The sequence below is a fragment of the Mauremys mutica genome, unplaced genomic scaffold (genome assembly GCF_020497125.1).
Source record: "Mauremys mutica isolate MM-2020 ecotype Southern unplaced genomic scaffold, ASM2049712v1 000247F_np12_subseq_31950:375604_obj, whole genome shotgun sequence".
Lineage (NCBI taxonomy): Eukaryota > Metazoa > Chordata > Testudines > Geoemydidae > Mauremys > Mauremys mutica.
The window spans coordinates 243,584-314,687 of NW_025422890.1; the positions used below are offsets into that span (position 1 = coordinate 243,584).

Here is a 71,104-nt window from a genome sequence, read left to right on the forward strand (position 1 = left end):
CCCCCCATTCCCTGCAACAGCCCTCAAACCCATCCCCCAGAGCCCCATCAGAGCCGCGTCGTGCCCTGCCACAGCGCTCAAACCCATCCCCCACTGTCCCCAATTCCCTGCCACAGCGGTGAAACCCATCCCCCTCAGCCCCCCATTTCCTGCCACAGCGCTCAAACCCATCCCCCACAGCCCCCCATTCTCTGCCAGAGCTCTCAAACCCATTCCTAATGGGCCCCCATTCCCTGCCACAGCACTCAAACCCGACCCCCACAGACCACCATTCCCTACCACAGAGCTCAAAGCCATCCACCAGAGCCCCATCACAGCCGCCTCGTTCCCTACCACAACGCTCAAGCCCATCCCCCACAGCCCCCCATTCCCTGCCACAGCACTCAAACCCATCCCACACAGCCCCCCATTCCCTGCCACAGCGCTCAAATCCATCCCCCACAACCCCATCACAGCCGCCGAGATCTATGCCGCAGCGCAGAAACCCATCCCCCACAGCCCCCCTGTCATGAATAGTTAGTAAAGGGTTAAAACATAGTACCTGGTAGGCACCTGACCTGAGGACCAATCAGGGAAGAGAATTTGAAACTCCTAGGAGGGAACTTTTTCCCTCTGTTTCTGTGTGTGTTGTTCTTAGCCGTTTGGAGTTACAAGAGTCCAGATGCTTTAATCAAGTCTTCTACCAGTTTCCACCTTTCTGAACTAATTTCTTCTAGTCAAGATAGTGAGTATTAGAAAGGTACTTTGTGTCCTCATCTAAAAATCCTATGTTTGCAATTCTGTGTGTTTGTTATTGATTATTCTTAACTCTGTCTGTATTGTTTGCACTGAGAAGGAGAGAGGATTCTCTCCAGAACTTAGCAAGGTTATACCCTATGAGTGTCCAGCTTGGGCTCATAGAGATTCTGTATTTTTCTTGTTTTTCTTTTAATAAATTCTTTCTATAAAGATTTGATTAAATCCCTCTACTGTGGGTACAGGGGGTGGGGCTAAGAAACTCTCTCTCGGTGGTGAGAGGGCTTATCTCCGGGCAGAGAAGGGAGGGGGAAGAAGGGGAGGCTTCTCCCTCTGAGTTGAGCTGTGTTGTCCCCAGGGAACCTCTTTGGAAAGAGGAAGGCAGGGGGAATACAGGGGTGTCTCGGCCCACGTAATCGACCGAGTGGTGGCAGCCAGAAAGGGGACCTACCCTAGGATTTTAGGGTGGAGGGATACATGCGGGTCCCCACATGGCTGCTGGGAATGGGGGGTTCTTAGAGGGGTCACATGACACACCTTGCTTCCAGTCATGTGGCTGCCTTGACCACGAAGTAATATCCCCATGGGGCGGGACTTCCGGTGACAGGTGGGAGGGACTAAGGGGTCATGGGGCGGGGTTAGGGTTTGATTAATGGTGGGGCCTTTCTACTGCTGCTGGGTGTCCATGTCCATGCAGAACCAGAGCCAGTGTCCATGTCCAGGCCAAAGGTCGAAGCCATGTAGTTGAAATCGGAGGGGCTGGGGAAGATCAGGAGGAGGAGGAGGCAATGCTGTGCAGCGGGTGGGTGGAGGGCCTGGAGCGAGGCTAGAGAAAGGCAAGGAGAATACTGACCCGGGTTCATAGCCCAAATCCGGAGCCAAGAAGGGTCATTCCAAAGTCATAGCCAGAGACCGGAGTCAAGAGTCCAGCCAGAGTCAACAGCGAAGAAACCGGAGGGAAGGGGAGGGAGGGCAGGGCAGGGCAGGGCAGGGTGGTGCATGCGGGCGGGAATGAGGATGACTTACTGGAGCCCTGGAGACCCCTCATCAGGGGACTCCCTTCCTAGCAATAACAGAAGGACAGTGGGATGACAAAGATGTCTCTGAGCCTGGGGACCAAGCCAAGGGGAGCTCCCATCCAGGCTCTGTGCCAGGACCCCTCCCTGTTAATTTCACACTCACAGACCCCCTGGCCGGAGGGGAGAATAAAGGGCAGAAGCGAAGGTGCCCCTGGGGGAAAGGCTCTAGGCCGGGACCCAGTCCACTTCCCAGATCTACACCCAGGATTGTGTGGCCAGGGCCACAGCCCTTCCTCTGCATCTCAGTTCCCACCTGCCAGACTCCTCCCCTGTCCCAGGGTGTTCGGGGGAGTTTCATTCCTGGCTGGGAAGGGTTCAGATACCAGGTGGGTGGATTGGGCCCCAGGTGGGGGATGGTTAGACATTCGCTGCGTCAGAGGTGACAGGGGCCATGGGAAGGTCTGAGTAGTGACGACGGGGGAGGGGCCCCATGTCAGGCCACCCCTCCCAGACTGCAATGGCTATTGAGCATAACCCCTGGCTCTGCGGATGCTCTCACTTCTGGGCCAGCCCCACAGCCTGATTCTGCCGAACCAGTATCTGGCCTGGCCCCAGCTCCAGGGGTCGGGGTGGGGCAGGGTGTTCAGAGCGAGGTGCTCGGCCTTGGTTTCTCTCAGTGATGTGGGGGGCTCTATGGCCGCTCCCCCCAGCCCTTCCCCCCAGGCACAGTGAGACAGAGCAGTACCTGCGGCAGGGGGTGGGAGCTGGTCATGCGAAGAGGGGGGGTCCTCAAGGCTGCCCCACGGAGCACAGCCCCTGCAGTGCGTTGGGCACCTGGCCCAAGACTCTGATGTTAAATAGTTGTACCATGATGTTGGCTGTAATGTCCCCCTGTTGCAAGGGAACAAGGATCAATCAGAGACTCGGACACCAACGAGAGCAAAGGGTTTTAACGGCACCGGGAGCCAGCAAAATTTCCTCCCCACCCGTCCCCACGTCTGAGGGACGGATTCCCCCACCCAGCCCCCGAGACGAAATCTTCTCTCTTCTCTAGTGACTTCCATCCCCTCTCCCACCATTGTGGAATGAACTCCTGCCCCCACGCCTCTCAGTTCCCCCCCTGAGAGCTGTTCTACCTCCCAACCCAGCGGGAATCCAGCTCCGCTCCCCAGAGTCCCCTCAGCCACCCTCGCCCCCTCCAGCTGAGGGGCTGGGAGGCTTTGGGCAGTAGTGCCGTGGGGTGAGAGGAAGTGGACACCTTTCCCCAAGGGATCCCCCATCCTTAACAGGATGCCATGGACAGTAGCTCTGGTGAATGGGGCATTTAAGCAGCCTCTGCTGACTAACTTCTCCAGTTCTCCCAGAGCAGGTGGGGACTGGGATAACATGGTACCAGAGCTCTAGGAACCGGCCTGAGACCCGGAGAGGTAGGGAAGGCTCACAGAGGTGGCTAGGGGAGTTGGCAGCCCCTAGCATGAGCAATGGCGGTGTGTCGTGTTGATGTGACGCCTGTTAGGAAACAGCCGTGCTGGAGAGCTGGGTCTGCCCTGCTTTGAGCTGCTCAGGGGACAAGCTGGCACCGAACAATGGCAGCTGCCTGGGGTCACCCTCTCCTTGCTCCCTGGTCATTGCATGGGGATGGGATGGGGGTGATTTTCAATGGCCTGGAGGTGAAAGCCCCTGGGGTTCCCACCCCAGTTGTCCCCTCTTTGGTTACCTCGTCCTCTAGCAGCTGGCCGGCTTCCCCCAGGATGGAATAGGTCAGCACTAGGCCAGCCTGGCTGATGCGGAGTAGGGGGTCGTGGATGGCCAGCAGCCCCGCCTGGAGGAAAGATCTTTTCTGCTCCTCCGTGAAGAGCTCGCCAAAGACCTAAAACCAAAAGAACCAGAGCCCTTACAATGGCCCAGAACCAGCCTCCAAATCCCTCGAGTGTCTCACAAGGTGGAGAAGAATCCTGGGGCAGCCAACCTTTGGGGTCCCATGGACCAGGAACCCCCTTCAGTAGGAGGCTGCAGGCACTGAGGCCTCAAAAAGCTCTTTCTGGAGCAGGATGAGATGCTGGGAATGTGTCTGCGCGCTCTGGAACCCAGCTCACACAGACAACGCAGGACCCCTACTGCTCCCAGCAGCGATAGCTCCTGCAGCGATAGCTCCTGCAGCTCACCCACTAGAGGTTCGGGGTCTTTTAGATCTGGTTCATTCCCACACCTCACCCCACGGACAGTCCCAGGAGCCTCACATACTCTGCTGGAAATAAGGAGCAGGCTCTTGCCCTGTGTCCATGAAACACTTGCTGCAGCGGGAGACAACTCCACATCTGAGCTGCTGCAATGCACCTTACCTCTCCCATCCTGGCCAGGTTTCTATACCCCAGGCGCTCGGGGTCCTGGAGACCGTCCCGGCACCACAGGTCTGGTGCCTCTCTGGTGTTGAGCCCTGGGGGAGAAAGACACACCCATTGGGGAGGTTTGGCCTTCCACTTTCAGTGCCTGTTTCCTTCTGGGTGCACACTGGCCAGGCTCCTTGTGGCATCCACGGCCCAATGGAATCGCAGGGTCCATGGCAGGCGGGTTAGTACCAGAAGGGGGATTTGTTTCAGCCATCACAGTAATCATGTGACCCTTATGGCCATTGTGCTCTGGGAGTGGGTGCCTGTTAATGGTGGCGTCTAATACCGAGAACCGCCCCCACACCCACTGAAGTCAGGCCCAGCTGGTGACATCCTACAAGCTTTGTGTCCTTTCCCTGTGGTTCTTGCTTCAGTTCCTGCCCTCATGATGGGCTCCACATGCCTCAATAGTTCCGTTCCTGTCCCCTCACGAGCTGGCTGCCCCATCAGGGCTGATTTCCCTGGACTGGGGGACAGAGCTGGGCTCTGAGATAAAGTAGCCAAATTCTCTGGCACTTTCACATTCACCTCCCTAATTCAGAGGTGGGGTGGGTATCAAGGGCGGGGGCTTCTTGCTGTAGTGTCCCATTGCCCAGCTGAGGGAGTCTCAAAGGAGGGGCCTTGTTTCTATTGGGGTTCCTCTGCCCCGCTACAGTGGGTCTAAGCAGAGAGGTCTTAGTTCTATAGGTGTCCCAATGGCCAGCTGGAGCTAGTCTCCAAGGGGCTCGTTTCCATGGGATCACATTGCCCAGCTGGGTTTCTTACCCCTCTTCTGCAGGAAGAGCCTGTGCAGCCCATATAGCCCGCCCCTGGCTTGCCGGCTGATGTTATTGGCTGGGTGAGATACATAGAGACCCAGCTGCAGCACAAAGTCGCCTGCCTTGGGGAAGTCGGAGGAGCTCTGGTGGCAGGAAGAGGAGAGGGGAATCCATCAACATTCTCCCTTCAGCTCTCCAGCTCCCCTGGGCCAGAGCTCTGCTCCCATCCCTCTGTAGGAGGCGCTGGGGCAGAGGAACAAGGGAGCTTGGAGCAAAGGGACCAGGTCAAGGGCCCTCGCTGAGCACTCGCTGCCTCGCTGTGATGGGGCTGTGGGGGATGGGTTTGAGCTCTGTGACAGGGATGAGGCGCTGTGACGGGGCTGTGGGGGATGGGTTTGCGCGCTGTGGCAGGGAACGAGGTGGCTGTGATGGGGCTGTGGGGATGGGTTTGAGTGCTGTGGCAGAGAATGGGGGCTGTGGGAGATGGGTTTGAGCCCTGTTGTACTGAATGGGGCGGCTGTGATGGGGCTGTGGGGGTGGGTGTGAGGGCTCTGAAAAGGAATGGGGGGCTGTGGGGGATGGGTTTGTGTGTGTGGTGTGGCAGGAGGTGGCTGTGATGGGGGATGGGGGATGGGTTTGAACAGTGTGGCGGGGAATGGGGGGCTGTGATGGGGTTCTGGGGGTCGGGTTTGATGGCTGTGGTAGGGAATGGGGGGCTGTGGGGGATGGGTTTGAGCTCAGTGGCAGGGAATGGGAGGCTGTGGGGAATGGGTTTCAGCATCGTGGCAGGGAATGGGGGTCTGTGATGGGGATGTGTGGGATGGGTTTGAGCGGTCCGGAACGGAATGCGATGCTGTGGGGGATGGGTTTGAGCACTGTGGATAGGAATGGGGGGTTGTGAGGGATGGGTTTGAGGGCTGTGGCAGGAAATGGGGTGTTGTGGTGTCGGGTTTGAGCGCTCTAGCAGGGAACGGGGTCCTGTGGGGGATGGCTTTGAGCAGCCTTTTCCAATCAGCTATTCTTCCACCCTGAGCACAGAGTCTCAGCCCCATGGAGAGGGGAAGAGGCTCGTTTGTAGAGCACGTACGCCTGCCCGCTGACCCTCCCCTGCCTCCTTTTCCCGCAGCACATCCATTTGAGGGTCCTCTCCAAAAAGACCCAGGAGAGAGCCAGGGCCATACAGAGCAGTGCTGCCCTGCTCGAATTCGCCACTTGACGTAAGTGACCTTTGACCTCAGCATCCTGCAGAGTCAGGGCTTGAGTCAAGTTTCTCATCCCTTGGCTTATTGGTCCCTCTGAGTCTGTAAGGGACTGCGTTCCATAGGCCACTGGCTGGCAGATTTGTGCCTGGCCTCGGGGCCCTTGTTATTCTGGAGCAGCTAGGCAGCGAGTGCTCAGCGAGGGCCCTTGACCTGGTCCCTTTGCTCCAAGCTCCCTTGTTCCTCTGCCCCAGCGCCTCCTACAGAGGGATGGGAGCAGAGCTCTGGCCCAGGGGAGCTGGAGAGCTGAAGGGAGAATGTTGATGGATTCCCCTCTCCTCTTCCTGCCACCAGAGCTCCTCCGACTTCCCCAAGGCAGGCGACTTTGTGCTGCAGCTGGGTCTCTATGTATCTCACCCAGCCAATAACATCAGCCGGCAAGCCAGGGGCGGGCTATATGGGCTGCACAGGCTCTTCCTGCAGAAGAGGGGTAAGAAACCCAGCTGGGCAATGTGATCCCATGGAAACGAGCCCCTTGGAGACTAGCTCCAGCTGGCCATTGGGACACCTATAGAACTAAGACCTCTCTGCTTAGACCCACTGTAGCGGGGCAGAGGAACCCCAATAGAAACAAGGCCCCTCCTTTGAGACTCCCTCAGCTGGGCAATGGGACACTACAGCAAGAAGCCCCCGCCCTTGATACCCACCCCACCTCTGAATTAGGGAGGTGAATGTGAAAGTGCCAGAGAATTTGGCTACTTTATCTCAGAGCCCAGCTCTGTCCCCCAGTCCAGGGAAATCAGCCCTGATGGGGCAGCCAGCTCATGAGGGGACAGGAACGGAACTATTGAGGCATGTGGAGCCCATCATGAGGGCAGGAACTGAAGCAAGAACCACAGGGAAAGGACACAAAGCTTGTAGGATGTCACCAGCTGGGCCTGACTTCAGTGGGTGTGGGGGCGGTTCTCGGTATTAGACGCCACCATTAACAGGCACCCACTCCCAGAGCACAATGGCCATAAGGGTCACATGATTACTGTGATGGCTGAAACAAATCCCCCTTCTGGTACTAACCCGCCTGCCATGGACCCTGCGATTCCATTGGGCCGTGGATGCCACAAGGAGCCTGGCCAGTGTGCACCCAGAAGGAAACAGGCACTGAAAGTGGAAGGCCAAACCTCCCCAATGGGTGTGTCTTTCTCCCCCAGGGCTCAACACCAGAGAGGCACCAGACCTGTGGTGCCGGGACGGTCTCCAGGACCCCGAGCGCCTGGGGTATAGAAACCTGGCCAGGATGGGAGAGGTAAGGTGCATTGCAGCAGCTCAGATGTGGAGTTGTCTCCCGCTGCAGCAAGTGTTTCATGGACACAGGGCAAGAGCCTGCTCCTTATTTCCAGCAGAGTATGTGAGGCTCCTGGGACTGTCCGTGGGGTGAGGTGTGGGAATGAACCAGATCTAAAAGACCCCGAACCTCTAGTGGGTGAGCTGCAGGAGCTATCGCTGCAGGAGCTATCGCTGCTGGGAGCAGTAGGGGTCCTGCGTTGTCTGTGTGAGCTGGGTTCCAGAGCGCGCAGACACATTCCCAGCATCTCATCCTGCTCCAGAAAGAGCTTTTTGAGGCCTCAGTGCCTGCAGCCTCCTACTGAAGGGGGTTCCTGGTCCATGGGACCCCAAAGGTTGGCTGCCCCAGGATTCTTCTCCACCTTGTGAGACACTCGAGGGATTTGGAGGCTGGTTCTGGGCCATTGTAAGGGCTCTGGTTCTTTTGGTTTTAGGTCTTTGGCGAGCTCTTCACGGAGGAGCAGAAAAGATCTTTCCTCCAGGCGGGGCTGCTGGCCATCCACGACCCCCTACTCCGCATCAGCCAGGCTGGCCTAGTGCTGACCTATTCCATCCTGGGGGAAGCCGGCCAGCTGCTAGAGGACGAGGTAACCAAAGAGGGGACAACTGGGGTGGGAACCCCAGGGGCTTTCACCTCCAGGCCATTGAAAATCACCCCCATCCCATCCCCATGCAATGACCAGGGAGCAAGGAGAGGGTGACCCCAGGCAGCTGCCATTGTTCGGTGCCAGCTTGTCCCCTGAGCAGCTCAAAGCAGGGCAGACCCAGCTCTCCAGCACGGCTGTTTCCTAACAGGCGTCACATCAAACACGACACACCGCCATTGCTCATGCTAGGGGCTGCCAACTCCCCTAGCCACCTCTGTGAGCCTTCCCTACCTCTCCGGGTCTCAGGCCGGTTCCTAGAGCTCTGGTACCATGTTATCCCAGTCCCCACCTGCTCTGGGAGAACTGGAGAAGTTAGTCAGCAGAGGCTGCTTAAATGCCCCATTCACCAGAGCTACTGTCCATGGCATCCTGTTAAGGATGGGGGATCCCTTGGGGAAAGGTGTCCACTTCCTCTCACCCCACGGCACTACTGCCCAAAGCCTCCCAGCCCCTCAGCTGGAGGGGGCGAGGGTGGCTGAGGGGACTCTGGGGAGCGGAGCTGGATTCCCGCTGGGTTGGGAGGTAGAACAGCTCTCAGGGGGGGAACTGAGAGGCGTGGGGGCAGGAGTTCATTCCACAATGGTGGGAGAGGGGATGGAAGTCACTAGAGAAGAGAGAAGATTTCGTCTCGGGGGCTGGGTGGGGGAATCCGTCCCTCAGACGTGGGGACGGGTGGGGAGGAAATTTTGCTGGCTCCCGGTGCCGTTAAAACCCTTTGCTCTCGTGGGTGTCCGAGTCTCTGATTGATCCTTGTTCCCTTGCAACAGGGGGACATTACAGCCAACATCATGGTACAACTATTTAACATCAGAGTCTTGGGCCAGGTGCCCAACGCACTGCAGGGGCTGTGCTCCGTGGGGCAGCCTTGAGGACCCCCCCTCTTCGCATGACCAGCTCCCACCCCCTGCCGCAGGTACTGCTCTGTCTCACTGTGCCTGGGGGGAAGGGCTGGGGGGAGCGGCCATAGAGCCCCCCACATCACTGAGAGAAACCAAGGCCGAGCACCTCGCTCTGAACACCCTGCCCCACCCCGACCCCTGGAGCTGGGGCCAGGCCAGATACTGGTTCGGCAGAATCAGGCTGTGGGGCTGGCCCAGAAGTGAGAGCATCCGCAGAGCCAGGGGTTATGCTCAATAGCCATTGCAGTCTGGGAGGGGTGGCCTGACATGGGGCCCCTCCCCCGTCGTCACTACTCAGACCTTCCCATGGCCCCTGTCACCTCTGACGCAGCGAATGTCTAACCATCCCCCACCTGGGGCCCAATCCACCCACCTGGTATCTGAACCCTTCCCAGCCAGGAATGAAACTCCCCCCGAACACCCTGGGACAGGGGAGGAGTCTGGCAGGTGGGAACTGAGATGCAGAGGAAGGGCTGTGGCCCTGGCCACACAATCCTGGGTGTAGATCTGGGAAGTGGACTGGGTCCCGGCCTAGAGCCTTTCCCCCAGGGGCACCTTCGCTTCTGCCCTTTATTCTCCCCTCCGGCCAGGGGGTCTGTGAGTGTGAAATTAACAGGGAGGGGTCCTGGCACAGAGCCTGGATGGGAGCTCCCCTTGGCTTGGTCCCCAGGCTCAGAGACATCTTTGTCATCCCACTGTCCTTCTGTTATTGCTAGGAAGGGAGTCCCCTGATGAGGGGTCTCCAGGGCTCCAGTAAGTCATCCTCATTCCCGCCCGCATGCACCACCCTGCCCTGCCCTGCCCTGCCCTCCCTCCCCTTCCCTCCGGTTTCTTCGCTGTTGACTCTGGCTGGACTCTTGACTCCGGTCTCTGGCTATGACTTTGGAATGACCCTTCTTGGCTCCGGATTTGGGCTATGAACCCCGGCTCAGTATTCTCCTTGCCTTTCTCTAGCCTCGCTCCAGGCCCTCCACCCACCCGCTGCACAGCATTGCCTCCTCCTCCTCCTGATCTTCCCCAGCCCCTCCGATTTCAACTACATGGCTTCGACCTTTGGCCTGGACATGGACACTGGCTCTGGTTCTGCATGGACATGGACACCCAGCAGCAGTAGAAAGGCCCCACCATTAATCAAACCCTAACCCCGCCCCATGACCCCTTAGTCCCTCCCACCTGTCACCGGAAGTCCCGCCCCATGGGGATATTACTTCGTGGTCAAGGCAGCCACATGACTGGAAGCAAGGTGTGTCATGTGACCCCTCTAAGAACCCCCCATTCCCAGCAGCCATGTGGGGACCCGCATGTATCCCTCCACCCTAAAATCCTAGGGTAGGTCCCCTTTCTGGCTGCCACCACTCGGTCGATTACGTGGGCCGAGACACCCCTGTATTCCCCCTGCCTTCCTCTTTCCAAAGAGGTTCCCTGGGGACAACACAGCTCAACTCAGAGGGAGAAGCCTCCCCTTCTTCCCCCTCCCTTCTCTGCCCGGAGATAAGCCCTCTCACCACCGAGAGAGAGTTTCTTAGCCCCACCCCCTGTACCCACAGTAGAGGGATTTAATCAAATCTTTATAGAAAGAATTTATTAAAAGAAAAACAAGAAAAATACAGAATCTCTATGAGCCCAAGCTGGACACTCATAGGGTATAACCTTGCTAAGTTCTGGAGAGAATCCTCTCTCCTTCTCAGTGCAAACAATACAGACAGAGTTAAGAATAATCAATAACAAACACACAGAATTGCAAACATAGGATTTTTAGATGAGGACACAAAGTACCTTTCTAATACTCACTATCTTGACTAGAAGAAATTAGTTCAGAAAGGTGGAAACTGGTAGAAGACTTGATTAAAGCATCTGGACTCTTGTAACTCCAAACGGCTAAGAACAACACACACAGAAACAGAGGGAAAAAGTTCCCTCCTAGGAGTTTCAAATTCTCTTCCCTGATTGGTCCTCAGGTCAGGTGCCTACCAGGTACTATGTTTTAACCCTTTACTAACTATTCATGACAGGGGGGCTGTGGGGGATGGGTTTCTGCGCTGCGGCATAGATCTCGGCGGCTGTGATGGGGTTGTGGGGGATGGATTTGAGCGCTGTGGCAGGGAATGGGGGGCTGTGTGGGATGGGTTTGAGTGCTGTGGCAGGGAATGGGGGGCTGTGGGGGATGGGCTTGAGCGTTGTGGTAGGGAACGAGGCGGCTGTGATGGGGCTCTGGTGGATGGCTTTGAGCTCTGTGGTAGGGAATGGTGGTCTGTGGGGGTCGGGTTTGAGTGCTGTGGCAGGGAATGGGGGCCCATTAGGAATGGGTTTGAGAGCTCTGGCAGAGAATGGGGGGCTGTGGGGGATGGGTTTGAGCGCTGTGGCAGGAAATGGGGGGCTGAGGGGGATGGGTTTCACCGCTGTGGCAGGGAATTGGGGACAGTGGGGGATGGGTTTGAGCGCTGTGGCAGGGCACGACGCGGCTCTGATGGGGCTCTGGGGGATGGGTTTGAGGGCTGTTGCAGGGAATGGGGGGCTGTGGGGATGGGTTTGAGGGCTGTTGCAAGGAATGGGGTCCTGTGGGGGATGGGTTTGAGCGCGGTGGCAGGGAGTGGGGGGCTGTGGGGCTGGGTTTGAGTGCTGGAGCAGGGAATGGGGGTCTCTGGGGGATGGGTTTGAGAGCTCTGGCAGGGAATGGGGGGCTGTGGGGGATGGGTTTGAGGGCTATAGCAGGGAAAGAGGCGGCTATGATGGGGTTGTGGGGTTCGGGATTGAGGGCTGAGGAAGGGAATGGGGGGCAGTGGGGGATGGGTTTGAGCGCTGTGATACGGAACGAGGTGGCTGTGATGGGGCTGTGGGGGATGGGTTTGGGAAAAGTGGCAGGGAATGGGGGGCTGTGCGGGATGGGTTTGAGGGATGTGGAAGGCAATGGGGGGCGGTGGGGGATGGGTTTGAGCGCTGTGGCAGGGAACGAGGCGCCTGTGATGGGGCTGTGGTGGATGGGTTTGAACGGTGTGGCAGGGTATGGGGGGATGGGTTTGATCGGTGTGGCAGGGAATCGGGGGCTGTGGGGGATGGGTTCCAGCGCTGTGGAAGGGAATGGGGGGATGTGGGGGATGGGTTTGAGCGGTGTGGAAAGGAACGTGCGGCTGTGATGTAGCTGTGGGGGATGGGTTTGAGCGCTTTGGCAGAGAATGGGGGATGTGGGGGATGGGTTTGAGCGCTTTGGCAGGCAATGGGGGGCTGTAGGGGATGGGTTTGAGTGTTGTGTCAGGGAACAAGGTGGCTGTGATGGGGCTGTGTGGGATGGGTTTCAGCACTCTGGCAGGGAATGGGGGGCTGTGGGGGATGGGTTTGAGCACTGTGGCAGGGAACGAGGCGGCTGTGAAGGGGCTGAGGGGGATGGGTTTCAGGTCTGTGGCAGGGAATGGGGGGCTGTGGGGGATGGGTTTGAGTGTTGTGTCAGGGAACAAGGTGGCTGTGATGGGGCTGTGGGGATCGGGTTAGAGCGCTGTGGCAGGGACTGGGGGGCTGTGGGGGATGGGTTTGAGCGCTGTGGCAGGGAACGAGGCGGCTGTGATGGGGCTGTGGCGGATGGGTTTGATCGGTGTGGCAGGTTATGGGGGGCTGTGGAAGATGGGTTTGATCGGTGTGGCAGGGAATCGGGGGCTGTGGGGGATGGGTTCCAGCGGTGTGGAAGGGAATCGGGGGCTGTGGGGGATGGGTTTGAGCACTGCGGCAGGGAATGGGGGGCTGTGGGGGATGGGTTTGAGCGCTTTGGCAGGCAATGGGGGGTTGTAGGGGATGGGTTTGAGTGTTGTGGCAGGGAACAAGGTGGCTGTGATGGGGCTGTGGGGATCGGGTTAGAGCGCTGTGGCAGGGTATGGGGGGCTGTGGGGATCGGGTTTGATCGGTGTGGCAGGGACTGGGGGGCTGTGGGGGTTGGGTTTGAACGCTGTAGCAGGGAATGAGGTGGCTGTGTGGGATGGGTTTCAGCGCTGTGGCAGAGAATGGGGGCCTGTGGGGAATGGGTTTCTGCGCTGCGGCATAGATCTCGGCGGCTGTGATGGGGTTGTGGGGGATGGGTTTGAGGGCTGTGGCAGGTAATGGGGGCCTGTGGGGGATGGGTTTGAGGGGTGTGGCAGGGAATGGGGGGCTGTGGGGGATGGGTTTGAGAGCTGTGCGAGGGAATGGGGGGCTGTGGGGGTGGGTTTGAGCGCTGTGCCAGGGAATGGGGGGCTGGCGGGGATGGGTCTCAGCGCTGTGGCAGGGAGTGGGCGGAGTTGGGGGATGTGTTTGAGCGCTGTGGCAGGGAATGGGAGGCTGTGGGGGATGGGTTTGAGGTCTGTGGCAGGGAATGGGGGGCTGGCGGGGATGGGTTTCAGGGCTGTGGGAGGGAATGGGGGGCTGTGGGGGATCGGGTTTGAGGGCTGTGGAGGGGTTGAGGGCTGTGGTGGAGCACACTGGGTCAGCGCATTCAGCTGTTAACCGAAAGGATGGTGATTTGAGCCCACCCAGGGACGGTACTGACCCTATACTACCTCCTTGGACCCTCAAAGGAACCCTTTTGCCGCTTCAGAGCTGTCCCTGCTGGCCTCAGCGTGTTCAGCTGGTGGCCCGAAGAGAGCGCTGGCTGCGACACAAAAATCCATCTCCCAGCAGCCATGCCGGGGGCTCGGGCTTAATCCTCAAGGCCGAGCGCAAAACCCTTCAGCCGGGCATCTTTTGCTCCCTTTCCGCTTCTGCCCAAGCAGCAAGGGAGAAACAGAGGGGACATGCCGGCTCTAAGGGTATGTCTACGGGTAGCGATCGGTTTATCAGGGATCGATAGATCGCTTCTCATCTAGACGCGATATATCGATCCCCGAACGCACTCCCATCAACCCCAGAACTCCACCAGGGCGAGCGGCGGTAGCGGAGTCGACAGGGGGAGCCGCGGCCGTCGATCCCACGCCGCGAGGACGGGAGGTAAGTCGAAATAAGAGACTTCGACTTCAGGCAAGCTATTCCCCTAGCTGAAGTTGTGTATCTTACATCGATCCCCCCCCCAGTGTAGGCCAGGCCTAGGAGTGCCTCCCTCCCACTTCCCTGTTGGCTGCTGTGATAAATGGGGGGGCGGGCGTAGCTCCCTTTTGTGGACACCCAGCCAGCCAGTTAGCTATAAAGTCCCTCTTGGTGGCTGTTCTCTGCTTGTTTTACCTGTAAAGGGTTAAAAAAGCCTCCCTGCATAGGTAAAAGAAAGGGAGTTGGGCCTCTGATCAAAAGAGCCAATGGGAGGGCTTTTTAAAAATGGAAAAAAAAACCTACCACTGTGATTTGGGAGCAATTTCCACCCCTTTTGCATGGGTGCAGGTGAGGTAATGAATTGGGCCCTCTGGTTTTTCTCTCGGACTGACCCACCTTGCCCCATCCCAAGATAAGGTGCAGGGCCAATCATGGAGGAACAGTGTCAGGGGAGGCAAAGGGCCTGATTCTGATCTCAAGTTTGGTGTAAAACAGGAGTAACTCGATGGATGCCAATGTTGGGACATTAGTGTAAATGAGACCAGAATCTATCTCTGTGGTTGCCTGGTAAATTTCATTCCCCATTCAGGGCAATTGCTTCCTCCTCCTATTCGCGTAAGGGATTTGCTCCTTAAAATAGGACAAAAGGAAAGGGGAAAGAAATGGTGGCTGACAGAATAAGAAGCTTAAGCCTGCAAAGCAGGAAGGTCACATCAAGCCTGGGACGATAAGAGCCAAGGTCAGCGAAGAGCAGGGCGCTTGGTGCCAAGGTCACTCAGAGACAGAAAATGAGAGTGTGACGCACTGGGACTGTTCTTACTGTCACGGCCGGCTCCAGACCCCAGTGCGCATTTTCCCGGCAGGGCGTCAGGCGGCTCCGGCGGACCTTCCGCGGTCATGCGGTCCCACCGGAGGCGCGGGACCACCGGAGCCTCCCCAGGCACGTCTACAAGAGGTCCCCCGAAGTCAGGGGACCGGCAACTGGTAGCTCGCCCCCTGCGGCGCGCCGCCCTGCTTGGGGCGGCCGCATTCCTAGAGCAGCCCCTGCTTACTGTGGTCTGTGAATGCTGCGTGGGGGGGGTTGGCCTGGGAGAAAGGTCTGCACTGGGAGATGGGAGACTGGCCTTGAGGGAAGGTGCCTGAGCATGTAATGTGAGAACCCAGGAAGGGGTTAGAGGCCAGGTGACACCTCTGCTTGGGAAGCTGAACAAAGGCCTGGGGGAGGAGACGCTGGGGAGTGAGGGGGTTTTCAGGAGCTGGCTGGGGAATGGAGGGAAGCACAGACAGGGCTCTGACCCCCGAAGGGGGCAGTGGTGCTCCTGGGACCCCAAGATGGATCTAATTGGGGAGGATCCTGTTGTCTGTGCCTGCAAAACCTGTCTTGGACTGTGTTCCTGTCGTCTAAATAAACCTGCTTTACCAGGAATGGGAAAGGCCGTTAAATATGGAATAGCAGATCCACAGTCATTTTTGTTAAGGTTAGCACTGCTGTCATGGCAGCCACCCAGGAGGGATGGAAAAGAACAGACGCTTCTGTCTCAGATGCTGCAGGCAGGACACAAGGACAGCTAGCGCTTTCGGCCCCTGGATCCTGACTCATGCAATGGACTTGGGAGAACATCTCACTGTAGCTTTCTCATTCCCAGAGAGATGCTGCTCACGCTGCTTCAGCCTGTGGTGCCTAACAGAGCTGAGTAATTTTTAAGGCCGGCCAGACTTGGAACAGACTAGAGAGAAAGAAAAAAAGATAGGCTAGTATAGAGAAGTGGGGTGAAATGATGTACCAAGACAGAGACAGCAGGAATCTAAAGCGTCAGTGTGACAAAGTGGGGATTTTCCCTTGTTATGGTGTATGTGTGTCTTACTGTTGAGCCTATGTGAATTTTACTGTTTTGCATGAATACTGTGTGTGCCTCAGTTTCCCTGCATGCTGCACTAATACCTCGGTGGTGGGAATAGGGGTGTGTTACTTTGGCTGAGACCTCAGGGGCAGGTGAGGCTGCTCCAGCTGCCTGGACATATGCTATGACTGGTGCTCTTTGTAACCTGATACCCAGGATGGGGACTGCACCCAAGTGACGCCCAGGTGACTTGCCTGGCAAGCAGGACAAAGCCAAGGAGGCGGAGCAATGGGGGGGTGCCAGAGGTCGGGTTGCTGAAAGCTAGGCAGTCTGCTTGGGAGGACTGGTAGAGGGGGAGTCCAGAGCTTCTGGATGGACTTGGCTGAAAGTCACTGATTTCTCTGCTAACAAGTTCTATTCTACCTGCTGCATTCCTGTCAACTAATAAACCTTCCACAGTGTGGAAGGGGATGCTCAAATCCAGGAAGATCGAAGCTGTGTAAGCATCTTGCCCTGGAGACAGTGCGCTCACAAGGCGGAAGGTCCCCCAGAGTCCTGACTGGCCTTATATGGAGAAGTTCCAGAACATAACCTGAGGACTCCGTGATTCGGGGACTCTGTGACAGTCAGCTCCGATAATATGGTGATGCGCACCTTCTGAGAACAAAAATTAAGTATCCCAGAGGTTATTTAGGGTGCAATTATAAGTAGGTGAGGGACATTTCCCTACTTTAGGGTGTGCGTGACTGGGGGGGACCACAGCCTCCCCCCAAATTTGAGCCTGTAAAGTGGGCAATCCCAGGCCCAAAATTAGCAACTGAGCCCTACCTCATCCCCTCAGTGGCTGTGGGGCTAACCCCTGATTAGCAGAGGTAAGAGCTCTGCTCCCCAGCTGACATGCCAAGGTAGTAGCACTAGGCTCTGCCAGCCAGGGGAGCCAGAGGACAACATCCCCCTCTTGTCATCACAGCTAGCCAGAGGCAAGGAAGGCCACATGAGAGGATGATCCTAAAATGGTCATCAAGGGGTTATCCAGAATATTATGGCCTGGTGACATGCTTCACCCCATCCTGTTTAGTCAGTGGGGATTTTATCCCTGCCCCCTCTTGTAACTTGTGATGCGGTTGAAGGCAGCAGCAAGCTCCCAGCCTGCGGGACGGGCACTAGGCTGGTTTCTGTTGCACAGAGCAGTCCTTTTATAGAAGGGCACCAGCCAGGTCCCTGTCCTGTGTGCGTTGGGGGAGAAGTTACTGGTGGGAGGATGGGGAGAGACACCCCTGTTAGGCTGGACCCAAAGGTGAGACAGAACATGCCTGGGACACACAGTGTGCTCCAGTAAGGAACACCCAGACTAAGCAGGACGGGGGGAGGGGGGGCACAAGCACTAAAGGAGACATAGTGCTGGGGAGGTACACAGACATTTATCTATCGCCCACCAGCCATGGTGGGCCCTGTGGCACCACGGGAGTGGCAGTGGCGCCTGTCTCCATTTCCTGTCAGCCACTGCCAGGCCCAGCTGGACTTCCCATTTCCGGTGCGAGTCCAGAAGCAGAAGTTGCCATGAGGTGGTGCCGTGAAGGGTGGTGCTGTTGTCAGGCGAAAGCAGGAGGAGTAGGTGGGAATCCGTGCTACCATGGGGAGGTGACACCCTTGCTGTGAAAGGGCCCCGGCATTATGGGAGATGTCATCTCCCTGCCATGCCATGCTCTGCACCGGACCCAGCCTGTGGAGCTGAAGTAGGGAACTCCATACCCCAACACATCAGGCATCCCCCATTCTCACTTCCCCTTGTCCCTGCCGCCACCCCACCCCATCAGTTATAGAACGGGAGGAAACTTTACTTCTGGAAGGAAGATCCAGGGAACTACAGGCCAGTCAGCCTCACCTCAGTCCCTGGAAAAATCATGGAACAGGTCCTCAAGGAATCAATTCTGAACCACGTAAAGGAGGGGAAAATGATCAGGAACAGTCAGCATGGATTCACCAAGGGCAAGTGATGCCTGACTAACCTAATTGCCTTCTATGATGAGATAACCGGCTCTGTGGATGAGGGGAAAGCAGTGGATGTGCTATTTCTGGACTTTAGCAAAGCCTTTGATACAGTCTCCCACTGTATTCTTGCCAGCAAGTTAAAGAAGTCTGGGCTGGATGAATGGACAGTAAGGTGGATAGAAAACTGTCTAGATGGTCGGGCTCAACGGGTCGTGATCAATGGTTCCATGTCTAGTTGGCAGCCGGTCTCAAGTGGAGCGCCCCAAGGGTCGGTGCTGGGGCCGGTTTTGTTCAATATCTTCATTAACGATCTGGAGGATGGTGTGGACTGCACCCTTAGCAAGTTTGCAGATGACACTAAACTGGGAGGAGTGGTTGATACGCTGGAGAGTAGGGATAGGATACAGAGGGACCTAGACAAAATAGAGGATTGGGCCAAAAGAAATATGATGAGGTTCAACAAGGAGAAGTGCAGAGTCCTGCACTTAGGACGGAAGAATCCCATGCACTGTTACAGACTAGGGACCGAATGGCTGGGCAGCAGTTCTGCAGAAAAGGACCTAGGGGTTACGGTGGACAAAAAGCCGAATATGAGTCAACAGTGTGCCCTTGTTGCCAAGAAGGCTAATGGCATTTTGGGTTGTATAAGTAGGGGCATTTCCAGCAGATCGAGGGATGTGATCATTCCCCTCTATTCAGCACTGGTGAGGCCTCATTTGGAGTACTGTGTCCCTTTTTGGGCCCCACACTACAAGAAGGATGTGGATAAATTGGAGAGAATCCAGCGGAGGGCAACAAAAATGATTAGGGAGCTGGAGCACATGACTTATGAGGAGAGGCTGAGGGAACTGGGATTGTTTAGCCTGCAGAAGAGAAGAAGGAGGGGGGATTTGATAGCTGCTTTCAAGTACCTGAAAGGGGGTTCCAAAGAGGATGGATCTAGACTGTTCTCAGTGGTAGAAGATGACAGAACAAGGAGTAATGGTCTCAAGTTGCAGAGGGGGAGGTGTAGGTTGGACATTAGGAAAAACTTTTTCACTAGTAGGGTGGTGAAGAACTGGAATGGGTTCCCTAGGGAGGTGGTGGAATCTCCTTCCTTAGAGGTTTTTAAGGTCAGGCTTGACAAAGCCCTGGCTGGGATGATTTAGTTGGGTTTGGTCCTGCTTTGAGCAGGGGGTTGGACTAGATGACCTCCTGAGGTCCCTTCCAACCCTGAGATTCTATGATTCTGTGATTCTGTGCTCACTGTTCCTGCTTGGACTCTAATAGAGCGAGTACCAGAGCATCTTAACTTCCATTCACTGTTCCGATTGGACTCTAACAGAATCTTACCTTCCGAATTGGGAAAGAGAGTGTTTTTCCAGTGGCGATTTACCAGCAAGTGTATGTGATGGAGGCATTACAGAGTAGGCAGCTACTTCACTGCCTCACCCTGTTTGCTTTTCTTTTTCAATAGCTTTAACCTTAAAGCAAAGCTCACAAATGCTCCAATAAGGACAAACATTGCTTGTTTCATAGTAAATATATAAATATGTGGCTGAAAATCCTCATTATTCACAATAATGTGGAAACTAACACTTTAAAGTGAAGACCCTAGGTTTGATTGTTAATTATTCATGCCCCCCAGTACTAAAACTTCCAAGGATGCTCCAAATTATTAATAAATTGTTTATAAAATTCATTTCAAATTGAACGTGTTTTTAAGCAATAACCAAGTTCTCTAATGTTTACAATTACACAATTTTTGGACAACCTTTTTAATGCAAAGACCTGTTTTAAGCCCCGGTTGCACACCAGTTAAATATGGGATAATTACGGTTTGAAATGTAGAAAGTATTTTTGGTCTTTAGACAAGGTTAACCATTTGTATGTAGGAATATGACTGAATCTGGTCACATCTGGGCAGGTGTGCATCCCAACAGGCTTGGTCTCAAAAGCCTGCAAGAGAGGAGATGTGGGAGGAGTGCAAGAGACTCCTACTGTGATACTGGGTGCTAGAGTGATGCAAAAATGGGTGTAACCAGCCTATTGATCCATAGGTGTTGAATCCATTTCTGTTCATTCACTGGGGGTGATGCAGAGTAGATTGGAGCGGGAGGCAGGGAGAGCAAGAGCTCACACCTCAGTAGAGCTTTGGGAACCGAAGACTCTTTCTTGGGTTATCTCCTGTGCTTGCAGAAGACTCCTCAGGCCAGTGGAGCGGAGCAGGGCAAGAGTCTCAGCCCCAGGAAGGGCATCTGGAAGAAATGGACCTGCGCAATCTAGACATCCAACTTTCCAGAGGCATGTAACCAAAGATACTCAGTCCTCACCTCTTCCACATCACTGGGCAAGAGTTCCTGGTCATGGCATGCTAGCCCTGCTCTCTACCTTGCTTCAGCGGATGTGAGCATTCTGGTTAGGGGAGATCTCTGTGGGATAAAGGCAAGGGGAAAGGACAATAGAATGCTGTGCTCATTTTGGATGTGGGAGCAGCCTGGTGCCTCTTACATATAGCCATGACTGCCTTTGGGACTAGCAATCACCGGCGCCAACTACCTTTACATTCCCTGCCACTCGCTTGATGTTCTTGGCTTGTGTTTCCTGCAAGGGAGACCTGGTGGAGAATCACTTCAGCTCTGTCCTGAGACTGAGCGGTAGCACAGCCTGGCTTTGAGACAGATGTCAGGCAAGATCAGCTGGGAGCTGAGGACTGTTACTCTCACTGAGATGAGTGGCAGCGTTAGAGGGGGACTTGAAAGGGCTATAGCCACCCCTAAATTTGCCTCAAACTTCCTGTATCCACCCATCCCAGCGCAAAGGTAAAATGTTAGGGAGACACTTTACTGGTGCTGGCAATGGCCTCCAGAGCTCGGCGCCTGACCAGAAGCTGCCGTTCTCAGCCCCCCCCCCACTTCCCCCATGTCAGAGCCACCAGCTGCATAGGGTGGCTAACTTTCTAATTTGGGAAAACTGGATGCTGAGCAGTGGAACTTCCCTGCCCCCTGCTGCACCCCGTCTATGAAAGCACTGCTCCTGCTCCTTCTCTTCCCTCAAGGGCCCCCCTCCCCATCTTCCCCACCCTGTCGCTCGCTGAGCTCCTCACCTCCCTCCCCCCACCAGCTGAGCAGGCCTTGAGGGGCGTGGTGGCTTGGATCACAGAAACACCCCTGGGCACTGCCACCTGTTGTACCAAGACTACTCCGGCACCCTGTCTTGTTGAGCCAGACATGCCCATCTGCTCCAGCACAGACCCAGGGTCTGAACCACATGCCCCAAAGCTGCAGACTTAACCTGAAAGCAACTTACGGAAGTGTTCCTGTCTTTAACACACAGAAGTCTCTCAATGGGTTCTGAACCCCAAATATATCCATTTTACCCTGTCCAAAGCTTATTCAGGGTAAACTCATAAATTGTTCACCTGCTATAACACTGATAGAGTGATATGCACAGCTGTTTGCCAGCCGACATACTCTGGGTTAATTAATAAGTAAAAAGTGATTTTATTAAATACAGCTTGTAGGATTTAAGTGGTTCCAAGTAGGAGCAGACAGAACAAAGCAAATTACCAAGTAAAATAAAATAAAACACGCAAATCTAAGTCTACTACAGTAATACAACTGAATACAGATAAAAATCTCACCTTCAGAGATGTTCCGTATGTTTCTTTCACAGACTTGACGCCTTTCTAGTCTGGGCACGATCCTTACCGTCTGGTCCAGCCTTTGTTCCAGCTCAGGTGGTAGCTAGGGGTTGCCTCATGATGGCTGTTCCATTTGTTCTGTTCCACCCATTGATACATCTTTTGCATGAGGCGCGAATCCTTTGTCCCTCTCTGGGTTCCCAGCCCTCCCTCTCAATGGAAAGATGGATTCCACTTCAGGTGATAGGCTCACATGTCACTGTAAGACTTCATTGCCCATTTGCCAGCACACATGTCTACAGGGAGACTTACAAGTAAAACACACCCGGATGCAGACAATCGTCATGGTTAATGGGAGCCATCCAGATTCCAAACCACCATTAATGGCCCAAATGTTGCATAAGTACAATAGGCCCTCAGCGTTATATTTCATATTTCTAGAGACAGAGATAAGACTGGTACATTTATACAAATAGGGTGAACACACGAGATTATAAGCTTTGTAACGATACTTTACAAGAGACCTTTTAAATGAAACATGTTACAGTTACATTATATTTAAACTCATCAGCATAGCTTCATAAAGTCATACAGGGTACAATTTCACAAGCGGTAAGTAGGGTAGGATGGGGAGGGAAAGCTGTGCTCTGGATGTGTGTGAATGTGGTAGGAAGCGGGAGGGAGAGCTGTGCTCTGGATGTGTGTGAATGTGGTAGGAAGCGGCATTCTGAGCCACTCAGAGACCCCTCTTCCACTTCCTCATTTTCCTTTTGCAATTTCCTGTTGTTTGTTTCCTGGGTGTTAGTAGAGCATCCGATCTGAACACCATGTGTTATTATTTTGTTACTATTATTATTATCATCAACATCTTCATCCTCCTCAGCAGCTCGATTCAAATAGGTGCTCCTGAAAACTTTCCAGATCAACCTAATTTTTCCATTTAGTCCCTTGCTATCTCTTACCATATTTCTCTTTCCCATCCGGTGGGGAAGGACTGGATTTGTTTGTGTATTTCCCCGAAAAGCCCTTGGAAGATCCAGGATACTTCATTTTGCTGGACAAGCACTGCCAGCACTTTTGTAAATGTTGCCATCAGGGCGTTGGTGCGTGTCACTGGGCTCATGATCCTCCTGTTCGTGCCATCACCTTGGTGCAAATATACATAAGAAGTTCGCTCAGATTCCGTAACCGCCTCCCCTTTGCATTTTCTTTCCACGTACATGGAGTGTTATGGGGAAGGGGGAGAGGAGACTCTCAGCTCTTTCAGTTCAAATTGTGAAAATTAAGTGGACAGAATCCGCTTCCCCTTTTTGTGCCAGTCCCTGCTCTGCTCTGTGTCACTGTGTCTCTCTGGCGCAGTAATAGGTGGCGGTGTCCGCAGCTGTCAGCGAGCGGAGCTGCAGGGAGAACTGGTTCTTGGAAGTGTCTTGTGTGATGGTCACTCGGCTCTGCAGAGCACTGGCGTAGTTAGTGTACCACTGACTCGGTCTGTAGTAAATGCGTCCCACCCATTCCAGCCCTTTCCACGCGGGCTGCCGGACCCAGTGCCAGGTGGCGCTGGTGCTAGAAACCGAGTCTCCGGAGACGGTACAAGTGAGTGCCAGGGACTCTCCGGGTTTCACCGCTCCCGGGCCCGTTTCCTTCAGCTGCACTTGGGAGAGGACACCTGGGAAGGAAACAGAGAAATGAAACACAGAAATGAGCCAGGCCCTGTCCCCTGGGAGCAGGGAACATGTGAAAATTAAACACCCTGAGACCGCACCTAAGGGAGTGAGGCGCCCAACTGCCACTAAATTCCATTGGGATCCCTGCACCTAATTCCCTTAGGCTGCCTTGAACATCTTCTCTTCTGCAGTCACTGCAGCAGGGAACCCTCGTGACCCCCAATAGACACGTACCTGACGGAGCCTCCAGCATGAACAGGAAAATCAGCAGCAGGTTCATCTTAAGTGAAGGTCCAAACTGTCCCCAGCAGCCAGGCCCGGGCACTTCTGTGTCTGGGGGGAGTCTGAGGCTCCTCCAATCAGGGGTTTGTATTTAAACAGGAACCCTCCGGGGCAGGGATTTGCATGCGAGTTTCACAAGGGGACTATAAGCGATGACCCGGTGTGAGCTCTGTCAGCACATGAGGATCTCTCCCTGGGATGCGTGTCCCCCTAAGACAGTGAGTTCAGCGCAGAAAATTGTGAAACCTCCTAAGGCGTGTGGACGCCCCAACTCAATTTAAATAAACAGCATTTGATCGTTTAACACTCATGAAGGTGTGTGAGATTCTCAGCCACGTATAAGCGCAGGACAGCGCCTTCTTAGCAACGGAGGGATGTTTGGGAAAGGGAAATGTAACCTCCTCTCTTGTGGCTTTGGCTGGGATTTCAACAGAGCCCCAGGAAATTGGGAAATTGAGGATTTAACTCCCTTACAGTATCTCTGATATCCTACCCCGTGCTCGGTAGAGATTAATTATAGTGTTGGGGAAAAGCATTGCATTTACTGTACAGGCATAGCTACATTTCCAGTGAATAGCGGCTTTATTGGAATCAGTTCAGTGGAAGTCTTTGGGCTGACATTACTGGATCACATGAGCTAGTGGTGTTCTAGCTGTTGCCTTCAGAATATGGTAGTTTTCCGAGAATATCCCCCCGCCATTCTATATCATATCCAACGTATTCTCTACCACGACCCCATTGAAGAAATGACCCAGGCTCATAGTCTGGATAATATCTGCCCGTGGATGTTTATTTTTGGCTACTCTTTGGAGGAAGGTATTTTCGAGGGTAAATTACATTCTGATCTTTGGTTCCACTTGAGTTAGGTATCATTGTCATTTTATTCTAACCCCAGCAACAGAACAACGTTCTTGTTAGTTACACTACGGTCATACTGAGCCACTGAGAGACCCTGCTCTTCTTTCCTTGTGAAATTTCCTGGTGTCCGTTTTCTTGGTGTAATACAGCATCCAACTCTGAACTAAATATTTTGTCAAACAGATACGAAGACACGGTCCCACCATGATGATGATGATTATCATCATCCTCATCACCTCGATTCCAGTAGATGTTCTTCAAAACTTTGCAGATCAAGCTGAATTTTTCAATTGCTCCCTCTCTGTCTCCTTCTCTATTTCTTTTCCCGTTCAGTGTATAAGGGTTGGATTTGTTTGTTAGTTTGTTTGTAACCCCTTTAGAAGGTAGCTGCAGATGGAGACACCGGAGACTTTGCAGGTGATACTGAGGGTCTCTCGGGGCTTCACCACTCCCGGGGCAGACTGGACCAGCTGCACCTGAGAGAAGACACCTGGGAAAAGACAAACAATGAGAGGAATGAATTAATCACAGCACAAATCTGTGGATCGATCCCCTATTTCCGTTCCTGTCCCATTGTTCACTGTGAAAGAGTATAACCATTGTTCTGTAAAATGTATCTTTTAAAGTACTTCTCGCCCTTTTTTCCCTCCCTCATGCAGCTGCAAATTTTTCAAGCCTCCCTACTCTGTCCTGAAAGCTATCTCAGATAAGGCATCAGAAAAAAAAGACGCGAGACGAAATGTTCTTGGAAATCATGGAAGTGACCCGCAGTGAAAGAGCTCATCTGAGTGAGTGGAAGGATGTGGTATCAAATTAAAGGAAATATGCCAGTGAACGTGAGGACAGGAGGGACGCTCGAGATGAGAGGTGGCAGCAGGAAGATCAGCGGTGGCGGGATGCAACTCTGGGGCTGCTACGTGATCAAACTGACATGTTCCGGCGTCTGGTGGAGATTCAGGAACGGCAGCAGGATCACAGAGTGCCGCTGCAGCCCCTGTATAACCACCCTCACCCCTCACCATGTTCCACATCCTCCTCACCCAGACATCTAAGAATGCGTGGCGGGAGGCTCCGTGCACCTGCCCACTCTACCCCCGTGGACAGCCCAACCAAAAGGCTGTCATTATTTTGAAATATTTTAGTGGCCTTTTCCTTCCCTCCTATCCTCCTCCCAAACCACACCTGGGCTACCTTGTCAGTTCTCTCCCTCTTTTTATAATTAATTAATAAAGAATACATGCTTTTTAAATGATAGTGACTTTATTTCCTTTGAAAGGAAGCTGTGATGGAAGGGGGGAGGGTGAGTTACTTACAGTGAATGAGTCAATCAAGAGGGTGGGTTTTCATCAAGGAGAAACAAACAGAACTTCCACACTGTAGCCTGGCCAGTCATGAAACTGGTTTTAAAAGCTTCTCCGATGCGCACCGCTTCATGGTGTGCTCTTCTAATCGCCCTGGTGTCTGGCTGTGTGTAATCAGCGGCCAGGTGATTTGCCTCAGCCTCCCACCCCGCCATAAATCTCTCCCCCTTACTCTCACAGTGATTGTGGAGCACACAGCAAGCAGCAATAACAAAGGGGACATTGGTTTGGCTGAGGTCTGAGCGAGTCAGTAATGTGCACCAGCGTGCCTTTAAACGGCCAAATGCACATTCTACCACCATTCTGCACTTGCTCAGCCTGTAGTTGAACAACTCCTGACTACGGTCCAGGCTGCCTGTGTATGGCTTCATGAGCCATGGCATCAAGGGGTAGGCTGGGTCTCCCAGGATAACGACAGGCATTTCAACATCCCCAACTGTTATTTTCTGGTCTGGGAAGTAATTCCCTTGCTGCAGCCATTTAAACAGAGTAGTGTTCCTGAAGACGTGAGCGTCATGAACCCTTCCTGGCCATCCCACGTGGATGTTGGTGAAACGTCCCTTGTGATCCACCAGTGCTTGCAGCACCATGGAAAAGTACCCCTTGCGGTTTATGTAGTGGTTGCCCTGGTGCTCCGGTGCCAAGATAGGGATATGGGTTCCATCTATCGCCCCACCACAGTTAGGGAATCCCATTGCAGCAAAGCCATCCGCTATGACCTGCACATTTCCCAGAGTCACTACCTTTCGTAGCAGCAGCTTAATGATTGCTTTGGCTACTTGCATCACAGCAGCCCCCACAGTAGATTTGCCCACTCCAAATTGATTCCCGACTGACCGGTAGCTGTCTGGCGTTGCAAGCTTCCAGAGGGCTATCGCCACTCACTTCTCAACTGTGAGGGCTGCTCTCATCTTGGTATTCTTGCACTTCAGGACAGGGAAAGCAAGTCACAAAGTTCCATGAAAGTGCCCTTACGCATGTGAAAATTTTGCAGCCACTGGGAATCGTCCTAAACCTGCAACACTATGCACTCCCACCAGTCTGTGCTTGTTTCCCGGGTCCAAAATCGGTGTTCAATGGCTAGAACCTGCCTCATTACCAGCAGGATCTCCAAAGCGCAGGGGCCCGTGGTTTGAGAGAATTCTGTGTCCATGTCCTCATCACTCTCGTCGCCGTGCTGTCGTAGCCACCTCCTCCTCGCCTGGTTTTGCAGGTCCTGGTTCAGCATAGACTTCACGAGAATGCGCAAGGTGTTTACAATGTCCATGATTGCTGTCTTGAGCTCAGCAGGGTCCATGCTTGCTGTGCTATGGCGTTTGCACTGTTCACCCAGGAAAAAAAGGCGCGAAACGGTTGTCTGCCACGGCTTTCATGGAGGGAGGGGTGAGGCTGTACCCAGAACCACCTGCGACAATGTTTTTTGCCCCATCAGGCACTGGGATCTCAATCCAGAATTCTAATGGGCGGGGGAGACTGCAGGAACTATGAGATAGCTATGGGATAGCTACCCACAGTGCAACGCTCCGGAAATTGACACTAGCCTCGGTACATGGATGCACACCGCTGAATTAATGTGGTTAGTGTGGGCGCGTGCACTCGACTTTATACAATCTGTTTTTAAAAAATCGGTTTCTGTAAAATCGGTATAATCCCATAGTGTAGACATACCCACTTACAGCTGAGAGCTGGGAAAGGAAAAGCAGCAGCAATTTCATTCTCGTTTTCATGCAATGAAAGAAAGACCCCAGCGGGCAGGACTGAGTAGTTCTGTGTCTGGGGAGAGACTGAGGCTCCTAGAACCAGGGGTTTGTATTTAAACAGGAGCCCCCTGGGGCAGGGATTTGCATGCGGGTTCCCCAGAGTGGGCAGAAGAGATGACGGGGGATGGTGTCTCAGTACACGGCAATATCCCCTCGGGGACAAGTTTCCCGTTTATACCACACAGAGACAGCGGGCTCAGCTCAGCACCCAGATCCTGACAGCGGGGCGGGGCTTCCTGAGAGTAGGAAGGAGGGTCCAGTGTGTAGGGTCTCCAGCTGGCAGACTGGATTCCTCGTCACTACATTCCTCGCTGATCTACAAACCCCTGGTGTGACCTGGGCATGTCACGTAAAGGAACCTTTTCCTCAGTTCCCTTCTTAGAAAATGAAGAGGTCTCGACCCTGTTTCAGAAAAGAGTGGTGAAGATAAAATTAGCCAATGACTGAGGTACACAGATGCCAGCGAGCAGAGAGAAAACCACCTGGACATTCAGGAATGTATATTAATAAGGGGTACACCCAATCCATGAAGGAGTAACAGTTTGCCATAGACTTCCTGTTTGACTTTGGGGAAACCACTTGGGGGCAGTTTTTCAAAAGTATTTAGGCACCTAAAGATGGAGATAAGGATTCATGTGTTACCTGGTGCCTGTTCCAACTCAGCCAAGGACATTTATTCCTTAGGTGCTCAGGTTCTCAGTGGACTTACAATGATAGCACCTCTTGGGCTCATCTGCTTGTACAGGAGATCTGGGATGTGTAACAGGGGAATGGGGAAGTGAATGCCCAGCCTCCTTTTTCCCAGGGATAAGACAGTGTTTCTGCTTTTTGTCAACCCTGTACCCCTCTACCAGTGGTTTAACTGCAGCTTGTGATTGCTCAAAAGTGTCTGCCAATCCAGCTAATTCACCCACTGCATTCACCTTTTTGTCCCACAAATACTGTTTTACATTATCACTGCACATATTCAGGAATTGTTCCTGAGTAACCAAATCACACATTTCTTCAAAGCTTGTAATGCCTTTTCCCCTCACCCATTTGTCTGACAAATCTCTCATTTCATTTACATAAGCCACATTACTTAATCCAGATCCCCTCTTAAAACTCCTGAATTTTACACTATAGGTGCCATGTGTAATCTGCAACTGTTTCAAAACCAGTTCCTTAAATTTACCATCGTTGAACCATCATCAATAGGCATCTTATTCAACATCTCCAGAGCTCTCCCAGTCAACTTTGCAACTAAAGTAGTCAGAGTGCACAGTCTCCCAAAGGTGATGAAATATTCTGCAAAATCACTGGATTCATCATACTGTGGACATAACCATTCCCATTTGTGCATTTTGGGGGAAGTTGAGCCAGCTGCTGAAGGGTTTTTGTCACTGCCACTCCATTACAGCCAGTTCCTGCTTCTGGGTCACAATGTCTTTCTCTGTTAACTACAGGGCTTGTAGGAGTGCAGCCTTTTGTCTGGCTGCTTCTGCCTCATTTCTACCTCCCACATTTGAAACTCACGGTTCTTTGCCTTTTCTTCTGCCTCCAGTCTTGCAAGCTCTAGTTTTGTAGCTTCCTCATTGGTAGTCATTTTCCTGCTGTCTTGTTGAGCCAGACACGCTAGCCTGCTGCAACACAGACCCAGGGTCTGGTCCACGCCCCCAAAGCTGCAGACTTTAACTAAAAACTGCTCAGCAGGTCACCTATCTGCAGTACCCAGACACCCAGTTCCCCATGGGATCCGAACCCCAAATAAATCCATTTTACTCTGTATAAAGCTTACAAATGGTAAACTAATGAATTGTCTGCCCTCTATAACACTGATAGAGAGATGCACAGCGGTTTGCTCCCCCAGGTGTTAAATAGTGTTGGTTAATTGAAAAACAAAAGTGATTTTGTTAAGTATTAAAAGTGGTTTCAAGTAATAACAGAGAGACCAAAGTAAGTTACCAAGCAAAATAAAACAAAACACACAAGTCTAAGCCTAATACATTAAGAAACTGATTACAGGTAAATCTCACCGTCAGAGATGTTCCAGTAAGCTCCTTTCACAGACTAGACTCCTTTCTAGTCTGGGCCCAATCCTTTCCCAGGGTACAGTCCTTGTCAGTTTCAGGGGACATCTTAGGTGGAAACTAGGGGTATTCTCATGAGGGTGTGTGCTGGGCCATCATCCTCAGTGCGGTGGGATCTTGAGTGTATTTAGGATAAAATAAAACAATAATAGTAATTAATAATAATTAATAATACAAGAAGTTTCCCTGAAATCACACAATTCCAGAGACTCAACTTCAGGGCCTGTTCGTATTCATGTGACTTGGTGATGGAAGATGCTCAGGTCCTGGCCGAGTTTTGCTTGCTTGTTTTTGGTAAAATAAATGAACAAATAGATTAACTATATGGAAATATAAATATTCATGAGATAGGGTGACTCTTAGCTCTGCAGCTCCGGCCCACGACCAGCGGGGCTGTGAGTGGGGAAGGGCCACCTCACTTGGTCCCGTGGGGCTGGGACACCCGCTGGCACTGGAAGAGAGTTGGGACTGGATCCTCTTCCCAGCAGTGACCGGTTCCATTGAACTGTGCAGTGACCAGAGGGGAAATGTTCCCTGGCAGGTTTAGCCATATGGAGAAGGGCCAAGCAATTACTTGGCCCTAAGTTCCTCTGTGAGGAAATACAGTCACTGCAGGGAGCTGTTCATTCTTCCCAGGGGTGCGAAAGTGTCAGGAGGATCCTAGTGCCCGGCGCTGCACAGACACACAGGACGGGACACTCTGACTCCTGCACCGGGAGCCCTAGGGCGACTCACTCAGATCCCTGGCAGCAGGAGTGTGTGTCTCTTATAAAGCAGGGGCATGCAAATGAGGGGGACAGTTTCCTGTTTAAATCTGTGCCTCTCGCTGCCCCCGGAAACACAATCCGCAGAACCTGGCAGGGCCAGCTCCAGACCCCAGCGCGCCAAGCGTGCACTTGGGGCTGCTCTGGCAGTCGCCGGTCCCGCGGCTCCGGTGGACCTCCCGCAGACGTGCCTGCGGAGGGTTCACTGGTCCCACGGCTTCGGTGGAGCATCTGCAGGCATCTGCAGGAGGTCCACCGGAGCCACGGGACCGGCGACTGCCAGAGCAGCCCCCGCAGCATGCCGCCCTGCTTGGGGCGGCGGAAATCCTAGAGCCGCCCCTGGCCCCTGGGTCTGTGCAGTGACCAGCCAGAGCTGGTATTTTTCTCCTCTGAATAACTGGCAGTTCGAAGAATATTGTGTCACCGCTGTATCGATATTTACAACCTGTTTTTATTCTCAGGTCCCCGGTCCCAGGTGCAGCTGGTGGAGTCCGGAGAGGATGTGAAAAAGCCCGGAGACTCTCTCCGCCTCTCCTGCAAAGCCTCCGAGTTCATTCAGCAGCTAGGATATGAGCTGGGTCCAACAGGCAGGGCCGGTTTTAGCAAGTGCTGGGCCCCTTTCGTGGGGCTTGTACTCACAGGGCGGCGCCTAGGTTTTCGCAGCACTTCGGATTGCTGCCCTCCGGCTGGGGATTGGAGCAGCAGGACTTGCCACACTCCAGACGGAATAGCAGGGCCGGGGGATTCGCTGCACTCCTGCCTGGGGATCGGGGCCGTGGGACTCGCCGCGCTCCGGCTGAGGGGTGGGGCAGGGACTTGCCGTGCTCTGGATGGGCTCCGGCCCCCCTTAGGCACAGGCTGGGTTGGGGGAGTCGGGGAATGGGCCTAAAGCTGGCCCTGCCAACAGACTCCTGGCAAGGGACTGGAATGAGTCGCTTATATAAACCCTGGTGCACAAACCTCGATGCCCACTCTGCCCACATATCTACACCAGAGCCACCATCACAGGACCTAAGCAGATCAGCCACACCATCACCGGTTCATTCACCTGCACATCCACCAATGTAATATACGCCATCATATGCCAGCAATGCCCCTCTGCTATGTACATCGGCCAAACTGGACAGTCCCTACAGAAAAGGATAAGTGGACACAAATCCGATATTAGGAATGGCAATATACAAAAACCTGTAGGAGAACACTTCATCCTCCCTGGCCACACAATAGCAGATCTAAAGGTGGCCATCCTGCAGCAAAAAACTTCAGGACCAGACTCCAAAGAGAAACTGCTGAACTGTTTAGTTCATCTGCAAATTTGACATAATCAGCTCAGGATTAAACAAAGACTGTGAATGGCTAGCCAACTAGGAAAGCAGTTTCTTCTCCCTTGGTGTTCACACCTCAACTGCTAGAAGAGGGCCTCATCCTCCCTGATTGAACTAACCTCCTATCTGCCTGATTCTTGCTTGCATATTTATACCTGCCTCTGGAAATTTCCACTACATGGATGTAGACGAATTGGGTATTCACCCACAAAACCTCATGCTCCAATACCTCTGTTAGTCTACAAAGTGCCACAGGACTCTTTGCTGCTTTTACAGATCCAGACTAACACAGCTACCTCTCTGATATTTAATACATATGTATCTCTCTCTCTCTCTCCGTCTCTCTTCACTTTTTTAGTATTGCAGGTTTTCAAGGAGAAACGGCCTGTTCTGAATGTCATCCTTGCTATCTCTTCATAGGGGCAGCTAACTGCCTTAGGTATCTTTGAGACTGTAAGACTAATTGATTTATTTCCCTGTAGGGCTAAACTCTCAAAATCGCCTCTGTCTGAAGCTGTAGGAGTTTTCTCATGTTACGTAGGATATCTGTGGTTGAAACAGTTAATTCGGTATCTTCTCCTTTTCCTCCTTAAACCCCACAAATACCAATCAGAGAATTCGATCCTGAAAAGGAGATTTTTTTTTAAATTGAGAAGGGAATTTAATTGGCCATTTCAAATACATGAAATGGTTTGAAAACTCTCAGCCCTTGAATTTGGGTAAGGAGATGAACTCTTGCTGGGTGAGTAAACCAGCCACTCACTGATCCCGGATTATGAGGAACCATACCCTCCGGGTAGCTTACTTGACAATATCTGTGTTTATTGCTGCTTCCTACGAAGCTACTGTTGAGGCAGGAGACTGGGCTAAATGGGCCCTGGGAGATTCTGGAGGCTGGCAGTTGCTAGGATCCCATGTTCCTAATGGCTGCTCAGAGAGAACAGTGATTGTTGCCGGGTAACTGGGGGTAATGATGTGGGGCTGGGAACTTAAACATGGAGGCTGGTATAGATACGATCCAAACACGCAGGAATCTGAGCTTCTGAAGATACTGAGCTCTCGTGAAAATCCCAGGGGTTTGAAACACACTCAGCGCCTTACACACGTAGCTAGATCCTCCCTTTTTGAGTGTTTGATCTGAATACATGACCTGGTCGGGTAATGCCTGCAGAGAACGGAATTCCCACTTCTAGAATGACAGTGCGGTACTAGATTGTCCAGCAGGCACCGGGTGTAGAGACTTCTGGTTCATCTTCCCAGCTAGGGGAGGAAAGAGCAGGGGCGGCTCTAGAAATCAGGCTGCCCCAAGCAGCGCGGTGCGCTGCGCCGCCCTTCCCCGGTCCCGCGGCGGGTCCCCTCTTCCCGCGGCTCCGGTTGAGCTCCCGCAGGCATGCCTGCGGCAGGTCCGCTCGTCCCGGGCTCCGGTGCCTGCGGCAGGTCCACCGGAGCCAAATGCCGCCCCCCCGGGAAAGGGCCGCCCCACGCGCCTGCTTGGCGCGCTGGGGTCTAGAGCCGCCCCTGGGAAAGAGCAATCTCGGGACTCTAGCTGCAATAGCAAGAATTTAGGAATGAAAATAATTGGGGTTTTTCCCCTCATTTCTCGGCAGAATGACAGAAAATCTCAGAGCGCAGGTAGCCACGTGAAAGACTCCTGGGCCTGACTCGCAGCCTTGGGAGTTCTGATCCGCTGTGTGACTTTGGGTGATATGGAGTTTAATTTAATTCACAATTACTTCAACTTGCCATGGTATCTGGAGAAAGCGAATAACTAACGAAGCGGAAAGAACGCGGTGTTGGCAGCCGCTGCTTTGTCTGTAACTCAATCGGGAATGTTGGTTCTCTGCAGGGTTAGTTTTAGGCCGGGCTCGGATAGGTTTCCTCTCATTGTGTGTCTCTGGCACAGTAATACACGGAGGTGTCTGCGGGCTGCAGGCCGCTCAGTTGCAGGAACACTTGGCTTTTGGAATTGTTTTTGGTGATGCTGTTAGGTAAAAAAGCAAGTCCTTACTCACCTCTCCAGCACCCGAGTTCGTGCGGAGTTGGTATGGGGCTCACAAATCTGTCAGAGACCAGACAACACTTCGTTGATCAACGGGCTCACACTATCCTTAGCTTAAAAGCTTTCGGAGTAAGTGTGGCAAGTTTATTAGGGGTGAGCATCAATATTTATACACAGAAGTAAACAAAGTGATTAACAGATCATAATGGTCATGCATAATCAATCAAGATTCTACAGGATAAAACAGGTTAAAATGTAAATTAGAAAAGACAAAGGGGGGGATGGCTACTTAAGGGGAGGGGGTGTCATGAGTAGTTCGCAGGTCAGAGCTTTGATTAAAAGTTTCAGATAGAGACATCAAGTCTGGGTTAAGTTTAAACTCATAAAAAGTTCAGACTCAACAATGCTGAGGCGATTTTTGAGAGCATTGCTATAAGCAGTGCCCCCATCATCCCAGATAATTGCCAGCCAGTCCAGCCCTTTCCCCGCTGGCTGGCGGACCCAGTGCACCTCGTAGCTAGTGAGAGAGAATCCGGCCACGGTGCAGGTCAGTCTGAGGGTCTCCCCGGGCTTCTTGACTCCCCCTCCGGACTCCACCAGACTGACCTGGGAATAGACACCTGCAGAGAGGGAAATAAAGGGGGAATACTGCAGTGATTCCCGGAGGTGCAGTTATTAGGGAACACGCGGTACCGGGCGCCCAGGCGCAGCGCATGTCCCGCCCGTACCCGCGGGGAGCAGCAGGAGGAAGGCGATGGCCAGGCTGGGGGTCATGTCTGCGGCGGGCGGCTCGGTCCCCAGGCAGGATGGGAAGCTGAAGCCCGGCGCTGGCTCTGAGCGGGGTGAGCGGCCGGGACTGGGCTATGAACAGGGCCCCGGGGAGCTCATTTGCATGGGCCGGGGGTGGGGACTATATAACGGGGGACCCTAGGAGATATGTGACAGTGCATCGCACTTCATTCTAGTGGCAGGTGGGTTAGAGAGTCCAACTCTTTAAACCTCCATTCAATTTGAATATATAGAATCACTGAATGAACGCAGTTGCGTGATCATCTATCTATCCCCATGCCCCCCCATCCATTAAGTATCATTTAGTTATTAGGTATGTGTATAATCTTTCTTTCTTTCTTTCTTTCTCTCTTCACTAGTAAGGGCTCGGTGCTGTCTCGTATAGTTATGACCTGCGGTGTTCCCCGTCAGCAGACAGTAGGGAGTTATGGAAATGTAGTGTGAGTTCCTCCTTATCTCCGCCCCTTTACACAACCTGAGAGATTAGATCGTGAGCTTCGGATGTGAGGTGGGTAAGTAAATCCGCGAGACTCCTTTGAAAATCCCAGCCGTGACTCATACCCAGGAGTAGCGGAGTTTGGGTGCATACAGGAAGTGATGATCTCTCCCCCACAGGCCCATAGAGGGTTTGTGCCGCAATGGGTGACATAGCCAGGGAATTATAGGGTTAAAACCAATTTTCCCATAGCTGTATTGTGTATGAATCTGCTGCCCCCACGGAATTCTGCAGGTTGAATTTTTTGTATTAACACTATTGGGACTCCCGTCGCTGTGTCTCTGGCACGGTGATACCGGGCGGTGTCCTCGGGTCTCGGGCTGTTCATTTGCAAATACAGCTGGTTGGGATTATCGCTGGGGGTGACGAATCGCCCCTTGACAGAGTGGAGTAGTGTGTAGTTCCACACTCGGATACAGGAGGGAGACCCACTCCAGGCCCTCCCCGGGGCCCTGCCAGACCCATGCATCCAGAGGCTGCTGAAGGTGAACCCGGAGGCTTTTCAGGGGAGATGGAGAGAGTCTCCGGGCCTTTTTCACATCCCCTGCGGACTCCACCAGCAGCTGGGAACAGGTACCTGGGACAACCGCTGGGAGAAATTACCCTTCAAGCTGCTACAATGAAAAGGAATTGCAGCCAAAGTCTCATTTTGCCTGGTGTGGGAGGGGAAAGGTCTCACGGGGGTGTTGGGTGTTGGCTGGTAACGGCTTGTCTCTAGGCCCGCAGCTTGGGCATGGAGAGAGAGAGAGATTTAAACAGGAACCTGTCCCCCCTATTTGCATATCCCCCTCCTTATAAGAGACTCAAACTCCTTCCCTTACTGGTATGAATGACTGCACTCGGTTCAGAGACCAGTCTGGCTCTTGCGGGGAACGGCGAGTTCCTCATTTTTCCTTTGCATAAGGAAGACATGAATGTCTTTAAAGACACCGCTCCCCATAACATGTGTTCAGGGCCTGCTTATAATGAAGTTACCTGGTAGTGGGAGACTCCTGGGCCGTGAGGCTGTGGAACGGCCGGTCACTGGGGGGTCAGTGACTCAGGTGGGGTCGGGTCACAGGATCAAACTGGGCTGAGCCTCTCTCTAGTAGGTGAAAATTCCTCGGGGCGCTGAGCGAGGGCTGGAACTGAATTCCCTGCCCATCCGCCTTCCCAGCAATGTCCGGGTCCGCTGGAAAGTGCAGGGAGGGAGCAGAGGGAAATGTGTCCTGGGAAGTTCAGACAGGGCCAGCTTTAGGAAGTGTGGGGCCCGATTTGAACAGTTTCCTCGGGCTGTCAGGGATGACTATAAAAAAAAATGTAAAAAAACACATGGGGCTTGTACTCACCGGGCAGGGCTCTGGGTCTTCCCCGGGGTCCTTCTCTCGCTCCAGATCTCCGGCGGCACTGAAGGACACGCTGCCAAAGTGCTGCCGAAGACCCAGAGCAAGCGAAGGACCCGCCGCCGAAGACCCAGAGCGCCGCCAAGTGAGTTAAAATTGAAAAGGCGCCTCTAGCCAGGGAAGGGATCCTCACTGGGCGCGGGGCCCTCTGAGGTGCGGGGCGATTCTGGGGAATTGGTGGAATTGGCCTAAAGTTCTGAACTGTTCAGATGTGGGTCAAGGGCCAAGTGCTGCTTTCTTTCCTCTCTGGGAGTTTCCCATTTGTCTCAATGAGGCTTCTGGTTTGGAGGGGGAGGGAGGTATTGGGTTTTTTTACCCAGGGCTGCCCAGAGGATTCAGGGGGCCTGGGGCAAAACAATTTTGGGGGCAGCTTCCATAAGAAGAAGAGTTGCAAAACTATAGAATCCTGTATTCTCGTGGGGGCCGGGGGCAGATTGCCCCACTTGCCCCCAGGGCGGACCTGTTCCCCTCAGCTACCTTACTGCGCTCTCACGTTATAAACGTTACAGGGATTGGCAACATTTGGCACCAGGCCCTGGGGAAGCACACTGGTTGGCCGGGCTGCGGCTGCAGGTTCGGCCCATAATGCTGCTAAGGCCACTGGGGGCGGCGGGAAGCGGCGGCCAGCACATCCCTCGGCCCATGCTGCTTCCCGCTCCCCCCATTGGCCAGGAGCGGCAAACAACAGCCAGTGGGAGCCTAATGGGCTGAACCTGCAGAGCAGTAGGTAAACAAACCGGCCAAGCCAAAGGTTGCTTATCCCTGTTATAAACCATCGAAGTTCCAAGGTATCCCAGTGAAGGGACCCTGCCTTGGCTGACACGTCTGTGCTAGCCCCTCTGTGCTCTCCTCTTCCCAGATGTGTTGGTCCCTCGCACACCCCTGAAATTCAGGGCTGAGGGCTTCTGAGTTTATTGCAAACTGGTTAGCTTGGAAACGGTCCCGATTTCCATTTAAACCCTACATAGATTGGAGCCCAGAGAGGCAAACCTGATTGGACACAGTGAGGTCTGCGCTCGGAGAGGTTCTTGATTTCAGCTCCATTGGGATTTTGAGAGTGGCCCGGCAAACCCTTCCTAGCCTAGTAATCCTTACCCCACAAATTGTTCCACGGGAGCCAGTGGGGTCAGTCCCATTAGTAGGGATGGCAAGATCTTAAAGAGAACTAGACCCTGCAGACATTTGTCTGGTCCAGCCCCGGGCTCTGTTCCTGGCACTTCAGCGGCAGCGCAAAGGAAGAGTGGGATGGAGGGACCCGGAATTCCAGGGGCAGCATTCCAAAAGATTTTTTTTTTGCTTCGGTAGTTGCTCTCTGGGAGGGTTTTTTGCTCGGGGTGGCAAAAGACCTAGAGCCAGCCCTGGCAGAGATTTATCAATGGGCTGAGAGGGGAGAGATTTAGCCCGCTCACAACCTTGCAGGCATAGAGCCAGACTCCAGAGTGGGGTGTTGGTGGCTTTTTCCTTTCTGTCCACAGGCCCTTGAGCCAACGACTCAGACTTTATCCTCCAGGAAATAGAAGGCCTGGGCTCTGTTCCTGGCTCCCATATGATAGCCGGGCTCTAGTGTCTGCAGCGGGCACCAGTGTAAAGACTCCCTGTTTATTTCCCCAGCCATGGTGGGAGGGAAGAATAATCTAGTTGCTATAGCGTGAGTCTAGGTATGAATATCCCTGGGGTCTTTCCTTCCCCTTGTTAGCACAATGATAGACACATTGGCAGAGCAGGGCCCTCGGAGTCAGGACTCCTGGGTTCCAGTCCCAGGCTCGGTGTCGCTGATTCACTGTGTGATTTCGGGTGAGGCGGAGTTTAACACAAGCGCTTGTAACTTGCTGAGGAATCTGCATGAAGCAAAAAACTAACTAAGCAGAGAGACCGCGGTGCTGGCAGCTGCTGCTCTCTGCGCGTCACACGGGAAGGCTGGTTCTCTGCACCGTTAGTTTTAGGCCGGGCTCCGATAGGTTTCTTCTTACTGTGTGTCTCTGGCACAGTAATACACGGAGGTGTCTGCGGGCTGCAGGCCGGTCAGTTGCAGGAACACTTGGCTCTTGGAAGTGTCTCTGGTGATGGTGAGGCGATTTTTGACAGCGTCATTATAGTTATTGTTTCCATCACCCCAGATAACTCCCATACATTCCAGCCCTTTCCCCGCTGGCTGGCGGACCCAGTGCACATGGTAGCTAGTGATGGAGAATCCGGACACGGTGCAGGTCAGTCTGAGAATCTCCCCGGGCTTCTTGACTCCCCCACCGGACTCCACCAGGCTGACCTGGGAATAGACACCTGCAGAGATAAAGGGGGAATATTGCAGTGATTCCCGGAGGCGCAGTTATTAGGGAACACGCGATACCGGGCGCGGAGCAGCAGCGCAGATCCCGCCCGTACCCGCGGGGAGCAGCAGGAGGAAGACGATGGCCAGGCTGGGGGTCATGGCTGCGGCTGGCGGCTCGGTCCCCAGGCGGGATGGGAAGGTGAAGCCCGGCGCTGGCTCTGAGCGGGGTGAGCGGCCGGGACTGGGCTATGAATAGGGCCCCGGGGAGCTCATTTGCATGGGCCGGGGGAGGAGGCTGGGGGCGTGGAGACAATATAAAATGGGATCCAGGACGTGTGACGCTGAATCGTGTTGTTAAATGTAACGGCAGGTGGGTCACAGAGTCCACTAACTGCATTTCCTTTGCACCTTTTAATTTGAAAATATATAACCACTAAATGAAAGCAGTTGAGTGATCTATCTATCCATCCCCATCCACCCCCTCTATGTATCTAATCTCTGTCTTTATTCCCTTCAGTGTTGTGGCCCATGTTACATACGAGCAATTATTTATATCACCGAGCCATTCCTTTGCAGGAGAATGAATATAGGAAGAGTTTACAAAGATGCTTCATGAAACTTATGCTCCAGGTTATAATGATCAAAAGGATATTGAAGTAAAGTTGCTTAGTGAAACAGACAAAGAATAAAAGTCACGCAGCCACAGGCGGCTTAGGTGGAGTTCAGTAGGTGCAAAGGCCTTTGTGTTGGCCCCTCTACAAAGAAAGTCCTTTATCACAGACCCCTCCCTTCCTGCGATAAATGTGAGGGGGGGGTAGCATCCTTGTGTAATTCCCCAACCATTCACTTAGCTACAGAATCCTCCTAAGCAGCTGTACCCTAATTGCCTTACCTGTAAAGGGTTAAGAGGTAAACTTAATGTGAGTTGGCACCTGGCCAGGGGAACCAATAGGGAAGCTGCACCCTTTCAAATTGTGACAAACTGCTGGGTGTAGGGGTCTTTTGTTCTCTCGCTGCAGAGGGACAGGGCAGCAGCTATGCTGTAAGAAGCTTGGGCCCAGGTATAAAAATCATCAGTATCATACCTAGAAACTACACGCAGCCACAGGCGGCTTAGGTGGAGTTCAGTAGGTGCAAAGGCCTTTGTGTTGGCCCCTCTACAAAGAAAGTCCTTTATCACAGACCCCTCCCTTCCTGCGATAAATGTGAGGGGGGGGGGTAGCATCCTTGTGTAATTCCCCAACCATTCACTTAGCTACAGAATCCTCCTAAGCAGCTGTACCCTAATTGCCTTACCTGTAAAGGGTTAAGAGGTAAACTTAATGTGAGTTGGCACCTGGCCAGGGGAACCAATAGGGAAGCTGCACCCTTTCAAATTGTGACAAACTGCTGGGTGTAGGGGTCTTTTGTTCTCTCGCTGCAGAGGGACAGGGCAGCAGCTATGCTGTAAGAAGCTTGGGCCCAGGTATAAAAATCATCAGTATCATACCTAGAAACTACTCATTTGGAACCCCAGATATGGAAGTAGAAATGTTAGAATGACACAACCAGAGATCTTCTTATTTTGGTTTGTGGATTCCTCTGTGCTAACCCCAGGTGCTTTAGTTTCCTTGTTGTAACCTTTAAGCTGGACCCCAAGAAAGCTATTCTTGGTTCTTAATCCTTGCAGTTGTTCTTTTAAAATCTAGCAATAGCCTGAGTGCCCGGATGTATTTTTCTTTTCTTCCCCCCCCCTTTTTTTCTAAATTACCTTTTTAAAGGACATGATTGGATTTCTGTGTCTTCAGAGGTTTGTGAACTTTTTTTTTTAGTTAGCTGGTGGCAACAGCTGTTTTTTTTATTTTTATCTTTTCCTTTCTCAGTGTGTGTGTGTGAAAAGGCTTGGGTGTACCTCACAGGGAGGAATTCGCAAGTGCGCCTTCCTGGGCTCTGAAAGGGGTTCTGCTCTTGGGTGATGTCAGCTCTACTAACCCAAGGCCAGGTAAAGCTATGACCTTGGGACTTTAATACAAGCCTGGAGTGGCCAGTGTTAATTTTTAGGGTCCTTGCAGGCTCTCACCTTCTGCACTCGAAGTCCTAGAGTGGGGAATCAGCCTTGACACTTCCAGTCAATGATCCTCTCTTCAGGAAGAGGTTTTTGTTTCAGCTCATACTAGCTTCCACTCGCTGTGTTTCTGGAGATGGTGACTTGCCCTTGGACAGCCTGAAAATGCCATTGGCTCTATCCACTTGGGGAGTTAACCCTAGCCAACCACTCAAGACTCTTCCCAGGAGCCTGATGGACCCAGTCCATATCCACAGTCTTCTAATCTGAACCCGGAGGCTTTGCAGGAGAGGCGGAGAGAGTTTCCAGGCTTTTACACATCCCCTCCGGACTCCACCAGCTGCACCTGAGACTGGGCACCTGGGAATAAATACACTTTATAGATGTTAGCATAAAAAGAGTGAACATTCAATTGTCACCTTTAAGATGGACCCCAATAAAGCTATTCTTGGTGCTTAATCCTTGCAATTGTTCTTGTGATGACTGCAAATTACTGAGGGTACAAAACTACCTTTAAAAGATGTTATAGCAAAAAGTAAGTGAATCCAAGGTCCCATTTCCCCCGGTGATTGAAGGGGAAGTTCTCGGGGCGGGGGATTGGTTGGTAATTGCACAATTGCAGAGCTCTGGATTATCTCTGCGGGTGCAGCCTTGGCATTGTGAGACAAATTTAAACAGGAAAGTGTCTCTTCCATTTGCATATCCCGCTTCTTATAAGAGACACAAACCCCTTCCATTGATGTTCTGAATTACCTGCACTGGAGCTCAGATAGAAGGCATCAGACTTCTCCATTGCTATATGTTTCCAACCAGTGATGTGATGTTCTACCTCCGTTGCAGTAGAGAAATAATAACAGGAGGTCAATGACCTCCCATTCCAAGATATTAATGGCTAGATGTTGAACCAAAATCTTTTGTGGTCAAAGGAAACGTCCTCTCTGGCCTGAGTGGCTTTGGATCACCCCAGAGAGATAAGAATATTTGGCTACCTACCTGGCAGGACAGATGAAAATGAAAGTACCTGTGATTATTGGAATCAGATATGTGTGACAATTTATCCTCTCTTTTTAGACGGGATTGGAAGTATTGCTGTAGACTTGCAATTCCAATGGAGGATAATGGAGTTAGGTTCCCAACTCCCCCTGACCATCACAAGGATTTTGGCACCTAACTCTCTTAGGCTCTTTTATAAATCAGAGACAGAGTTTATAGCTTGTCTGCAGTTTTCACCCCCAAACAGTCTCTGGCTGCATTGTGCATTTTCAATGTGGTGTATAAGCGCCTTTCTGACCCTTCACTGATGCTGTCATTGTCAAAGGAATCTAAGGGAGTCAGGCACTCAGTAAGCCCTGCGTTCCACCATCAATGGAAATTAAAGGCCTAATTCCTCCAATTTCCTTTAAAAACACTCCTGTAAATACAACTATTTTCTTTTAACTGATTCCCGAGTGATAATGTACCGGAACAGTGGAAAGATGGTGGAAAGGTTAATTTTCACATATAGCAGAAAACCATTTCTGTATATTTATAATAGGCTGGATCACCCAGGTGTCCCTAACTGGCACAGTAACACAGAGCAGTGCGGTCAGATCTCAGGCTTCTCATTTGGAATCCAACGCGTAGTTCTTGCGTTCATGCTGTTCTTTGGAGGAGGGGTGTTTTTGTATTTTTTAGCCTGCTATAGATTCTCGCCTCTCCTACCCACATTCCCTGTAAGCTTCCTCTTCATGGTTTTGGTTGTGTGTTTCGTAAAGGGTGTAGTTTGGGGTTGTAATGAAACGATAAAAAGGCTACTTAAATATATCAAAAATAATTCGACCACTCCTTGAGGGGCAGAGAGATTGTGACTGGTGGGAAAGGAGGGGGCGGGGCACTTCAGAGAAGTTTTATATTTGTATAAACTGCTCACCGTTATCTGGTGTTTCTGTTAAAAGATCTCAAAGAAATAAAGAAAAGAAGCAAGAATTTGGGAGGCTATGGTAACATAAGTGACTTCCTACAGCCTTTAGAGAGGCTAAAGTTTTCCTTGGGAAATTGATAATGTGACCAAAATCTCATCTTCCTGGAGGTGGAGAAATGAATGTGTCCAAGGATGGGGAGTAAATGAGAAACTGTAGAGAAGCCAGAGCCCCTGTATACAGGGAGATTCAAGACTGATTCCCCACTCTGGCACTTCAAGTACAGAAGGTGGGGGCCCACAAGGACTATAAAAATTAATACTGGCCACCAGCGGCGGCTCCAGGCACCAGTGCTCCAAGCACGTGCCTGGGGCAGCAAGCGGTGGCAGGCACCCTGCCAGTCCCTGGAAGGCGGCAGTCAGGCAGCCTTCCATGGCAAGCCTGCAGGAGGTCCGCCGGTCCCGTGGATTTGGCGTTAATTCAGCGGTGGGTACGCCGAAGCCGCGGGACTGGCAGACCTCCCACAGGCAAGCTCCTGAATACGCAGGACCAGGGACCTCCTGCAGGCAAGCCACCAAAGGCAGCCTGCCTGCCGTGCTTGGGGCAGCAAAAAAGCTAGAGCTTGGGGCAGCAAAAAAGCCACTCCAGGCTTGCGTTAAACTCCCCAGATTGCAGCTTTTCTCTGACCTTGGATTGGTAGATGCTGCCACCACCCAAGTGCAGAACCCCTTTGAGAGCCCAGGAAGGAGCACTTAGGAATTCGTCCCTGTGGGGTACCCTCAAGCCCTTTCACACCCCACACCCCCCCCGGAAGATCTGAAAAAGGGAAAGAAAAAAGAATCAGATGTTGCCACTAGCTAACTAAAAAACATGTGCACAAACCTCTTAAGATACAGAAATCCAATCATGTTCTTAAAAAAGATAAATTTTATTTAAAAAAAGAAAAAGAAAATACATCTGGAAACTCAGGCTATTGCTAGGTTTTAAAAGAGCAACAACGAGGATTAAGCACCAAGAATAGCTTTCCTGGGGTTCAGCTTAAATGTTACCAAGCAAAACAAAAAACACCTGGGGTTAGCACAGAGGAAGCCACAAGCCATAAAGAAATAAAAAGAAACAAACCTATTCATGTCTTCCTAGACATGTCCTGATCTACTTATATATCTGGGGGTTTGAATGAATAGTTTCTTGGTATGATACTGATGATTTTTCATACCTGGACCCAAGCTTCTTGCAGCATAGTTGCTGCCCTTTCTGCCTGTCGAGTCAAAAGAATAAAAGACAGACAGACAAAGGGGCGGGGAGAGTTATCAATTAAAAAAAGTTCTAGCCTTCCCATTGGCTCTTTTGGCCAGGTGCCCACTCACTTCCTTTTACCTATGCATAGCAGTGAGACTTTTCAACCCTTTACAGGTAAAGCAAGGAGAGAACAGCTGCCAAGAAGGATTTTATAGCTAACTGACTGGCTCAGTGTCCATAAAAGGGAGCTACCCCAGCCCCCCATTTATCACAAGAGGCATGGCAGGTTTCTAAAGTGGGCATTTGGTTATTAGTTTGCATAGACACTCGTAAATATAAGAGCCACTGTCTCCAGCGTGAGTTCTGATCTCTGTGACCAAAAGTGTGTGTGTGTTGGGGGGGGGTAGTATCCATCAGTGATGGATCAATCAATAAACAGATCATAGAATCACAGAAAAGTAGGACTGGAAAGGGATCTCCGGAAGTCATTAAGTCCAGTGTGCTATGGCTCATGAGCAGCCTGAGGCCATAAGAAATGAGACAATGGGTGGGAAGGGAGTCAGATAATTACATAACCTATTCAATAGCCTTTTAAGCAGAAATTACACAGCTCTACGGCACTGATCAACAGTGTTTTGGGGAGCAATCCTCTGCTCTTTGACGGTTGTCCTGGTCCATGTTTTTCTTTATCCTGGTTTTTCCCAGCAGACAGAAAATGGGGGTTCACATGGGGAATTTTTTGGCCCTTTCTTTGGCTCAATAGAATCTATTATGAAGCATATAAAGGTTTATGGGACCCAGCATGTCACTCCCCTATTCCAGGGAGGAGGTGCCGGCCTCAAGATCTCTGCTGTGTGTGCCACTAGACCTGGCTGAAGAGCTGAGTAAATTTTAACCATTTCTAAGGGAACACACTGTTGTGTCCTGTGAGAGCCCAACACCCGGACTGTCAGTGTCAAACCAGCTGGGACTTCCCCTGCAGACCGCAGCGGGAGGTTTTTGTCTGAGCTCAGCCCGGCTTCGCCTCACAGTGTCTTTCTCTGACACAGTGATACAAGGCGGTGTCCCCGGGTTTCAGGCTGGTCACGTGCAGGTATAGAATTGTCTGTAGACGTGGCGGAGCATCCTTTCTGTAATAGATGGTTGCTCCCAGAATTGCTGATACCCACTCCAGCCCCTGCCCGGGAGCCTGGCGGACCCAGCTCATTCAGTAGCTGTCTATGCTGAACCCTGAGGTGGTACAGGTCAGTCTGAGAGAGTCTCCGGGCTTTTTCACATCCCAGCTGGATGTGTCACAGGACACCTGGGAATAAAAGGGTATTAAAATCATGTCCATGAGAATTGCCAACAACACAACATTCCTCTGACTCCCCTACCCATACAGAGGAGAAAATACCTTCCAAAGCTGCTGCAATGAAAGCTAAAGGGAGCCTGTAATAGTCCGGTGCTGGGGCCGTGCCCTCTCAGGGGCCGTCGGGAGCCAGGCCGCCTCACTACACGGCCCCAAATCAGTCCTCGGGTTCTGAAGGTCTCGGGGTTCTGCCCCTCAGGCAGGGGCTAAACAAAAGGCGCACGGTCACTGCAATGAGCCCCAGCCCTCAGTCAGGGCTGGGCAGCAAACCAGTTCTAAGCTCCGGTTCTTGCAGCCGGAGCTGAGCAAACACAAAGTCAATAAGCCCTAACCCTAGCTCCGGGCGGGGCAGCACACAAGAGTCCAGGGGCTCAGATCCTTTCTGCAGGCTGAGCACCAATACAGTCAATACGCTAAGCCCCGGCCCTCAATCAGGGTGGGGTAGTGACACAGCAGTCCTGAGCTCAGCTCCTCTCAGCAGGAGCTGAACCCACAGGGCCACTTGTAAGCCCAGGCTGCAGTCAGGGCGGGGCACCAAACACTTAGTGCTAGGTTTAGGGCTCCGGTCCTTACAGCAGGGGCTGAGCAGCAATGATAGTTCAGGGCTCAGGTCCTTGTATCGGGAGCTGAGCTACAATAATAGTTCAGGGCTCAGGTCCTTGCATCAGGAGCTGAGCAGCAATGATAGTCAGTAAGCCCAAGCCCTAGGTCAGGGCGGGGCAGCAACCAATAGTTCCAAGGGGCTCAGGTCCTCGGGCAGGAGCTGAGCAACAGCAGGGGCGTGCAGGCTTCTATGCCTGAGCGCTGGTGTGAGGGGGAGACTGCCACCCGTAAGTGGGGTGGCAGGGGGGACACAGGCCCACCCACTCCACTGTGTCCCAGCCCGGGGCCCTACCAGCGGCAGTCAGTCTGCTGCTGTGTCGGTGGGGTCCTGACCAAAACACACCGACATCGGCTCTTCCTCTGTCGTAGCCAGACTGGGGTCAGCTACCCCCGGGCTACTTCCTGTCTCCCCGTCCATAGGTACCTGCTCATCGTGGGGCTCGGCAGCGGGGTCCCACACCATGGGCTCCTTGGCGTGCTGAGGACTGTCTAGGTCGGGCCGCTCCTCCGGACTCGGGTCAAGGGGCCGCTCGGGCCGCTCCTCGGGGTACCGGGCTCGGGGCAGGCTCGGCCAGTCCACCTCGGGGTACCTGGCTCGAGGGAGGCTCGGGCGGTCCACGTCAGGATACCTGGCTCGAGGGAGGCTCGGTCCGTCTGTGTCCGGGTACCTGGCTTGAGGGAGGCTCGGTCCGTCTGTGTCCGGGTACCTGGCTCGAGGGAGGCTCGGTCCGTCTGTGTCCGGGTACCTGGCTTGAGGGAGGCTCGGTCCGTCTGTGTCAGGGTACCTGGCTCGGGGCAGGCTCGGTCCGGCAGGAGCCCGAGCAGGAGCGCTGGGCTCTCCCGCCGCTGGGCTCCAACTGAGCGCTGGGGCCGGGCTTTTATACTTCCTGTCCCGCCCCTTGACTTCCGGGGGGCGGGAACAGGTGGCGGCAGCTCCGCCCACTGGGGTGGCTGCTCTGGTTCCTCTCTCTCAGGGGCCGTCGGGAGCCAGGCCGCCTCACTACAGAGCCAAAGACTCATTTTCTCAGATGTGGAAGGGAAAAGGTCTCTGGTGGATTGGTTGGTAACTGCACAAACAGGGGGCTGTGTATGCAGCCCTGCAAAGAGAGATTTAAACAGGAAACTCTCACCCTTATTTGTGTATCTCCCTCCTTTCAACAGATACAACTCCTTCCAGTGAATCACTGGATAACTCCCTGTTCTGTTCATTCCCTCTGGGGCACCTGGCATTGGCCACTGTCAGAAGACAGGCTACTGGGCTAGATGAACCATTGGTCTGACCCAGTATGGCCGTTCTTATGATCTCCTATATTGGTCTGGAGATCTGAGTTGGATCAAGTCCCATTATTGAAGGAAAAAATATTTGAACTCCTCAAGGGTTTAACAGACTCTCACCCTTTGGTGTTGCCCCAGCAGCTAAATGGTGTATGCTCTGTCTACAGGCCCACCCCTGGAGCGGACATGACTCTCCTCTTCGTAGTCAGGGAAGTGTCTTTAATTGCTGCCAGGGTTTGCCTGCAGGGACTGGAAGGAGCCCTGCTCTGCCAGGCTTTCTGCATTCTCACCAGTCCCCACACTTACAGGGACAGGCAAGAACCAATATCTGACAGGTCTTTGTTGGTGTCCGGTTCACAGCAAAAGAAGATGAGAGCGCTCAGCTCCCTGATTCCCCCCGCCCCTCCCCAGACATCCCTTTCTGTGTTTCTGATATTCTTTTGAAAGCCCGGGTTTCATCTTTTCACTGCCTACACAGTGTTCTGTTCTCGCTTGTCACGGCTGGGGGCATCAGTCCGAGAAAAGCTGTATCCAAAGATGAATGAGGACCCCAGGCGAGCAGCCACCAGATAAGGCCACCAGCCCTGCACTCTCTGAGCCTAATAACTTCAGTTGACACCTCTCTTATGGAGCTCCTGCTTCTCTCTGCACGATCCCAATAAGCCCTACCAGGCTTCCTCCCTGTACCCTTACTAGCCACCGCCCTCAGCGCCAACACTTGGGAGTTCCCTGGAAATAAGGGCTGCCGGTTGAGTCCTTTATCTCCACAGTCTCTATATTAAATTACTGGACCTACATTGCCAGCTGGATCTTTAGTCCCATCCTCGGACAGCAGCAGAAATTCTGGACTGTGATTGTCAATGTGAGGTGGATTCCTTTATCCATAAGGCCCCTTTGAAACTCCCAGCCCTGCCCCATATTTCCAGTAGTAGCTGAGCGGGGTTTCTTCGGGAACTGAGTGGTCTCTGCACCACAGGCCCATGGGGTCTTGGCGTAGCAATGGGTGACACTGGCTGTGAATTATAGGGTTACAAACTGACGGCAGGCTTTCATTCACCCCGGGTGCTGGGGGGAGTTCTCAGGGGATTGGCTGGTAACTGCACAGCCATGGGGGAGGCAGATTGTCAGGGCCGGCTCTAGGTTTTTTGCTGCCCAAAGCAAAAAAACAAAAACAAAACAAATCAAAAAACCAAAAACCTCCTGGAATGCCGCCCCTGGAATTGTGCCACCCCAAGCACCTACTTGGTTTGCTGGTGCCTAGAGCTGGTCCTGCTAACTGTCACACTGAACTTCTCTCTGGAGATCCACAAACCAGCTGTTTGATCTCTCCCCTCAGGTGCCTCACGGCGTTCTGACATTACAAACCATCGTGATTACAAGGAATCCCAGTGAAGGGACCCTGCATTGGCTGACATGTCTGTGCTAGCCCCTATGTGCTCTCCTCTTCCCCAGGACCAGCTCTAGGTATCAACAAAACAAGCACGTGCTTGGGGTGGCACATTTTCAAGGGCAGGATTCCTGCCATCCTCTGTCCAGGAGTTGATACTTTCAAGGGTTGCAAGGAAAAGAGCACCGGCCCGTGTGCTTACTCGAGATTCACAGGGTTTACTGTACAATTGCCCTCTAGAAAAGAGAAGCTGGGCACATGGAAAGCTAGAAGGAGCTCAGGTGCTGAGAACAGAGCCGGGGCTGGATCAGACAAACTTCTGCAGGGTCTAGTTCTCTTTAAGATCTTGCCATCCCTACTAATGGGACTGACCCCACTGGCTCCCATGGAACAATTTGTGGGGTAAGGATTACTAGGCTAGGAAGGGTTTGCAGGGCCACTCTCAAAATCCCAATGGAGCTGAAATCAAGAACCTCTCCGAGCGCAGACCTCACTGTTTCCAATCAGGTTTGCCTCTCTGGGCTCCAATCCATGTAGGGTTTAAATGGAAACCGGTACCGTTTCCAAACTAACCAGTTTGCATCAAACTCAGAAGCCCTCAACCCTGAATTTCAGGGGTGTGCGAGGAGCCAGCACATCTGGAAAGAGGAGTGCACAGAGGGGCTAGCACAAATGTGTCAGCCAATGCAGGGTCCCTTCACTGGGATGTCTTGTAACTGCGATGGTTTGTAATGTGCCGCCCGAAGCACGTGCTTGTTTTGCTGATACCTTGAGCCGGTCCTGCTGCTATGCACTGAAATGCGGGCTGTATTCAGGACATGAAAGAGTTAATCCGCGATGTCAGAATTTTCAGTCCTGAGGCCCCTTCCCCCTCTTGCGCCCAAGGCAGGAGAGTGTTAATTGTGTCATTGCTGCCCCCATGCGGCAGGCGCGGGAAGTTCCGCAGCTCTGGTTTTTGTACGAGCATCCACAGGTTTCCTCTCAGCGTGAGTCTCTCGCACAGTAATAGCGGGCGGTGTCCTCGGGCTTCAGGCCGGTCAGTTGCAGATACAGCAGGTTGTTGGAGTTGTCCCTGGAGATGGTGAATCGGCCTTCAACAGCCGGGGAGTACCACTGCTTGGATGCATCGGGTCTAATCTCAGCCACCCACTCCAGCCCCTTCCCGGGAGCCTGTCGGACCCAGTGCATATAGGCACTGCTGAAGGTGAAGCCGGAGGCTTTGCAGGAGAGGCGGAGAGAGTCTCCGGGCTTTTTCACATCCCCTCCGGACTCCACCAGCTGCACCTGGGACCGGGCACCTGGGAATAAAGACAGGTTACAAATATCGGTATAAAAACAGCAATAAAGTTATAGTCTTCGGGCTCTGCCATTTAATCAGGTGAATAACATACCTTCCAAAGCCGCTACAGTGAAAGCAATTGCGATCCAAAGTAGCATTTTCCCTGGTGCTGGAGGGGAAAGTTCTCAGGGACTGGCCGGTCACTGCACAGACCCAGGGGCTGCGGATTGTGTCTCCGGGTGCAGCCTGGGCAGAGAGAGGCACAGATTTAAACAGGAAACGCTCACCCCTATTTGCATATCCCGCTCCTTATAAGGGACCAATTCTCCTTCCCTGCTGGCTGTGAATTGCTTGCTCCAGGTCCCAGAGAGGAAGGAGTCAGATTGTCCCTTCCTCTGTGTGTCTCTGCAGCGCCCAGCTCCAGTGTGGTGGGATATAAGGGGGAAAAGGAGCTGCTGCCGGGTGTGATCCCAAATCCCCGGTTATGAAGTTAGGGCCTGATTGTCCTCAAGTTACCCAGTCGTGGGGAAGAGGCCTCCGGACCCCCGCACATGTGAATGTTCGATCAGTGGCGGGGTCAGTGACTGGCCAGGTGTGATTAGGGTGACCAGATCGCAAGAGTGAAATATCAGGACACTTTCGGTGGGCAGGGGAGGGGGACAGACAGACACAGGTGCACAGCCCTGACCGAAGCCAGAGGCACCCTGGTCTGCCTGGCCCTGTGCTGCCAGCATGCCCCTTCCTGTTGGGGGTGGGCCCAGGCTGTGCCACAGCTCCCCTGCCTAGCACCCCCTGGAGCCACTGTGCCCAGAGCCCCCTAACCCTTCCACCACAAATGCACAGTGCTGTGCACACACCCCACCCAGTGCCCCCTGCCCACAGACCCACCACAGCTGCCCGGCACCCCACACAGAACCCCCCCTCACTAGTTTCCCAATACACACAGATTTCCCCTCCCTCCCAGTGCCCTTCCCCACAGCCCCACCACACTACACAATGCCCCACACAGACCCACACTGCCTAGTGCCCTGACACACACAAACCTCCCCGTGCCCAGCGCCCTCCACACCCTCACAGCCCAACGCCCCCCACACCTCCCTGACACTCACTCCATCACACCCAACCCCCTTCCCTGGCCGCACTCACCAGCCATGCCAGGAGGTCTCTGGCTCCTTGGGTGAGAGCAGCGAGGGGAGTCTCCAGACTCTCCACATGCTGCACCCGCCACAAGCGTGAGCTCCGTGGATCCCATTGGCCAGGAAAAGTGCCAATGGGAGCTGCTGGAGCCGGGCTTGCAGATGCTGGCAGCACGCAGAGCCCACCCCCACCCCCACCCCAAGAGCCAGAGGAAGCTGCCAGGGGGCGAGGTGGAGAGTCCCGCTGGTCCTCACCTGGGGTGGCTCCCATCCCGGGAAGCATCTGGCAGGCTGTTCCCTCTGGCTCCTAGGGTCATGGGTCAGGTTGAGGGGTGTGTGTGTGTGGAGGGCTCTCTGCCCATTCCCGGCGCCTGCAAACCTCGTCCCTGCACCATGCAGTGCTCCTGCTGGCAGGCAAGCACCAGGGGCTGCCCAAGGAAGTGGTGAGTGGCGTTGCCACGGTCGTGGTCCGGACAGTCCCTAATATCAGACAAAGGGCATCCTGACCGATGTAAGGTTGTGATACAGGACAAGTCCCCTAAAATCAGGACTGTCCCAATAATATCGGGACGTCTGGTCACCCTAGGTGTGATGTTATTAGACATCTGATCAAAATATGAACACATAGGTCATTGTTGCAAGCACTGTTCTATATTTGCAACAAATCTTGTACAAATGTTGTTGAGTGAGATGTCTATGGGAAGGTTATGGTTGGCTGGTTGTGATTATGCTATTTGTATGCAGATATCATTATTGTATTTGAAGTTATGAGCTTTGGCTATGTACTTGTATTTCAGTGTGTTGTATTCTAAGTAGAACCCGTGAAGCATTAGGCCAGCATATGGGAGAAGGGGCTATTCTAGTTGAATGGCTCATCAAAAGGACGGTTAACTCCAGGGCCGCCCAGAGGATTCCGTGGGCCCGGGGTCTTCGGCGGCGGGGGGGCCCTTCCGTTCCGGGACCCGCCGCCAAAGTGCCCCGAAGACCCGCGGCGGGAGCCCCCCGCCGCCGAATTTCTGCCGAAGCGGGACCCGCCGCCGAAGAGCAGCCCGGTCTTCGGCGATAATTTGGTGGCGGGGGGGGGTCCCCGCCGCGGGCCTTCCGGGCACTTAGGCGGCGGGTCCCGGAACAGAAGGGGCCCCCCGCCACTGAAGACCGGGCTGCGCGGCGGCGGCGGCAGCGGCGGCGGGTCCCGCTTCTCCCCCCCCCGCCCCGACGGTCCCGCTCCTCCCCCCGGCCCCGGCCTCTTACCGAGCACGTCTCCAGCGGGGCCTGAGCTCCGTCCCGCTCAGAGCCGCGTGGTGAGGGGGCGGGGCTGTGAGCTCCACGCCGAGTGGAGGCAGCTGCCCCGCCCCCTCCCCACGCCGCTCTGAGCGGGGCGGGGCTCAGGCCCCGTTGGAGCTCCCAGCCCCGCCCCCTCCCCACGCGTCTCTGAGCGGGACGGAGCTCAGGCCCCGCCAGAGACGTGCTCGGTAAGAGGCTGGGACTGGGGCTGGGGCCGGGGCCGGGACCGGGGCGGGGCCGGGGCGGGACCGTCTCTGAGCGGGGCAGGGCTCAGGGGCCCCGCCGGAGACGCTGAGGCTCCAGGAGAGGGGCGGAGGCGGGAGCCTCCGCTCTTCTCTTGGGGGCCCCTGCGGAGCCCGGTACCTGGGGCAAATTGCCCCCTTTGCCCCCCCCTCTGGGCGGCCCTGGTTAACTCACAGCGAAGCATTGGAGACACCCATGTGGGTAATGGTTTCTGCTATGACTAGGCAAGACTATGCATGGACATGTGACTTGTCCCAGTAACTTCAAACTCCATCTTGTTACTATACTTTTCCAAGTACACCTCCACCCTGATATAACATGACCTGATATAACACAAATTTGGATATAACGTGGTAAAGCAGCGCTCTGGGGGGCGGGGCTGCACCACTGTTGGCTAAGAGAAAGACAACGGTGTTGCTTGGCAGCACAGTTCAGCTAACAACTCCCAGTGTGCAAGCCAACAACCCTCCCCCGACCAGTGAGTGATCAGCAGTGCGGGTAGGTACAAGAAGCACCGGCCAGCCCGAGACAGCCAGGAGTGGAGTCCTCTAGGTAACAGCCTGTCAGCCCCCCGCAGCAAGGCGCAGGCACATGCCAGCGGACCCGTCTCTAGCACAGAGCTCATTATTTTGCCACCATGTCGGACACGCTTCCGGAGCGGTCACCCGCAGGGCCAGCCTTACCTAGCTCCCACATCTACCAGCGATGCAGGGCAGCAGGGAACAGCAGAAGGGTACAGCAGGAGAGACATGGGATCTGCCAGTGCCCTGACCGAGCCTCGCCCCATCCCACAGGGCCCAGCTCCCCATTGAGGCCTCACTGTCTCTCCTGCCCACATACCAAAGGCCATGGCCAGCCGGTGCGGCCCTCAGCAGGGAGGCAAGACCAAGGAGCCACCTCACCCAGCAGGGAGGGGAGAGAGAACAGAGACTGAGCCCTTGCGTGGCGGGATCACCAGGGGCAGGAAAACAGGACTTCCCTGTTCCCTGCCTAGAGCGAGATTGCAGCAAACAGCCTGGGGGTAGCTGCTGTGTAACTCAGACCTGCTGTGGTCATCACAGCTGCTGCCATTCTGGCCCCTCAGCCTAGAGTAAGAGCTCTGGGGACCAGAGAGCTGGGGATCAGTGTCTGTCAATCGAAGGCCAACGCAAGTTCATTATAATACAGTTTCACCTATAACGCGGTAAGACTTTTTGGCTCCCGAGGACAGGGTTATATCGGGGTAGAGGTGTAATAACAATGGGATTCCCCCCATGCAGAAGATATCAAAGGCCCTGGGAACATCTTCATTTTGTCTTCAGTTCTGGAGGAACATTCCTACAAATGGAAGCTCTAAACCAGAGGTTCTCAAACTGGGGCTTGTGCAGGGAAAGCCCCTGGCGGGCCGGGCCGCTGTGTTTACCTGCCCCGTCCGCAGGTCTGGCCGATCGTGGCTCCCAGTGGCCGCGGTTCACTGCTCCGGGCCAATGGGAGCTGCTGGAAGCGGTGACCAGTAAGTCCCTTGGCCCATGCTGCTTCCCGCAGGCCCCATTGGCCCGGAGCAGCGAACCACGGCCACTGGGAGCCACGATCGGCCAGACTTGCGGGTGGGGCAGGTAAACTCACCAGCCTGGCCCGCCAGGGACTTTCCCGACACAGGCGATGGCCCCAGTTTGAGAACCACTGAGCTAAACAAAGGACTGAAAGACCCATTCAAGCTGTGGGTGTGTTCCAGAGGCTTGACTTTAGCCAGCAGTTTATTACATCTCTGCTACAAGCCTGAACCAAGAACTTTGCCATTACTTTATAGATTCGATTCCTTTAACCAATTCTTTCTTTCTTTCTTTCTTTCTTTCTTTCTTTCTTTCTTTCTTTCTTTCTTTCTTTCTTTCAATAAACCTTTAGATTGTAGATACTAAAGGACTGGCATTGGTGTGATTTTTTAGTAAGATTCTAAGTTATTGGCCTGGGTGTGTGGCTGGTCCTTTGGGATCAGAAGAACCTTTTACTGGATGAGATTGGTTGTAAAGAACCACTCATCTCTGAATCCAGTGTTTTTGGTGGTGATATAAAAACTGGAAGGCCTGAGGAAACTGCCTTTATGTTTTCTTGTTACCCAGTGGAGTGAAGCAGAAGTTTACTTTTGTTGCAGGTTTGGTATAGCCTATGGGGGATTAGCAACCAGTCATGGGGAGTCTGCCCTATTTCTCAGGACTTCGTCCTGAATTTAGCATCCTCAGTTGTATCCCACTAAGACAGGCGGTTACAGGAGATGTCGGGTCACAGGGTTGCATTGGGCTGGGATACTCACTGGAGAGCAATAATTCCCTGGGCTGGTGAGCGCTGTGTGTCTGGGAGTCTTTCGCTAGGTGAGGCTGTAGGCAGCTCAGAAGGGAGATGATTATTAAAGACTGAGATTCCTATTGGTGATTATATGCCCATTCTTATTGACATTGCCACTCATGCTGCGCTTCCCATTTATACCTAGATTGTAAACTCACTGGGATAGAGAGAGTCCTTGTGTTCTGACTTTGTGCAGTGCCTAGCACTCGGGGGTCCTGGTTTGTTTCACACACCTCTCCCAACTGTCCCCCAGACCCACTTGCTGTCCCTGTGCATCTCCCCCAGGCCCAGAGCACCCCTGCCTCTCCCCTGCAGCTACACGCTGACTCTGCTCTGCTGGCTCCCAGCATGAACTGCCCCCGCAGGGTCCTAGCTGCCCCCCCACTAGTGGCAGGACAGGCTGCCCTTACCCTGCCCTTCCACCTCAGACCCTTCCCTTTTCTGGGGGGACCCTCCACCAGCACAGGACCCCCCTGCCCACAGTCAATGCTACTGCCCCACACTGGACAAGGGTCAGCCCCACCCCCCACGCCCAGTGAGGCTACAGTGAGGGGCAGCAGCAGGGGAGGAGGTGCACGTGTGATGGCAGCCCTCACCCCCGGCACCCACAAGAGGGGAGGGGAGAGGGCTTCCTGGACCTGAGAGGGGCCCTAGGAGCACGTGCAGTGACAGTGGTGTGGGGTGAGTGTGCTGCTGGGGGGGGAGAAGGGGGTCCTTCCCCCAGAGCTCACAGCTGCCAGCGGGCAGAGGGATGCGGGGAGTCCTCCTCTCTGGCCCTGGACCCAGGGCAGCCTGTCTGCACCCCAAACTCCTCATCCCCGGCCTTGTCCCACCCCAGAGCCCCCAGCCAGAGCCCCCACACCCGAACCCTCTGCCCTAGTCCTGAACCCTTCCCATACCCCAAACCCCTCATCCCCGGCCCTGCCCCACCCCAGAGCCTGAACCCCCAGCCAGAGCCCTCACACCCCACACCCAAACCCTCTGCCCTAGCCCTGAGACATTCCAACACCTAAACCCCTCATCTCCAGCCCCAGACAGAGCCCATACCCTCTGCCCCAGCCCTGAGCTCATCCCACATCCCAAACCCCTCATCCCTGGCCCCAGCCAGAGCCCTCATCCTCTGACACCCTAACCCACTGCCCCAGCCTTGAGCCCCCTCCTGCATCATGAAACCCAAGCCCCACCCCCAGCCCTCACCCCAAAACTCTGCCCTAGCTCTGAGCCCACTCTCAAACCCCTCATCCCCAGCCACACCCCAGAGTCCTCACCCCTGCACCCCGTCCCTCCACACCCCCATCTCCCTCCCAGAGCTTTCACCCCCTCCCTTCACACCCCCATCCCCTAACTCCCTCCCAGAGCCTGCACCCCTTATCCCATCCTGCACCCCCACCCCCTGTCCCAGCCTGGAGCCTCCACCCACACACCCCTTCCCACACACACCCTCCTGCCCCTGAACTCCCTCCCAGAGCCTGCACCCCTCACCCTTTCCTGCATACCCACCACCTGCCCCAGCCTGGTGTCTGCACCCAAACTCCCTCCCAGATCCTGCACCCCTCCTGCCCCCTAATCCCCAGCCCAGGGCCTGCACCCCAGACCTCCCTCCACCCCAAACTCCCTCCCAGAGCCTTAGGCAGGTGGGGGACAGAGTTTTGGGGGCGGTTCTGGGCACCACCAAAATTTCTACAAACCTGCCACCCCTGGTCCCAAGGGGGTTTCTGTGATCCAACCGGTCACAAATTCCTACTTCTGTTATCCCAGGAAACATAGCACAAAATCTGGTCAAGCCACTAATTATGATAAAAAAAAAAGATGAAGTTACATGATATTCCACTCTATGTTCAAATTCTCTGTTCTGTCCTGAGCACGTGGCAGCCCCATTGCTGGTTGTGCCTCACTCCACTCAGCTGTCGGTGTTTTATAGGACAGGGATCTGTAAAAGCTATGTAGAGGTTGAATAGAATCTAGAAGATGTTGTCGATTTGTAAGAATCAAGTCTGTACTTTTTCAGCAGTCTTAACAAACATTTCTTGTCCTCTTCACTTAAAGATTCAATATAAATGACTTCATTAGTCAACTTCTGGACTGAAATCTTTGCTTCTTCCAGTACTTTTTCAATGGCTAGCTCTCTGATTGATCCAAATGCAGCTTCTATGGCTGGACAAAGATCTGCTACTGTTGTAGCAGATGCCTGGATGGCATTGTTTAATGACCCAAGTGGTTTCAACAGTAGACTTACGAGAGAGAGAATGGCAATAGTGTTCTCTGAACATAGTAGCAAAAGAAATCCACCAGCCTCACTACTTAGATCCATCCCATCTCAGTAGATACTTTACTCCAGCTGCAGGGCCAGCTCTACTGTTTTTGCCACCCCAAGCAGTGCCTAATTGCCGCTGCAGAAGGCGGGGGCAGCCCGAGTGCCCTTAAGGCAGCTCGCGTCCAGAGGCGGCTCTAGGAATTTGGCCGCCCCAAGCAGGGCGGCACGCCGCGGGGGGCGCGCTGCCGGTCGCTGGTCCCATGGCTCAGGGGGACCTCTCGCAGATGTGCCTGCGGCGGGTGCACTGGTCCCGCGGCTCGGGTGGACCATCCGCAGGCATGCCTGCGGGAAGTCCACCGGAGCCGCGGGACCAGTGCACCCTCTGCAGTCATGCCTGTGGGAGGTCTGCTGGTCCCGTGGCTCCGGTGGACCTCCCACAGGCATGACTGTGGAAGGTCCGCCGGAGCCGCCTGCCACCCTCCCGGCAAAATGCCGCCCCACGCGTGCGCTTTGCGCGCTGGGGTCTGGAGCCGGCCCTGCTCGCGCGTTTCCACGGGCTGAAGACAGAAGCTGCCACTGAATCGCCACCGCCACGGAAGCGCGTGCTCCCTAACGGCATACGGACTGCCCCCGCCATCAGCGGCGGCTTGGGGGCAAAAACATAGGGACTGCCGCCCCTTGCAGATTGCCGCTCCAAGCACCTGCTGGTGCCTGGACCCGGCCCTGGATCCAAGACAAGCAGGAAGATCCGTCATTACAGAAATAAGGATTGAGATAGATAGATGGGGGGGGGTATGGGGATAGATAGATAGATAGATAGATAGATAGATAGATAGATAGATAGATAGATAGATAGATAGATAGATAGATAGATAGATAGATAGATAGATAGATAGATAGATAGATGGTGCATGGGGATAGACAGATATTTGGTACAGGAATGTTAAAATGGTGTCAGAGTTTTCAGACCAGAGGCCCGTTCGCTCTCTTGCACCCAGGGCAGGAGAGTTTTGCTTGTGTCGTTGCTGCCCCCATGCGGCAGGCGCGGGAAGTTCCGCAGCTCTGGTTTTTGTATTAGCGTCGACAGTGTTAGTGTCACTGTGTGTGAAAAGTGTCTGCCACAGTAATAGCGGGCGCTGTCCTCGGTTCTCAGGCCGGTCATTTGCAGATACAGCTCACTCTTGGAATTGTCCCTGGAGATGGTGAATCGCCCTTGAACAGCTGGGGAATACGACTGGCTGGATCCATCGGGCCTAATCTCAGCCACCCACTCCAGCCCCTTCCCGGGAGCCTGTCGAACCCAATGCATAAGGTAGCTGCTGAAGGTGAAGCCGGAGGCTTTGCAGGAGAGGCGGAGAGAATGTCCGGGCTTTTTCACATCCCCTCCGGACTCCACCAGCTGCACCTGGGACCGGACACCTGGGAATAAAGGCACGTTACAAGTATCGGTATAAAACAATAAGAATTGTATCGTCTCCTGGCTCTGTCATTTAATCAGGAGAACAGAATACCTTCCAAAGCTGATACAATTAAAACACTTGCGATCCAAAGTCTCATTGTGCCTGGTTTGGAGGGGAAAGTTCTTAGGGGACTGGCGGGTGACTGCACAGACCCAGGGGGTGCGGATTGTGTCTCCGTGTGCAGTCTGGGCAGAGAGAGGCTCAGATTTAAACAGGAAACTCTCCACCCATATTTGCATATTCCCCTCCTTATAAGGGACGCCAACTCCTTTCCCTAAGGCTGTTCATTTCTTGCTTCAGGGCTCAGAGAGGAGTCCCTGTCGCTGTGTCTGTGCAGCGCCCAGCACCGGTGGGTTATAAAGGGTGGAAAAACAGCTGCTGGGAATGAGCCCAATCCCCCGTTTATGAAGTTAGCGCCTGATTGTTATCAAATGATACAGTCGTGGGGAAGGGGTCTCCGGCGCCCCCGCCCATAGGAACGTTGGGTCAGTAACTGGGGAGGGGTTGGGTCACAGGGTTGCACTGGGCTGGGACACCCCCTGGGGTGGCGAGTGCAGTGTGACTGGAAGTCTCTCTCTAGGTGAGCTGCAGGCAGCTCTGAAGGGAGCTCATTATTAGAGATGGAGCTTCACATTGGTGATTCCGTTCCCATCCCTGTTCCCGTTCCGACTCGTACCGCACTTCCCATTTACACCTAGGTTGCAAACCCACTGTGGGTAGATAGAGTCCTTGTGTTCTGTCTTTTTACAGTGCCTAGCACGCAGGGGCCTTAGTCGGTGATAGGAGGCGTTAGGCGGTAGGACCACAACCACCCCCAACTCCACCACCACCACCACTACTGTGTCCGTTCCCACTCCCCTTCATACACCTATAGCCATTCACTCACTCCTCTTTCCATTCCCAGCTCCGGTCTGACTCCCGTTCTCTTCAATATCCCCCTGCTCATTTTCACACAGGCTGATGTTCCTGTTAAAACATATTCCTGTTTGCGTTCCCATTCCTAGTTATCCAGTCAAACTCCCATTCCTTTTCTCTTTCCTCTTCGCCGTCCCATTCCTGCTCACACTGACATTCCTGTTCCCATCCCTACTCAGATTCCCAGTCCCATTGCTGGGGTAGGAGCCTGGGCATTAGGCCCTGAAGTAATTCTAAGCACTAACAGAATCATGGCACAGTGTTTGAATATGCCCATAATAGTGCTACCAATACATGCAAAAGTCACACCCAGGAAGCAGCACCTATCCTGTTAGATAGGATGCTACACTGAACCAGAACGGCACAAGAGTGGTTTTTTTCTTTCAGGCGGCGGCGGGGAGAGGGGCAGGGGAAGAAAGTTGAGGGGTCAAGAATGTGTTAAGGCAGGGGAAATGGAGCTAGGAAGAGTCTTTATGAACTCTGACCAAGATGTGGCCACCTTCCTGAGCGGCTCCCTGGACGGTTTGTTCGCCTGGGACAGAAGCGACATCGCCTCGCTGTGGACCCGCGCCCGCAACGCCACCCGCCGACTGGGAAAGCGACTGGGCTGCCGATGGGTGTGGAGCGAGGAATGGCAGGAGCTAGGAGTCCTGGTGCCACATATCGGGACGGAGGGCAACACCGTCGTCAATCCCGGAGCCAGAGGCATGCCGGAGAGGTCGCTGAAGGCCACCATCCGCGCGCTCTACGTGGACACCCAGAAGAAAAAGCCAGACCAGGGCAAGGCTTTCGAGGTCACCAGCAAGTGGGACTCCAGCAACCACTTCCTCCCCTTAGGCAGCTTCATCCGTTTCGCCGACTGGCGGTTCATACACCGCGCCCGGCTGAACTGTGTGCCCCTCAACGGAGCCATCCGCCACGGGAACCTGGACAAATGCTGCCGGAAATGTGGGTACACCATGGAGACCTTGCCCCACGTCCTGTGCAGCTGCAGGCCCCATGGCAGAGCCTGGCAGCTGCGCCACAACGCTGTCCAGGACCGCCTGGTGAAGGCCATCGCCCCGCACCTGGGAGAGATAGCTGTAAATCGCGCCATCCCCGGCACCGACAGCCTGCTGCGCCCGGACATCGTCGTCACGGATGAGGACCGGAAAAAGATCATCCTCGTCGACGTGACGATCCCATTCGAAAATAGGACCATGGCCTTCCGCCAAGCCCGAGCCCGCAAACTCGAAAAGTACGCTCCCCTGGCTGACACCCTGCGAGCAAAGGGCTACGAGGTCCACACCGATGCTCTGATCGTTGGGGCCTTGGGCGCCTGGGACCCCCTTAATGAACGCGTGCTGCAGACCTGTGGGGTGGGCCGTCGCTATGCGCGGCTCATTAGATGCCTAATGGTCTCGGACGCTATCCGGTGGTCCAGAGACATTTACACAGAGCACGTCACCGGCCACCGTCAATACCAAGAATGAGCCAGCGTGACTTTGCACACCCATAAGGCTGAAGTGACCTGTAAACTTCTGTCATAGGTCTCACCCCCACTTAGAACTGTTGGGTTCACAAGGTGGGGACCTGCTTAGACTCCTCTAAACTAACATCCTAGTTTAGATCTGGTAAAAGCTGCCACCACCCAATAATGTACGTTTATTGGGACACAGTCCTTCCCCAAAAATCCTTGGGGATCCCAAGAGCCCCAAATCCATGGAGTTCTTATACCTAGGAGAAATAAACCATTCCCCCCTGCTTCCTCCCCGCTCGCTTTTCCTAGGAGAGATACCGGGATCCAACTACAGAGGGATGCCTCCCTCCTCCCCTTTCCCTGAGAATTCACCCAAGGAAAGATTAACCAAGTCCTTAACAGAAAAGATTTATTAAAGAATAAAAAGAAAGTAACTGTCTCTGTAATACCCAGATGGAGCAATACACAGAGTCTAAACTTATCAATCTCTGGAGAGAATTCCCCCTCCTTTCTTTCTCAGTAAAAGCAATAACAGTACAGAATTAAAGAAATTCTATAGCAAAACACAGAATTGCAAATACAGAAATAAAAGTATAAGAATACTAGTTCCTTGCTAATACTCACTAGCTTGAATAGAAGAATTTATTGCAGAAACCTGGGAGGACTTGATTAAGATGTCTGGACTCCCTCAACTCCCAAGAGAGACTCTCTAAAAAACAAAAGAACAGAAAAAAAACTTCCCTCCACAGGGATTTGAAAATATCTTGTCCCTGATTGATCCTCTGGTCAGGTGTCCACAGGTACTGCTTGTTAACCCTTTACAGGTAGAAAAAGAACCTTAACCCTTAACTAACTGTTTATGACAACTTCCCCTGTTGGACTTTATCCCCTGAGCCCTGAACCAACCAAACTGAACTCTGCCCTGTGAGGGTCATCCTATCATCATTACCCAGCCCGCTCATTTATTCATGCCCACGACTATCCATAACCTGTTTGTATGAGTGATGTACCCTCACTGCTTGCTGGCTGTACCTTGAACTCACCCACCATATACCCCGCATTGGGGACATGACAGATTGTGTATATGTATATGCCGTCATTAACCAAACGCTAACATCCCCCTACAACCTGTATGTTACCCCCAATGACAAATAACTGACGCTTCAAACACTTTGTATCGTTTATTTTTAAATATTCTCTAATTACTCTCTGCAATGAAACATTTATCTTCTTATATGGCCTCCTGTGAAATTATCTGTGGGAAACAAAGTGAAATTAAAACGCTGGCTTGTTTCTTTACTCTTCTTCGTACCTAATGGGCTCATAGTAACTTGCAGACCTTGATCACCACCAGTAGATACATTCTCCTGCAGTTGCAGAGGAAGGTTTTTGGCTGAGATCAGGCTGGTTTACTTTCCTTGTGATGCCGGCATATATGCCAGGTTTTTGCAGAACTGGGAACAGAGCCTGTGATAAATGAAAGGGGGTGGGGGGCAATGTTCCCCCTAATTTTTAACAGGCCACGTGCGCAAAAATTTTCTTCTGTGCAAATTTTTGAAGCAGAGTTCACATTTGTGTGCCATGAGACAAATGCACCCAAGTGAGTAAAATGCTTGTACATTTAAAAAGTTTTAATTTGCAATTTGTAATAATAATACTAATAGTTCTACACCATGTTATTTTATATATGTCATTTTTAAATACTTAGAAAAAGGAAATTTAACCATTATTCATGAAGCAGAAGTTAGTTTTAAGCATTACACTTTATGATATTTTTATAGACAATCATGAGCATATATCAAGCATATATTAATCATGATCATTATCAGTCCATAGGCTTCTGGCCATTGGTGTCCAATTTCAAGTTTCATTCTATACACATGTCCGAAAAGATTTTGATAAACATATAATAAAATGATTTAATAAGTGTGTCATTATTTCAGTTTATATAGGTTTTCAGATAGAGGCATCATAAGTAAAAAAAGAAAAACAAAAGTTTGTTTTTTAAATTTAATTTTTTTCTAAAAAATATCAATAAATGATTATCAGCCAAGAATAAGATATGTATTTACAAATGCATTTTAATTTCCTTATTGGTTGAAATGTCAAACTAACCTTACTGTTTTTCCCTGCGATCTTTTTAATTTGCCCATTCAATATAAACTCTGTCCTGATCTATCAGTCCTCCATCCATAAAGCCATGCTCACAGTCTGCACTTGATGCTAGGAATGTTCCTCCAATATCCATCAACTTTGCAAGATCCTGAAACTGTTCCTTCTGGTGAGCAAATGTCACCATATCTGGGAAACTTAAAACCAATTGGCTTTTCATTCTTTCAGCTACTGCAAACTTGAAGTCATTGTACTAAATGACTATAACAATCTCTTCAGAAAGAAAGTCTTTGTATTTTGTACATAGGGATTTGACCTGATGAATTCCAAAATTGAAGTCACACTTAACTATTGCTGCACAGTCAAAAGTGGACCACTCCTGGACTTCATCTTTTGGAAACCTGTCTGCCAAATGTGAACACAAGATGTTTATGAAAGTTATTATGGAGCTGGTATCAATTTCATTATTTTCTTGAGAGCTCACATCTAAGAGAGCCTTAACTTTGTCACTCCATAAGTCTGAATCTCCAAGGTACTGTCTTCTGATCTTGTCCAGTTTACCTTGGGTGTAAGAGGTGTAAGGCCCTTTTTCTGGAGCAGCATGGATAGTGAAGCCAGCACCACCAAAACATTATTCAAAACTTCTAATGTTATTCGGTATTCCATGATATTCAGCTTTTTGTGGCAGTATTTAGAAACTGAATCAGTATCTTTGTCTTGTTCAAAATATTCCAGAAGAGGATTATAGTTGCGAATAATTGCTCAAAGCGCAAAAAGTGCCTGGATAACCAGCGCACTTCATTGAGTGGCCTGAAAGCCACTGACTAACATTCAGAAGCCTCCACTATTTCCTGAAATTTGCATTTTCTCCTGGATGACCGACAGAACACTGTATAGACAGTTCTCATTAAGGTTTCGATGTCTCTTATCAGCTTGACCTCTTTCCATGCATCGGAAATCCCCAAGTCTTCCTGGTGTGGAATGCAATGTTGCTGCACTAAGTGTGGAACATCACGTTTCAGCTGAGCTGCCATGCCATTGAGTTTGCCCATCACGGAGGCATCATCAGATATGAACATCACCATTTTCATTAGATCAGGTTGGTGTTTTTTATAAAACTCTTTGATTGCGGACACTATTGAAACACCATCACCTTCTTGCAATTGTAATAGTCTACCAAAGTTTTATAGTCTGCAGAATTTATGGATCTATATTTAAAGTAGAATATCAAGTATCTGTTAATGGATATATCAATGCTTTCATCAACAGCAAGACTTTGAAACATTGCCGATGCTATTTCATGCATGAGGTCATTTTGGACAATGCAGTTGATAATTTCAAGAAATTCGAAAGCATAATTTTTACTTCTCCAGCTCGCTGGTATGTGCACATACTTTTCCTTATGGTCATGAAGATCCTGAACAGAAACCATTGAGCTGTTCATTTTAATAGCCAACAACACACTGTCAATAAGTACCTTGATTTTTTCTGGGTTTGAGCACTTGCATTCAAGATTAATTTGCCTCCTCTGCTTTTCAGCTGGACTTTCAAGAATCATGCTAAGCAATCTGCTCCGTAAGGAAGGGTTTTTGTTTCTAAGTCTTGTTACACCATCTATATGAGCTTTGCTTGACAGATGACACTAAGAAATCCAACTTCCATACGTTGTTCCACATTCTTCCTGTTGAAAATTCTCCCGAACCTCTGGCATCTCGACAATATACACATTGTCCATATCACATGTGACTATTTCACAAAGTTTAATAAGCATTACACTATGTGACTTTGGTATAACCCTCTCTATAGTCTCATCCAGCTATCCAGATTTAAATGAAGTCACTGTTCTTTTACGCTTTAGACCACTAGAAAGTGACATTTTGGGATTGATTTTTTACCAGATTGGTTGATTTAAAATTAATACTTTTATTATATGGCTACTATTTCAATGCACTGAATAATGTAATTTGACAAAAGGGGCAAACAGGAGATCATTCAGCTCAGGATACCGGAAGTTTGTGCGTAGCAAAAAAATGCGGCAAAAAAGTGGGAAAATGGTAAAACATCCTGAGTAAATGTATGAAGTCCAAAGCCTTTGAAAGGTTTCAATCATGAAAACAACACTTTGTTCATTTCTGGGAAATCCTTGCAGTTCCTTACCAACTACGGCCAGGCAATTTGACTGCTTCGCATGTACTTGAGTTTGTACACAGGCAAATGAACAGACTATAGGGAGATGTGTGGTTCTCAATAGTCCCAATGTGATCAACATTCCATGTTGAAAATGCTGGTGAGGAGGGGTACAATTCATTGCCCTCCTTATCCTTTCCATCTCTTGCCAGCTAGTAGAATCTGGCTGTGTTGACAGATGGCGGGCGAACAATGTCGAAAGTCACCCATAAATGATATTTCGGCCTGGCTCTGATGTAGTATTTCATTTTTTGTGTGCACTGTGTTTCGCCATGTGCGTGGGGTTTTGGATCTGTGCGCGCACGCACACATGCAAGGTTCAGAGGGAAGAGTGCTTTTCAGAGGTTAATATGCAGCTCCTTGCATAGGCACTGACTCCAGGGCTGGAGCTACAGACACCAACCTGCCAATGGGGTGGTGCTCACTGCTTAACCCCCTGCTCTACCCTGGGCCCTGCCCCCACTCCATCCCTTCCTCCAATGCCCCCCGCCTCTTCCTGCAAACGTCCTGTGCCCTCCCCGCTCTTCATCCCCTCAGAGCCTCCTGCATGTAAAACAGCTGATCACGGCAAGCAGGAGACATGCAGGGGTGTGTGTGTGTGTGGAGGGGGAGGCGCTGGGAGCTGGGGGGAAGCTCATGGGGGGGGCTGATGATGTATTACTGGGGCTCTTTGGCAATGTACATTGGTAAATTCTGGCTCCTTCTCAGGCTCAGGTTGGTCACCCCTGGCCTTAGGAGCTTGGACCACAGCCACCCCCAACTCCAACACTAATAATAAAAATGTCAATAATAGTAATAATAAATTCATTTGGTGGCCCCTAGTTCTTATAATGTGGGAACAGTTAAATAACTTTTCCTTATTCACTTTCTCCACATCACTCATGATTTTATAGACCTCTATCATATCCCCCCTTAGTCTCCTCTTTTCCAAGCTGAAGAGTCCTAGCCTCTTTAAGCTCTCCTCATATCGGACCCATTCCAACCCCCCTAATAATTTTAGTTGTCCTTTCTGAACCTTTTCTAATGCCAGACCAGTATATCTTTTTTGAGATGAGGGGACCACATAAGAACGGCCGTACCGGGTCAGAGCAAAGGTCCATCTAGCCCAGTATCTGTCTACCGATAGTGGCCAATGCCAGGTGCCCCAGAGGGAGTGAACCTAACAGGCAATGATCAAATGATCTCTCTCCCACCATCCATCTTCATCCTCTGATGAACAGAGGCTAGGGATACCATTCTTACCCAGTGTGCGCAGTATTGGAGATGTGGGCATTACACATCTATATTTGTATATGCCCGCTGTGAAATGAAGCGTGGGGAAGAAAGTTAAATTAAACCACTGGGTTTGTTTACTCTGCTTTGTACCGAATGGGCTCGTTGTTCCTTGCAGCCCTTGACCGCCACCAGGAGATACATTCTCATGCAGTTGCGGAGGAAGCTTTTGGCAAAGGGGTTGGTTTCCTTTCCCTCTGCTGTCTGCACGGTAAATACAGGGCCGGGTTCTCTTCTGGACTCAAGCTGCCAAGTTTCTGCAGAACTGGGATTAGAGCCCACGTGTCCCAAGAGCAGCCCAGTGGGCCAGCAACTACCCTGCCGTGCCCCCAAATAAACTCTCCGTCTGGCCGGGACATCGATGCTTCCCTGGATCAGGCTGGTTTGCGGCAAAGGAGGGAAGGGCCTGGGCCCAGCCACCCCTGATTACACAGGTGCCAAACCTGGGCGAGATGAGGCGATTACCCTACAAAGAGCAGCAGGGGCTGCAGTGAAAGGGGAATGCTCGGTGCTCGTCCGGCAGAGTCCTGGGGGTTAGGACTGAGACTCCGGCCAGGCAGGGTAATTGATGAGGCCCAGTGTAAATTCCCCCAGTCCTGGTGAGAAAGGGCCGGTCCCTGGATCCTGCTTTCTGTGACCCTAGGGTTGCCTAAAGCAGCGGGTGAATCCGAACCGTTCCGAACCGAACAGACTGACTCGCTGGTGAGAACCCCCAGCAGCCGGACTGGCGGCATCAAAGCAGCCGGGAGTTTCTGTGCTAATCGCAATGGGAGGTTTTTGTCTGAGCTCAGCCCAGCTTTCCCTCACTGTGAATCCCGCACAGTGATACCGGGCGGTGTCCTCGGGCTTCAGGCCGGTCATTTCCAGGTACAACAGACTGTTGGGGTCATCACTGGTGACGGTGGATCGCCCTTTTACCGAGTCACTGTAGTTATATACTGGTGCTGTAAATGTAGGCGACCCACTCCAGCCCCTTCCCGGGAGCCTGTCGGACCCAGCTAATCCGGTGGCTGCTGAAGGGGATCCCGGAACCTTTGCAGGAGAGGCGGAGAGAGTCGCCGGGCTTTTTCACATCCCCTCCGGACTCCACCAGCTGCACCTGCGACTGGACACCTGAGAATAAAGACAGGTTACAAATTACTCCAATTTCAGTGGCAACAGTGTAATGTTCCCTGTTCCTCCAGCGCAGTTACGGGGCTAAAATACCTTCTAAAGCGGCTACAATGAAAAACAAACGGAGCCAAAGGACCATTTTCCCTGGTGTTGGAGGGGAAAGTTCTCAGGGGAATTGGCTGATAAATGCACAGACACAAGTGGTCTGGATTATCTCTACGGGAGCAACCTGGGCGGGGGAAAGGGGGGGGGTTGAAGGGGAATTTGAATATTCTTTATTCCGTATTTGCATAGTCTCCTCCTTTTAAGAGAAACAAAATCTGATGGGATGTGTTACATGCAGTAGGACTCAGAGGGAGGGAGTCAGATTATTCCAGGCCCGTGTGTTTGTGCAGCGCCCGGCACAGTGCGGTGGGATGCTAAATACATTTTTGACAAAGGGAAAATAAAGAGATGTTTGGAAGGTGCTCGATTCCCACGGATTACAGCCACGTTATTTGGCCACGAGAGACTCAGAGATGCCTGTGGAGATTTGCCACATAATGAGGAAAATTATGTTTTAAATCTATTAGAAACAAATGACTGAGGTTGACGGTTCAGGCAGTAAAAATATGACTAAAGGGTGTGTGTGTGCGGGGGTGAAACTCAGCACAGTGAGGCTGTGTAAGGGCGAGTAACTAGCATTAGTGATGGGGAGGGCTTGGGTCACCCACCCGCTGGAGAGCGAAGATAACTTGGAGCTCTGGGCGAGAACGAGGAACCAGGGCTGCCTGCGGGAGAGGGTGCAAGTGGGGCATTTTTCCCCAGACCCCGGCCCTGCAGGGGCCCCCATGAGAACATAGGTTCTATAGTATTGCAACCCACAGTGCCAGGGCGGGGAAAGGCAGAGCCCAGCTCTGAGCGGGACAGCCAGGGATACTGCCCCGCTAGGGGACCCCCACGGCTCGGGCTCCTCGGGGTCAGTGTCCGTCCTCTCGGCTCTGCCTGCACGGGGCTGGGGAAGCAGCTGGCAGCACCTGCCCTTCTCAGCCCTTGCACCCCCCCCCATCCCGCTCGCAGCCTCTCCACTTGTACCTCCCCCCATCGCTCCTTCACCCGCACCCCTTCCCCTTGTAGCCTCCCCAGCCCTCTCCTCCCGCACCTCTTCTCCCACAACCCTCCTGACACCCCCTCTCCTCCTCCACGAGTAAAACACACCCCGCTTCTTTGCCAGTGTGGAACCCCCAAGCACCCCCCACACCTGCTCCCCTGCCTGAACCCTCTTTCCTAGATCCCCATCCCTTTCCAGGTTTGAGGGTTAGTCCCTGTGCCTTCCATGTGCATTTGGAGCACTAAAGACGGGGTGCATGGGATGGAGGGGCGAGATTTATACTAAAGTGAAATGAGAACAGGAGAAACGGTTTGATCCCACTGCAAGTGTTAATGGGGATTGCTGTGGTGAACGAGGAGGTCACGTTTTCGGGGGGGGGGGGGGAGAAGAGCCCAGGCCTGGGGTGGCAGTGGGTGCAGGTGGGGGAGGCAGCCAAAAATTTTTTTTGCTTGGGGCAGCAAAAAACCTAGAGCCAGCCCTGCCCCCGCTATGTGCACAGGGATGATACAGCCCTGCGGTGAGCACGGGGCAGGACAGCCCCCGGCTCGCTGGACGAGGGGGCGGGTTGGTGCGAAAGGAGAAGATTAAGGTTACTGGGGTTAAAGGGACATTATCCACCTCCCTGCATCTCAAACTACTGACATTGTTGTAAAAACTGGGACAGGGACAATGAGGCAGAATCAGACACGGGGGAAGAAAGTGATCTGTGACATTAGGCTGGTGGGCCCCGGGTGGGAGGGAGAGAGGAAATGAGGGGGGATTTGGGGAGGGGAGAAGTTACTCTCCTTTGGGGCCAGTGGGGTGGCTGGTTCCCAAAAACAAAGCAGGGAGGTCTCAGTTCCCCCGCTCCCCCCCACCGCCAGAAGTGTCCCTCTACATTCCCTCTGCTCTTTTTGAAAGCCTGGGTGTGTCCGGTTTACTCTGTAAAACATTCCCCGATTTCATCTGACCTGGGGTGGTCCGGACATGCACTCACAAGACAAATGAGAAGCCTGGAGCAGCAGACACCAGGAAACGCCTCGAGCCTTGGGCTCTCTGATCCTGGTGCCCTCTCACCTATCGGTCTCTGCTTCTACCTGCGTCACAGCCTCTCCCGGAGCGATTCCAGCCAACCTTGCGGCAATGCATCCCAGCGCGGCAATGCATCCCAGCGCAATCCCCGGGTTACTGGTGCACAAAGTCTGAGGGTTGGGGGACTTTTCTCTCCCTGGTCGCTGTATTAAATCTGGGAAATATATTGTGGTTTGGCTCCTTAGCTCCCCCCATTGAGGTCAGGAATGCCGGAATGCCATCTTCAGAACCGCAGCCCTGCCCCGTTCCAGGGGGAGCGGAGCGGGCTGGGTCCAGGAACTGAGTGATCCCTGCACCACAGGCTGAGCTGGGCCTGGTGCCGCCAGGGGTGACACTGCAAGGGAAGGAAAGGGTTAACACCTGCTAGCAGGTTCTCATTACTCTATGCCAGGTCTCACTGCTGTTCCTCGCTTGGAGCTGTTTGTGCATCTGCTGCCCTCATGTGGCGAGCGGAGAAAGGGAAAAACCGCAGCCTGGGTTTTTGCATTACCACAAGTAGGTTTGTGTCACTGTGTCTCTCGCACAGTAATACCGGGCGGTGTCCTCGGCTCTCAGGCCGGTCATTTGCAGGTACACCAGGCTGTTGGAATTATCCCTGGAGATGGTGAATCGCCCTTTAACCGAGTCTGCATAGCGTGTGCTGCTACTATCTGTGCTAATCTCAGAGACATATTCCAGCCCCTTCCCGGGAGCCTGGCGGACCCAGCTCAGCCAGTGACTGCTGAAGGCGAACCCGGAGGCTTTGCAGGAGAGGCGGAGAGAGTCTCCAGGCTTTTTCACATCCCCTCCGGACTCCACCAGCTGGATCTGGGACCGGACACCTGCGAATAAACAGACACTTAGAAAACAGAGGAAAAACAATAAATCTTTTGATTCTGCAATGTGTTCACGGGTAGGAAGATACCTTCCCAGGCTGCTAAAGTGAAAACTAAATGGACCCAAAGATTCATTTTCCCTGGTCTGACAGGGGAAAGTTCTATGGGAGAGTCTCTGCGAACAGCCCAGACCCAGGGAACTGCGGATTGTCTCTCCGGGTGCAGCCTGGGCAGGGAGAGAGACAGATTTATACAGGAACCTGTCACCCCTATTTGCATATCCTCCTCTTTATAGGAGGCTGAGATTTCTTTCTTTAGTGGTTTTCATTATACGTACTAGGGCAGAGAGAAGGATTCAGATGGTCTCCTTTCATCCGTGCGTGCAGCGCCCAGCACTGTGCGCTGGGATCCTGTTTATACATTTGGATAATAAAAGAATGAACCAGACGCCTGCAGTGAAGACAATTTCCCTGACACGACCTCAGGGCCCGATTGCTGTTACTTTGGGGGTGGGTGGGAGAGAATCAGCCGTGGATCCCCCGCGCAGGCGTAGTGGGGCTGTGGTAGGGCGGGTCAGCGACAGGGGAGGGGGTCAGGTCACAGGGTTCCACTGGGCTGGGACACACCTGGAGACAGAATAATGCCCCAGGGCGCTGGGAAATAGCTGGGACTGATCCCCGGCCCAGCCTCTTTCCCAGAAGCGGCGGCTCCACTGACCCGGGCTCTGCCTGGTAGGAAATATTACCCGGTAGCTTTAACCACCCGGGACAATCGCGGTTCGCTTCACTCCCTGGAGCTCCCTCGGGAATTGCAAGGAGCGGAGCGGTTGGAGTGAGGCAGGCAGCGCTCTG

At 52.8% G+C, this 71,104-nt stretch overlaps 1 long non-coding RNA gene and 1 gene segment (V, D, J or C); both read right to left on the minus strand.

The window, feature by feature from the left end:
* Positions 1–27,283: 27,283 nt before the first annotated feature.
* Positions 27,284–36,257, minus strand: LOC123357029. Its single transcript, XR_006575492.1, has 3 exons — positions 35,769–36,257; positions 29,367–29,536; positions 27,284–27,753 (listed from the first exon to the last, which is right to left on the minus strand). It is a non-coding gene; the product is annotated as an uncharacterized LOC123357029 (long non-coding RNA).
* A 1,884-nt stretch (positions 36,258–38,141) lies between these two features.
* LOC123357034 lies at positions 38,142–38,603 on the minus strand. The segment is given in 2 exon segments: positions 38,142–38,455; positions 38,558–38,603. Coding segments are annotated over 2 exon segments (360 nt in total).
* Between the last annotated feature and the right edge of the window lie 32,501 nt (positions 38,604–71,104).